This window comes from the organism of the source record quoted next, unplaced genomic scaffold (genome assembly GCF_019419815.1).
Source record: "Pyrus x bretschneideri cultivar Hongxiangsu unplaced genomic scaffold, Pyrus_bretschneideri_v1 Contig3, whole genome shotgun sequence".
Lineage (NCBI taxonomy): Eukaryota > Viridiplantae > Streptophyta > Magnoliopsida > Rosales > Rosaceae > Pyrus > Pyrus x bretschneideri.
Window position 1 is genome coordinate 3,978,632 of NW_025999612.1, and position 71,289 is coordinate 4,049,920.

Genomic DNA, 71,289 nt, shown 5'->3' on the forward strand with positions numbered 1-71,289 from the left:
CCTTGCGCTACATGCTCACTAAAGGGGCACGGGACATGGGCCACGTGGCACGTCTTTGGCCGATGGATTTCGAACGGCTAGTTTTTATGAACCATTGGATTTCTAACAGTAAAAAAAGTTTGAATTTCAAACCCAACAGCTAGTGACGTGGCAACATCTGGGCCGTCCGATTCCTACATTAATGGTCCAAGATTTTTGGCCAAAAAAACTTTAAAAAATGTCAAAATTCTTATTGTTGGCCATGTGTCCAATTTTGGGTTGTTGGATTTCATTCTTTTTCAAATCCAACGGTTCAGATTAATTAACTTAATAAAAATTATTAAAAATTGTTTTAAAATACAGAAAAAATAAAACTAAATTTTTTTTTTCTTCTATAAATACCTAACCATCATCTTTGACGGAATTGGTTCAAAATCTGATCGGAAATTTATCCACAAAAATAGTACTTTCGAATAATGACACGTGACTTGACATGATTGGTTAAATATCCTATCCGAAATTAAAAATAAAATTATTTTTTTATTATTTTATTAAAAAATTAATAATATTTTAATACGAATTGACTAGACTTTGGGCCAGCTCATTTTGTAGGGATGGAGATGCATTTGGCCAATTACTATTCATTTAGGTGGATTAAATGGACTTTGGGCCAACTCATTTTTTAGGGATGTAGTTGCTCTTAAAGCTTTAGTAAGTGAACAAACTAACACATAAGTTGGACTCTCCACATTTGAGAATGAAGGAAGCTCCAAAAAAATCTGGTGACAATTTTTTGGGGACAACAGTAAGAATCTCTAACCTTGTATTCTTTTTATCTATATTTTTAAGTTTATTTTTTTTGGATCATCTCACTCATTCCTTTCTCGTGGTTCACATAGTTATTTTATTGAACAGTTGGAGAGACGATTGAAATTGGGAATTTTGATCCCAAGATTGCTACTTTCTGGATAGATTCTGGTAAATAATCTATTTCATACATGCACATCTCTCTGTTGACAGATTGTATAATGGAATGGATGGCTAGGATTATGACATGTGTCAGTAGATTAGTGAAGAGATGTCTTAAGGTTGTTATAAGGTGTAAACTATAAATACCTGTAATTATTACAATTGATAGTTAATGAAATATCACTACATTTTTCACAACTCTTTCTCTCTCTAACTTCTCTATTCTCTCTTGGGATTATTTAGTGTGTAAGGATACTTGTAGGGTTGATATGGTATTGAAGCCGACCATGGCCGCCGCCGTCGGTTGACAATCCTTGTGCTTCCGCTACCTTTGTTCTTTGGTTGTGACATCATCATTCGTGTTCATTGGTGTTTTTGGTCGATGCTTACTCCTTTCTTTGCAGTCAGTGGTTGAAACCCTAGAATTTGGGGATTTTTTTCCTTCAAAGTCGGTGCTTGTTGTTGCGTGATTTCGTCTATACATTTTCATCGATTGTGAGGTGTTCTCTTATCTCACACCTCATCTACTTGATTATTACATGATTCATGATGTTGTATTTCACATTTCTTTGTTGGGGATTGCTCTTGATTCTGTGTTGTGCTTGTTTCTTACAATTCTTGATTGTTGTTCTTGAAGTATGGTTGTTAATTGCAATTCTATGTTGCGATTATTCACTATTGCAAGTCTATGTACTGTTGCATTTGTTCATTGTTGTAATTTTGTGTTGATTCTTCTGATTGCTTAGCACTAAAACAATTTGATCTCCACAATAGTGAATTCTACCTTGTTATCTCTTACTTAGTCACCAATTTTGTCTTTAATTCCACGTGTGGGGAACACTGTAACTGTGAAATTGGATGACTCTAATTATGTTACTTGAAATTTTCAAATGGACTTGTTATTGGAGGGAAATAGTACATGGGCTTCATTGACGGAAGTATTCTATGTCCAAAGAAATTTGATGAAATTGATTTGGAAGATAGGAATGTTGACAATGCTCAGACAATTTCTGATGCATACAAAGTGTGGAAAATTCATGGCAAGGCTTTAATTACTCTTCTTGCTACAACTTTATCTTCCTCTGCATTATCGTGCATAATTGGTTGTCAAAGTTCTAAGGAGATGTGGACAATTTGCGAAATAGGTTTGCTAGTAAAAATCGTACTAGTATTGTTGAGATGAAGATTGACTTACAGAACATTAAAAAAGGACCATAAAACATTGATCAATACTTGCAGCGAATTAAAGATTTCAGATACCAGTTGGTTGCAATTGGTGTGACAATATCAGTTGAGGATATTGTAATTGTTGCTTTGAGAGGGCTTCCATCTGAATACAATACAATTAAGGCAGTTATAAAGGGCAGAGAAATCTGGTATTTTTTATTGAACTGCATTCTCACTTGAAGGCTGAAGAATCTACTTTAAATGAAACTACCAAACAAGTTCCGATAATGGTTGCAACATTTCACATGGGTTTGTCACACTGTATGAATATGGGTCATCTTCTAGGCCATTTGTTACACATCCTTATGGTTTTACTCAGCATCCAATGCAGTCTATGCCACCATTGCAGCCTATACAGCCTATGTAGTCTATGTCTCCTATGGAAGTCATGCCACCACTCAACCTATGCAATCTCTACAGGTTTTTCACATCCTCATATGTTACCTGCACCAGTTGCCTATAATACTCAAAATACATTTACATCTTATAATAATTTTCGAGACAATAATTTCAAATCCAAAGGGAAAGGGAAGAAGTTTTACTCTAGTTCTCAGACTTCTCCACAATCACAGTTTGGTTCATCTGGTTCTCAAATTGTGTACTCAACTCCTAGACAACAACTGCTACCACTTACTTTGATCGAAATAATGCTTCCACTTAGCCATCACCATAACCTTATCAGTATCCTCAGTATTATCAATCCACTGTGATGCCTCCTTCACAACAATCCTCATCTCCACAACAATATTCTCTATATCCACAACAACCAACTAAACTTCATATTAACAACCATCACCACATGTTGCTATGAATGCTAGGACCATGGCCTCTCTTTTAGCACCTTAACAAAAAAAATTTGGTTGGTCAATTCTGGTGCTACAAACCATATTACCTATAATATCTCAAATTTAAAAGAGTTAGTTCGTTATCCATCATCTGAGACTGTCACTTGTGCTACTGGTGAAGGTTTAATAATTGCAAATATTGGCAATACTTGTATTTCTACACCACAACATAATTTTCATCTTAAATTTGTGTTGCATGTGCCTCAGTTATCACAACACTTGTGTTCAATGTATCAATTATGTAAAGATAACAAATGTCAATGTACTATTGATGAATTTTACATTTATATACAGGACAAGGTCACATGTCAAATCTTCTACAAAGGACTGAGTAAAAATGATGTGCATCCTCTTCCAGTATTCAAACCCTCAAGGTTCATTCCTTCTCCAGCTTACTATCTTGCTGCTTTTCTTGGTCAGAAAGTCTTCTCTGAGTTATGGCATTATAGATTAGGCCATCCAACTAATCTAGTAGTGTCAACTGCATTAAATGAATGTAATGTGTCTGTACCTAGTACTTCAAACTCAAAACCCTCTGTTGCTTGTTTGCAAGGCAAGTTTACTAAACTGCATTTTCCCACTATTGCTTCAAAATCTGCTCTATCACCTAATATGTTTATAGAAAGATTTAAGTATTATGTATCCTTTATAGATGAGTGTACAAGATACACTTGGATTTTTCCATTAATGAATGAAGTGGCTATTTTTTCATACCTTTGTTCAATTCTTGGCATTCATATCCCGTTTTTTATGCCAAAGTTAAAATACTTCAAAGTGATGGGGGTAGGGAATATATCAGTCATCAATTCCAAAATTTTTGAAAAGATAAGGGAATTGTTCATCAAAAATCTTATCCATATACCCTAAAACAAGGCTGGAAGAAAGAATAGGCACATTATAGAAACTGCCATCACCCTTTTACAAGAAGCCTCTTTTCCTTCTCAATTTTGGTTCCATGCATGGGCTACTGCCACTTTTCTTATTAATAGGATGCCAACTGTTACATTGCACATGAAATCTTCATTTGAAGCTTTATACAATCCCCGTCTATACTTCATCATCTCAGAGTGTTAGGGTGTGCTTGTTATCTATCCCTAAAACCATATAGATCAAATTAGTTGGAACCCAAAACTACTGAGTGCTTGTTTCTTGGGTATGCATCTCAATATAAAGGATATATATGTTATGCTATAAAAGGTCAAAAATTCATTGTGTCAAGACATGTGCTTTTTGATGAACAAAAGTTTCCAAGAGTTCATTTTGCATCTCAGCACACTACAACTCCAACCACACATAATTCTCCAGTTGTTCATCCTAACAATTTTGTTCTCATCACTTCTATCCCTATACCTATTCCTATTGTGGGTTCATCTCCCAATGCTACTAGATCTCATGTTACTCAATCCAACATTTCATCACAACAACAATGTGACTTTGTCTGTTCTTCATCAAATGGTTCTAGCACATATGATCCAGTTGCTTCTCCAACAAGGAATTATGTATCATCACAGTCTTTGGTTGATTCAGTTATACACACTGAGGAGAACCTAGATGTTACTACTTCTCAGGTTGCAGATCTTCATCCAATGCAAACTAGGTTAAGTCGGGCATCTTAAAAAAAAGCTTATGTTGCCCAACAGTCCTCTGATTCTGTTTCTCTCAAAGAACCACATATTTTTCAAGTTGCTTCTAAGTCTATGCAGTGGCAAGCTGGCATGAATGAAAAAAATGAAAGCCCTTCTACAACAACAAACATGGAAACTTGTTTCTTTGCCTCCAAACAAGAATCTTGTCAGATGTAAGTGGATTTATAAAATAAAGAAAAACTTAGATGGGTCAGTGGCAAGATATAAGGCTAGGTTAGTAGCCAAAAGGTTCTCTCAAGAAGTTGGATTAGACTATTATGATACCTTTAGTTTGTTTGTAAAACCTACACTTGTTAGGTTGATTTCAGCATTGGTTGTTTCTTTTGGTTGGAAACTCAAGTAGTTAGATGTTAAGAATGCCTTCTTGAATGGTTTTCTTGAAGAAGAAATCTGTATGTCTTAGCCTTAAGGTTTTATCAATAACCTACATCCTGAGTATGTTTGCAAGCTAGAAAAATCTTTGTATGGTCTCAAACAAGCCCCATGAACTTGAAATGAGAGATTTTCTAAGTTTATTCTTCAATTAGGGTTCAAGACATCCTATGCATACCCTTCTTTGTTTGTTAAGTCCACTGGTAACTCCATTGTTGTTCTTCTGCTCTATGTGGATGATATCATCCTAAGTGGTGATAATGATGTGGTTGTTCAATCTGTGATTTTTCATGTTAACCAAGGAGTTTGATATGAAAAATGTTGTATTTTACATTTTTTTTTCCTTGGGTTACAAATGAAGTATTAGTCAATAGGTCTTTTTGTTCATCAAAACAAGTATCTGAAGGAATTGTTACAAAAGACTAATATGGAAGATTGCAAACCATGTCTTACTCCCTGCCATCCTAATTAGAAACCATTGACTTATGGTAGTCCTCCTGTTTCAAATCCAATAACTTGCAGAAGTCTTGTAGGTGCCCTGCAATATCTCACCACTAGGTTAGATATAGCCTTCTTAATGAACCAAGTCTGCTAATGTATGCACTCACATCTTCAAACGCACTTTGCTACAATTAAGTGCATATTGAGATATCTCAAGGGTTCTATGGGCTTAGGTTTGTGTTTACATATAGTTCACTTCATTTGAAAGCATAAACAGATGATGATTGGGCTGGTGATCCCTATGATCGCCGATCAACAACTGGTTTGTGGTGTTCATTGGTTCAAATCCTATTGAGTTTCAAGAAACAACATATTGTGAGCAGGTTTTCTACAAAGTTAGAGTATAGGGCTATAGCCACTGCTACTGCAGAAGTGGTATGGATTCAACAATTGCTTAACAATCTTCATTTGCCACATTCTAACATTCATTTTCTACATTGTGATAATATTTCAGCTATGATACTAACTGCTAATCTAGTCTTCCATTCCAAGTCAAAACATATTTAAATTGACTACCATTTTGTGCATGCAAAAGTCCAACAAGGCACCATTATGTTATAGTTTGTTAGTTCTAGTCATCAATATGCAGATATGTTTACAAAAGGGTTGTGTTCTCCATAGTTTCGGTTTAATTTTTCCAATCTCATGCTTGGTTGCTCCCAACATGCGATTGAAGGAGGACGATAGATTGTCTAATGGAATGGATAGCTAGGATTTTGACATGTGTCAGTAGATTAGTGAAGATATGTCTTAAGGTTGTTATAAGGTGTAATTATTACAATTGATAGTTAATGAAATATCACTACATTTTTCACAGCTCTTTCTCTCTCTAACTTCTCTCTCGAGATTACTTAATGTGTAAGAATATTTGTTGTGTTGATATGTGTCATTCTCTGCATATGTACATGCTAAGTTTATTCTTGATCCGCTTTGGGTAAATTGAAAGGTGTTCTTCTTGAGAGTGGAAGTCCCGAGGTACTCTCTGTTTTGTTTTACTTCTTAGCTTTCCCAAAGTTTTACAGTGAAGTCCAATATCTTATATAGCAATATAGATAGAGAAGTCATGATAATAGGAAACAGATTCATGATTTAGTTTTCAAGGGGTATGTGAATTTTTTTGTAAAATTTTGCTAATATTATGACTCAACTACCGCACTTTCAATAATTACAACGTAAAATGTAAATGTATATTTTGGTGTGATGTATTTTTCGGGCATTGCGATTCCTGACATTTCATGTTGTGTTGTATAGGAATTTCAACTCCTTCCGAAACTTGCAAGGAGCCAGCCTATTATCGACAAAGCCAAGCTTCAGAATGCATCGTCAGTTAATGAGACACTGGACATTGTCCGGTCATCGTTATAGGTTGAAGCTGCGGTTTAGCAAGGAATAGTGCAGCCTGTTTATGTACTGTCAATCATAACACAGAGTTTCACATTTGTACACTCCGATGTTTCAGTAGGGAATAAAAGCTTCTTCCACGTCGTCAAGCTTCATTTCACTTTGGTGAAATTTACGGTAGTTGGTGCAGCGATGCCTTTCGGAAGTACAGAGATGGAGAGCGGTGTGAGTTTCCATTGTTATGGGGCTATTTGTCAGTCACTGTTCTTTACCAACAGTATTTTTGCTGTAATTTATGTAACTTGATCAAATTACTCGTATTATTAGTTGGATGAAATTAATCAAACAATTTTGGAAGTTATTTATACATAAGGATTATAATATAGAATTAAAAATTCAGTAATGAATCAAGTTCAACAATATTAGTATAGTTACATGATTGATCCATAATTACGTACTCTTCCTAAAATTGAACATTAAAGTTAACATTTCTAATTGATTAGCTATTTCATGGTCCCGCAACTGACGTAATTTTTTCTATTTGATTTTAATAAAATTTCAACCCTTCGACAAAAAGAAAACTGAGTTTAGCATAACTACAATAAATTAAATTATGGCCGCTTAGTTTAATTGAAATGTAGTTTTTTTAATTGAATTGTTTGCAGTTATTAAAATATAACCACAACTATTATTCTTAATGTTGATGAAACTGGTCTGGCAGATGACATCCGTGCTTATGATGGATGTGGAAACGTTGGCGTTCTAGTTTTTTAATTTAGATCGGATTGAAATTCTCGACAAAGTTTTTATCAAGGCCCATTATACACCATATCCTCTTTGTTTGTACGTTTCTCTACTTCAATGAATATTGTAATGTTTCAAAAAAAAAAAAAAAAAAAAAAAAAAACCCGAATGAGAATGGGACATAATAATTATTTTTTTGGGTCTGAGGATAAGATAATTAAAAGTCATAAAAGAAATTATGTTAAATTATTGAAAAGTATAAAAGAAATTTGGAAAAATATATATAAAAGAAATGTGGAGTAGATGATGTTGGAAGTATAAATGGACGGTTAAGATAATGACATGTGTCACTAGATGCTAGAGGCTGTTCTAGTTGATAGTAGTGCTTGTTTGGAATCAGTTAGAGAAGGTAATATTGTTGTAACTTCTTCATCCAGAAATACAGAACTATCTTCATCTTGGTTCAGCTTCTCTCTACCTAATTTCTCCCTCTAAAACTCTGTTTCCTTTTCTGCAATATTACACGATTAACAGATGACACTCGCCATCGATATCCCAATTGCTGATTTAATTAACAAATTCAATATAATTTTGGGAGTCAATATTTAATCATCTTATGGGGAAAATTTCTTTGGTGGAAGTTTCATTAAAGTTGTTGTGGCAGAAGAGACTTGTTCTTCCCCCAGTTTTCAATGTCCTAGTTTTTCTGTAACACAATAAAATGTCCAAGTTTCTCACTTAAGAAATTCCTATATATTGACTTGTCATTTTCATCATTTCTCTGTCAACCAAGTTAGGTTTTAAAATTTGCTTCAAATGGCTCATTAAGTTATCAACTATGAATTAGTCATACCTAAGTGTTTTCGGAGAGCATATAGGAATATTACTAGAACGCAGTATTAAGTGACGGAGCATAAAGATTTAGAACTAAACAAGTTTATGATTTGATTAACGAACCACAACCACCTCTTACATATTAATATGATTATTATGAACCATTACTATTGTATAACTCTGAGTCACTTTTGCACTGACGCTTGACACTAACATATCTCTTTGGGTATATTATCAATTTCCCCCCTGAACTTGTGACCATTAGCCAATTTCCCCCCTCAACTTTAATTTTGGCCAATTTCCCCCCTGAACTCTCATGATTAGTCAATTTCCCCCCTCAACTTTAATTTAGCCAATTTCCCCCCTCAACTCTTATAATTAGTCAATTTGCACCCTACTGTTAAATTTTTAATTTGATCATAATTAAACAAGTGTGTGTAAGAAACTAAATAAGATGTATGTTAATCATGTTCCTATATCTTTATCCTATTACAAATAGATTAAAATTTAGAATTTTACAATTTATCATAGATAGTATTATTAGTCATAATAAATCAGTATGGAGTAATTTTATTTGATTTTTGACTATACAAAATTGATAACAAAAAGGATTGATGTGTAAATTTTTGTATGTGAATACAATTTTCTTTATAAAAGTGAAAACTAAGTTCAAGTAAATTGCGGAGAATCGAGCTTTAGTAAAAAAATGGCTAGTCTATTCATAATTTTCGACTCTTTATTAAGAATAACCCATTTTATTGAAATAGGTTTGATCCATGAGTTTAGGATTATTATTTCTTTTTGTTATTATTTCTTCTTCTACATGCTTTAAACCCGATTCATAACTTTTTCTTATAATCAACCCATGTCACATACTAACTGTATTATGTTTTTGTACATTTCACCCTATATTATGCAGGTGAGTTTATGTTAATTTTAGTACTTTGTTGGAAGCTATTAGAAAGATTGAAAATTAAGAAAAGAATAGATGGAAAATTTAAAAAAAAAAATTAACAGTAGGGTGCAAATTGACTAATTTTGAGAGTTGAGGGGGGAAATTGGCCAAATTAAAGTTCAGGGGGGGAATTGAATAATTATGAGAGTTGAGGGGGGAAATTGGCCAAAATTAAAGTTCAGGGGGGAAATTGGCCAATGGTCACAAGTTCAGGGGGGAAATTGATAATATACCCTATCTCTTTTATCATTTGAACTTATTTCTATTTTTCTAATTAAGATTGGACATTTCACTTATGCGGAACCAAACCGTGCAAGTAAGGCTCGTTCTTTAAATTAAAAAATTAAAAAAAAAAACTAATGAAAAAGGTTTGAAAACTTTAAGTCTTAACGATAATGACAAAATAAAGGGTAAATTGAATAGTATCAAGATTGATTTTTTAGTGTAAAAATATGATTTTTCGTTAATGTGAACAATACCGGGAGTTTTTCGTTAAAATTCCCTTAAAAAAAAATGTGACTTGGTCAATTAATGTGATGTATATAATATTAGAGTAATACTAATTAGATCAAATTAGGTGAGGTTAACATTGAACTTAATAAGTGAGACTTGATACAAACAGCAATCCGACTCTGAACGTATCATAGATTCATAATCTTAACCACTGTTTAAGAAAAGAAAGGACCTCCTACTTGGAATTATTGATATTTTTTTTTATATGTAATCAAATTTGTGAGGTTCTTGCCGCCCTTCGTAAACATTTACTTTTATATATAAGCACAAAATTAAGGAAAAAGCCAAAATAACAATAGAGAACACCATGCATGATGAGGACCACCTATAGCACTTTAGGGAGTTCCCAAATTGAATTGCTGGCTGCAATAATGAAACCAGAAATAGAAAAAACGATAATAATAACGCTGAGATCTTCAGAAATGAAAAAAAAAAAAAAAAAGTAATAGGAAGTTACATATTGATATGATCCCAAGGAAAGTGGGTTTATATTTCGTTTCTGAAGATACTTTTGGGAAGTTGCATATATCATTTCAGTTTGAACTCCATTCATTAAAACCACAAATGTTTTTTTTTTTTATACACACGTTAAACTGTGATTAGTATGTAAGTACTACTGGTTATTTTCAAGGGTACTTCAAATTTTCAAGGAAGAAGGTAAAATGACTTTTTATTGGGAAAGAGAAATGCTAAAGAGACTTTCAAAATGTGACTTTTTATAGGTTCTTTGCCATCTTACATTTTAATATTAATTTCCTTGTCAAAGTTATAAAATACTCTGCAAAAAAAATGAGTTCATAAAAAATCTCACTTTTAAGAGAATTTTCTTAACATTTCTATTTGAAAAATTATGAAGTCTAAAAGTAATCATTATTGCAGCAAGCAATTGAATTTGGGAACGCTTCCAAAAGTATTTTTTTTAGGAAAATTACGAAGTTGATGAAATCTTCAGAAACGAAAAATAGTAACAGTAATAGGAATTGGGTTCTTTGGAATACAAAATCTCAAAGTTCAAAGTAGTCATTATTACTTGCATACTAATCACAATTTGATGTGTGTATAATATTTATTTATTTACTTTTTTTTTTGTGATTTTATTGAATTAGGCTTATATATGTATATGTCAAACTGTAATGTATAAGTAATACATAAGTAATACGGTATGCAGTGTTGAATTCAAAAAGTGGTAATAAAAAGTTACATAGTGATACATAGATTTGTAAGTTGAGTAGTCATGGTCTTTCAACTTTAACTCAATCAGAGCAATGATCCCTCAACTAAAACTTCATTAACAATGGTCCCTCTACTCATCAAAACGTGCAGTTATGGTCATTTTCGTCAACTCCGTTAGTACTTCCGTCAAAATGAATCACGTGACTTGCACGTGAGGCTGAATCAAGGGGCAAATATAGAAAATCAAATAAGAAAAATTGTATTAATGGTCCCTCAACTTTAATCCAACTGAAGAAATGGTCTTTCAACTTTAATCCAATTAGAGCAATGATCTCTCAATTTCAACCCAATTATAGCAATTGTCCTTCCAACATAACTTATTTTGATAGAATTTTGATAGAGTAGATGAAAATGACCATAACTACACGTTTTGATGGTTGAGGGATCAATGGTAATGAATTTTTAGTTGAGTGACCATTGCTACAATTTACTCTTGTAAATTCCCAAAAAGAGAATACTTAGCCCCTTGGAACCAAACATCTCTCGACATCTGTAAAGCACACTTTCATATATGCCCAAAGAAATTTCTTTTATAATATCAATCACTAAATTTATACATGTGTTAAACTGTGATTTGCACGTAAAGAAATCAATTAATGTTCAGTCCGAGAAAGCCAAAGTAACAACAATCCATTGCTACCTGAACCAAACGTACAATGTAAGGAAACAAAAACAATAAAGTAAAAACGAGTGACTCACCAAAGCTTTGTAATACATCCATGATCCACGACTGATTGGTTCCTTGTCCAACAAGGCAAGGCCTTAAACTTAAAATCACATCCCCAACTTTGACTTCAAGTGTTTGACTTGACATCTTGGATTTATAAAACCCTTGGGCGGGCTTTGGCTTAATTATAAGTCTGTCCGTCTTCCACAGAGACTAGTCTTCTTCAAGGAAAACTCTGCAAATTCCTCCCTTCTTCTTATTCTTCTTCCTCCTCCAAAACCCTTCGATTCTCGGCATAAAAACTACTTTTGATTAGTTTTTGTTATTATTTTATTATTCCTGGTCAGAGCTTCAGGCCCGATTGAAATGAAGGTGTAATTTCTCACTCTGGCGCTCTAATCCAATTTATATACTAAAGTTTCTTTGTTTGTGAAAATTTCCTGCAACTCTGTTTTTTTGTATTTATTTTCTTTCAAGGATTATTGGGTTGATAAGAATATTATCAGATAGTTTAGTTTAAGTTTCAAAAACCTTCCTTTTTGCCCTTTCAGACAGAAAATAAAATCATCTTCTCAATTGTTTTCGGCTGTTATTTCATGCTTAGATTTCTGAACTTTTTTTATCCTTCTTGTACTTCTGATTTTAGTGACTGATTTCAGATTTTAATGATGAATGTCCATTTTCTTTCTGCAGAAAGTTGTACTGAAATTGGATTTACACGATGACAAGGAAAAGCGAAAGGCCTTGAAAGCAGTCTCTAGCCTTTCAGGTATCAACGATCAACTATATATAGCATATGTTAGTTCAATTTGCCTCCATGAAAAACTTAGAAAATAATAAAAAAAAAGTGATTTCTGAATTCTTTCATTTATCCGCACCTATTCGAGCATCCATCCGGGATATTATCACCGAGAATTTTTTTAAAAAAAAAAAATAACAATCATAGGCTTTGTTGAATCATAATATTAATATTTCATGCACTTATTGACTTTTTCTTCCCTCACTTGTATAAATTTTGCAGGCATTGACTCAATTGCTATGGACATGAAGGAGAGGAAACTAACAGTGATCGGCGACGTTGACCCGGTGGATGTCGTGGCCAAACTGAGAAAAGGGTGGTACACAGACATTCTAACAGTTGGGCCAGCAAAGGAAGAAAAGAAGGATGATAAGAAAGATGGAGGGGCTGCCAAAAAAGATGAAGGCAAGAAAGAAGATGATAAGAAGAAGGCTGATCCAGTTGCTGAACTTGTCAAAGCCTACCAAGCATACAATCCTCACATGACCAAGTACTACTATGTCCAAAGTGCTGAAGAAAACCCTAATTCCTGCGTTATCTGTTAATTAATTGATGATTAGCGGTTTGATCATGTATTTTTGGTAAGGCCATCTGAATTTTAATTTCTAATCATGTTATGGAACCAATTGGAGGCCAGCCAAAGAAAAGTTTGTGGTATGTTTATATGGTGCAAGTAGCTTGAAAAGTAAGTGTCTGAACTTTGAGATTTCAAGCATTTTGGTAGTAAAATTCAAATGGGGTTTTCAAGTTTGCTACAATTTGAATTCTTATTTTAGATTAAAGTTAAATCCACAGCTAATTACTTACCTAACTTCTATCAAATTCATGTTTGATTTGGGTTGTTTTGATCTGTTAACTTCTGCTACTTAACATGATTACTTGTGGATGAAATTTTTTGGACTGCAATAAAAAATTACATGATTATTCATCATCTGGGCCAGTGGGAATTAATTTAGTTTTTCTTTGACAAGTTCATAAATCTTTTATTTGAAATCCATAGGGAGAATGATGTATTTATAATATTGGAATGGTTTATGGAAATTTGTTAGATGCACGATCCCATTGTTTAATAGAAGAAAAAAAAATAAGTGGCAAACAATTCAGCTCACCAGAAGAAAATGAAAGAAAGAGGCAATGGCACACACATTGACTTCTAGGAATTATAAATATTATAAATATTTTTATTTAAAATTAAACACAAATAGTGCTTTATAAAAACTGACCGCACGATATACGATGAACGAACACGATTCACAGATCACCAAGATCCCTATCAAAAGGATCCGGAGAGGATCCTGTTGGGACTTGTAGAACTAGAAGAAGAGATCCTTTAATCTATGGATTCGGATCATGTTGATGTGTGACTACACATACAAAATTTAGGCTTTTTAATTAGAGTATTAATTCAATTGTAGTGCCACTACAACAATTGTGAGACACGAGTCGTATGCTGAAAAACTGTACGTAAGAACTTCGAAAAAGAGGCCAAAACTTATATTCAGTGCTTTTGGAAAATACTTATAAAAGCTATAAAATGTCTGTCTGTTCCTCATCCACTGCAACCAATTTAAAATATTTCAATTGTTTTTGGTGTTTCTTGGTTTCTCGATCAATGTTAAATATTTGGGTTGATCGCTGATTTTATGTAATTTGTTGTTTCCCTTGATATTGAAGTTGTTGAAACCTTCTTATGGTTAGGGTGTTCAATTTCTAATTATGTAATTTATTGTTAAGAAAATTAATTAAATATTTTCACACAAACAAGAGAAAAAAGAACGTAGTTGATCACAAGGGTCATAGACCATATGTTGCGCTGGCCCATAGCTTGTCAAACAAATTAATGGATCAGCTTTTTGACCGCGATTGGATCAAGTTCAACGTCTTTTTCTATTTATTCACAGACCGGGACGGCTCAATTAACAAAAAATTTCCATGGGTTCGGATCTTTGCGGAGATTAGTCCCTAACTAGAAAATGTGTTCGTGCTTCGCTGCGGGGACAATGTATGAGTCGGAACATGCATAAATAGTTTCTACACAAAGTAACTAAAATGATAATACAGTACGTAAGAACCAATGAAGTGATACTTTGCTTGCTATATATGGATATGCATGCTATAAGAAACAATTAATTTGCAGATCGTATTTTGTCATCACATTATAGTAATCAGCCCACTCCATTCGTGAAAAACAAAGAAAAAAAAGCAAACAGAAAAGTAGAAGACACAATACTTGAGCATCTGGCAAGAATGGCAAGCTTGTGAAAAAATTGCAAAACCTCTTACAAATTCAATCGCCAAACGTTATACTGTAACCCAAGATAAAGATAAAGCATATAGTTTGTTTACAAATCAAAACAAACTGCTGCCATAATGTGCGACTGAAAAAATGCTTCTTAATGCGGTCTTGCAAGAAATGAATGTTGTTCCAAAACAACCCAGAAAACACCCCATAAATCTTTACCACCCCAATCTTACTAAATAGAAGCATAAATGGGCAATCGAGAACTTCATCAAATAAACAACAAAAAAATCTAATGTAATCTGTCAAAAACCAAAATAAAAAATAAAATGAAAGTGATTATTTGAAGGCAACATGGGCTATTGTTTGGGCTATTCCAAATAATTATTAAATAAATAAGAAGACAGGAATTGACATAAACCCAACAAAGATTGAACACGAAACGACGACAGATCAGACAACGGCCAGCACGGAAACTTCACCCCGTCGTGCGTCACAACTGAATCAATGGCGTATCTCGTATCCTTACCCGATTTTATCATCGCCACATTCCTACACATAAAAAAAATAATAACAAATAAATAAAGTATTAAATTTAAGGGAAATTCAGTACCGATTTAACACGTCCTTACACAAAGCTTCAATCTCTACCCAAAATCTTCACAAATCAAACTTGGCTTTAACCAAAAATTTAAAATTTACCTGCCGCTGTTGCCCTCTAACTTGATCCGGCGGAATAGGGCGGTGGTTTTACCGGCGAACATGGGACCCATGGTAACATGGACCTCGCCGGAGGTAGAAGAGTCACTGGTGGGGGGAATGGAGGGCTTGAAGGAGGCCATGGATTTTGTGTTGCAGAAAGAGGAGGGGTTGAAGATTTGGGCTTTTCCACCGCTTTCCTATTCGCGATGACCAACACGCGTAGACGCGGGGCAGAAAATGGAAAAACCGATTGCAGGAAAGGCTATCGATGAAGAACGCGTGGCCATCGAGGGCAAAGTCGTCCTCTCACTGTGCAAAGGAGGATAAAAAGATACAACCAAGAAGAAGCCGAAGGGCAAATTCGTCCGGACACTATAGAACAATAGTGCCATCCTAAAAACTCAGTTGGGTGTGAAGATTAATTTGGTGTTCGGGGAAGGGTGGAGATGATATTGTAATCCTCTACTCGAACCTGCCGGCTTGAAATATATTAATTGTTCTTTGACAAATCTATTAGGGTGCGATTGTTTGTTATTTTGGCTTTCACTGGATTACGTAGCCTCGTATGTGGTGTTACACGCATGGACCAGCTTTAGTGGAATTAAATAAGACGTGTGTAGACTAAATGCTTCGCTAGCGAGACCCGTGAAAAGTAGAGGATTGCCAAGACGTCGCTAGCAAACCTCGTCTGCTTCGCTTCGTCATGGTCATCTTCCTCCCAAAGGAGCCCACCGGGTGGAAAGTCGGCCCAGCGACGGTGTGCTCGCCGTCGTAAGCCAAGTAAACAATAGACCCCCTCTGCAAGATTCAGCGCTGTAAGAGGTGTGCTGGGATTGGCCACGTCGGTGAATCGGGCGATTTCTTCCTGGGTTTGGATTTGAGTTTCGAGGCGGTGGTGCGCTGCGGGTTCTCCACTGTGACTCGTTCGAGGTCGTCTCTGCTGCAAACTCTGAGCATCATCATTGCGATAAGGTAGCACGAGGTGTTTTGGGGTTTTTGATGTTGGAATAGGAATCAGATTCTGGGAGAGCGTGAGGTGGGGAATTCACATAAACTTGGCGAATGAAGAGAAGCGGAAGTGGTACTGAGAGAAGCGAAAGGGGAAGGGGAAGAGTTGTGGAAGCGGGAGACTAAGAGAAGCAAAGAAGAAGAGTGCTCAACAATATACTACAAACGGACGACTTGTTTTTATTATCTTTTTTTTTTTTTTGGTCCGATATTATATCAAACGTTTCTTTAAGCTAGTCTAGTTTAATTTATTTTAAGTCAATCCAGCTTAGTACATAAAGCTAATCTAATCCGAAATAGTCCGATACAATAAGCACACCCTTACTATTAATAAAGGGCTACGAACTATTTAATTTATTTTTCCAATATTAGTGATATATATTTTCAGATCTTTTAATTTGAACTTTTATTATTTCTAGTCACTTATTATAGTTTGGTAGTATTTCTTTTAGCTAACTGATCCGAAATGGTTCTGTTAAAGTTCAACGTTTATGAATTTTAGTCACTCCAATAAGTCTGCACCCACCTTGACAACCGCTCTATCGAATTCTCTTTTAAGTTTCATCGTTTTTCAGCCCTTGGAAACTCAAGGAGCTGGCCTTGTCAAACAACCCGTTAACCCGCCCAACCCTCCTGAAAACCTATTTTATTATTATTATTATTATTATTTTTTTTTTTTTTTTTAAAGAAGACAACAAATGGCAAGTCATGGTTATTCATCCTTAAAATTGTTCCGATCTTGACGGGTCGGTCGACAGTTTGAGTGTGAATTCAACTCAACCCACCCAATGTCCAGCCCTAATAAATTATAATCTTAGGTATATCATCATATAAATGATTTCATTCTTATTTTGTTCTTCCAGAATATCTTCTTCACAATAATATTGATATAAAACAATCAACAATGAATTCTGTTTCTTGTAAGATAAATTGTTACAAACAGATACAAACTTTTGTCGTACAAAAAATAAATACAAACCTTTTTCACTGAGGTGAAAAAAGAAAAAATGAACTCTTCAGGTACGAGAGGGTATAAAATGAACCAATTTCTAAATTCCCATTGTGGCATTTGGTTCTTTTCCTATGAAAGAAGGTATCCACCACTCAAAATTCCACGAGAAAATAATGAACAAATTTTAATCCAGAAACTAAGGGGGAATAAATGCATCATGATCAACATTTGTAGCTGGGAGATCAGTCACTTCTCTAAGTGGCTTGAACAAGAGGTGACTGGGGTATCGGTGTATGAGGAGACATCATGCACGGAGACATCATGTTGTCATCCGTTCGCCGAGACTGAAAGCTGAGCCTAAGGTTGCTTTGCCATAACCTTTTGCTTTTCCTCGGCACAATTGCTTCCTTGTCTTGTAGCACAAAGGTTCGGATTCGTGTCAAAGCAACTTCCATGGTCTTGTCATCCATGTTGGCAAAGCAAACTCTGAACCAGCCCGGCTCGGGGCAGTGAAACGAAGAACCTGGTGACACATTGAGCTTAACTTCATGGATTATTGTACGCCACAACACCATCTCAGCTTCGAACGTCTGCTCCTTGAGCAGCCTACGCAAGTCCATCCATACGAAAAGACCGCCATTGCTCTTCAAGCAGCTTGTGCCGACTTGAGCAAGCCCCATTGTGAAGCGCATGTGCCTTGTTTTCAGCCTTTTAGCACTGTGTGCTATAAATCTCTCCACAAACTCATTGTCTGACAGCATTGATGCAATCAGATGCTGAGTTTGTGTCGAAACCAATCCAAAACTCGACATCTTTCGTGCGCAATTAACGACAGCATCATTGTAGGAATATACGATGCCAACTCTGAAGCCAGGGAACCCCATGTCTTTTGAAAGACTGTACACAATGTGAATAAGATTGCGGTTGCATCCGATGTTTTCCTCTATGATCTCGGCTATGCTTATGAAACTTGGCTGACTGAACACGGTGGCAGCATAGATTTCATCGCAGACTAGGTGGATTTTCTTTTCGTTGATGAATGTCACTAAACTTCTGAGGGTATCTCGGTCAAGGACAGTACCTAAGGGGTTTGAGGGGTTAGTAATGAGCAAGCCCTTCACTCTGATGTTTGCAATCTGAGCTTTCTCATAGGCAGCTTCCAATGCTGCTCTGGTGACTTTGAAATTGTTGGAGCTGTCACAGGCAACCGGAATCAGTTGTACTCCCGTTCGCCATCCCAAATCTCGATCAAAACTGCAATAAAATAGCAAAAAAATTTAGCAAAATGCTGGACAATACATGTAACTGTTGTGAATAAGTTCAACTTTTAGTTGTATAATTCCATTAAAATGTTTTCGTATCTTCTAAAGCACTATCCTCGATTCAAACTTTGATGCCTTAACAGTTTTCATCAGAAAGATTTTACCATCATAGAAAATTCATCTTAAGTTGGAGGACTTATCTATACTCTAATTCGCCAGTTGGACATCCCAAACTAATAATGCAATATATTTTAACTCCTCCGCGTGGCACCACCGCATAATTGACCATGAGATGTCACATGTTGTGTAGGTAAGAATTGAATTCTATAAGAAACCAATTAGCTAGTACCAAGAAAGGGATGGATGCATTTACAAATAATAACGTCCAAAAGTTTGAACAGTTGTAAACTGTCCTTCTGAAGAAAATGGACCTCCTTTTTCCCCCAAGCACCTTTTTCCAGTTTGTCAAATTGTGGAACTTAATGCATGGTTCTAAGGCAATCAGTTGACCACTGAAGGCCAAGTTGGTCCAAAAATGATAGTAAATTAAAGGCCAACATCCACTTTTTAATTGCTAATTGTGGTATTAAACATATTATTAATTATTTTCTCCCTTCATCATATCAAACTTTGAAATCAATATCCAAACTTACCCTGGATAATAAGGAACGGGCACCAGAAATGCATCTTCAGGATCAGCCAAGCAAAAGGCTATCATCTCATGAGCTCCAGTAGCTCCTCCGCTCATAACAATCCGGTCGGCTTCGAATGTGACACGATTTCCTCTCACTTTTCCCATAAAATTTGCAACAGCCTGTAGATTATTTCACCAAAAAACTTAGTCAATATATAGCCAAAATGTTAATGAAATATTGCCAATTAAGATTATTGTATTATTGTAATATTACGTCAATGCATACATTTCTAAACTCTGGCAATCCATGATAATCCTGAAATATGGCTATGTCCTTGAATTCATTCACCCCTGCTTCTGTGCAAATGGAGGCTTCTGGATTGTTCAAAATCCACTCTTGGATCAAATCAAAACACATCTGCAGAAAGGAGAAGAAACCAAGAGTTAATTTCTTCGAAAATTGCCCAACTTAGAAAAGAATTAGGTTTTCGTTTTTGGAAATTCTTACTTGATTTTCTGCAAGACCCATCTGGATAACCCCATTAGGGTTCTTGGTGGGATGAAAAGGATCACTATCATAAGCCTTCCATCCATCAAAATATGGAGAGTTTTCGCCGTGGCCATTACCTGTTGCCATCTTAGACAACAGTTGCTGTTGGTTGCTCAAAGTAAACCCCATTGTTTAAATGCCTAAAAAATCCTTGCAATGCGGTTAGAATTCTGTCAAAAGTGTACGGAGAAGAGAAGAGCTAGAGGTCTAGGGTTTTGGGTAGTCTTACTGTGCTAAATGGTTTGCTTTCGACGGTTATTATGCAAAGCACAAACAAAAACCGGATGTGTGATTTAGTTAATGAAGCTTCTTCAATTGTATTTATAAAGGAAGTCTGGTCTCAGATGGCTATGAAAAGTGAGAATCTGCTGAAGCTTCCTATGAAGGAGCAATATGGTTGCTATTCCTTATACAGTATATATGAGATATAACCAGGACTATGAAGCTTAGTTGGAAAAAAACACACACTTTCTTGGTCACTTCGTTTTTGCAAGGACAGACAAGACTAGTTTTGAAGGATGTGGATTCTCTCCCGACAAAGAGGATTCATTCTATTTGTTCATCGTACATTTTGTGGCCAATTTGTGTTCGGTACTGATTGTGTTTAATTTTAAATAAAAAATTCATAATGGCTACACGATATACATTAAACAGATAGAACGTGAGGATACCTAGAATCCTCACAAAGAGGATCTGGATGGTATCCAAATCCAGTTTTGAAGGCGATTGTCAACCATCATCAATAACTTTCCCATTTAATATTCTGGATTAATCTAGTCTACATTTAGTTAAACCATCCTATTGGGAAGTTTATAGCAAAAAAACAATTCTATTAGATGATCAACACAGCCAATAAAGCTGATGTGGTATGACAAAATTACTTTTTAAATTTTTTGTTTCATATGGATGATGTGATCTGAGTATCTCAACACAAGTTTTTTTCAATGTTTAGACCCACCAAAATTGCATCATATGATAATCCATCGAAGTTTAGGGTTGGTGTCTTGTTACTAGAGACTCCCCAAAGTTTCGGCTAAGTATAAATTATGAAACATTCGCCATTCCCAAGCATCAAGTAGTAGTTGTCAAGATTTTCAAGTAATCTTCAGTGTGAATGGGATACACGCATGCTTGGTTTTATTTTGAAATCTGGATCGAACAGAAAAACATCTTAGTATACTTGGTCCATCTAGAACGTACAACTTTTGATCCCATATATATTAAATTCAGGTTTTATTTTTTGGTGGAATAGTGCGCCATTTTTTCTGGTGGAATAATGCACCTCAGAATTGCTTTTCAACCAGATGTTTGAGAGTGCTAGTGGATTGATATCTGAGTCATATGATACGAGGCAAAACCACTAGCATTCATAGAATTTCTTGCTCGAACCCACCTCCGCTCAGCCTGGGAGTGTGGGTGTTTTATAAAAAAAAGGGGTTGTTGTTAGACGATCAATTTAAATAAATGATTAGATGAGTAATAAGGTACCATAAAATATCCCTTTAGTTTGCGAATTAGAGCTCTGAGATTGGGTAGGAAATCTCAATGTCGTTGTCGAGAATATAATTCCTGAAACAAATATTTGGGGTTACGTTAGGTTATAGCACATGGTGTCACTCCTGGCTCCACCCTCGCCTCTAGCAGATCATAGTGCATGAAAGGAAATTTAATGAAAACGCACATCCATTTTTTTCTTTTTACACATTCTTATTTAATCATGTTTGTTGATTATGCTTAGTTTGTTCAATTCGATAAAATTAGAAATGAGCATGAGAGTTCTATTCTTAAGAAGTTCATTCTGCAAACCAAACGTTCCTTAAGTTCAACTCCATTCATTGGTTGGTTCTATGGGTGGATTCAATCAAGAGTTTTAGGGATGAAAGTGGATCAAACCAAACCGTGTCCATTTTTATTGATTTGGGACCATTTTAATGTATGGTATATTTCTAAACGAAGACTATTTGAGTTTTTACATGGAAAAAGTCAATCTTTTTTACATGACGACGTGACATTATTTTACTGTACAAAAAAATAATATGAACTATTCATTATTTTTATTATGAACAAAAATATCATCTCTAGAAAAAAATCATTCGATTGTGAGACCGTTTAATCATCTATGTAAATCAAACAAATTGACTTTTAATCATGAGAATATTGTTTGGTACCAGCCGACTATTAGTTGTTCAACACACGGTTAAATGGTCTCCATGTTAAATGAATTTTTCTAAATGTAATTTTTCAATAATAATCAAGAAAATAAACTGTTCAAGTTATGACGTTCGTACATTGAAATAATGACACATCGTTGTATATAATAATAAAAATAAAATAAAATAAAACTCCAAAAAAGTTCATTCCGCGAACCAAACGGGCTCCAAGTTCGACTCCATTCATTGATTCACTTAAAAAGAATTTAAAATATGGGTGGCTATCTGCTATTACTGTCATTTTTGTCAACGATATAGGGTGGCTATTGCTAACATTATCGGTCAAAGTTTGAGACTTTCTTCGGTCAGCATCTCCAGATGGTAACAAAGATTACTGCCATCAGTGCAGCAGAGTGTATCGTTGAACCGGCTTTGCTTTGCTTTGTTTGGTTATATGGTCCACTGGTAGTGGAAAATATTTTCCCTTTTTTTTGTCAAAGGTCATAAGTTAGAAATTGGAATGGTTCCACCTCCACGTGGGGAGTTGAAATTTTAATTCCAATTCAAATCTTTGCAAAAGGATCCCTGAACAATATTAATTAAGCAGAAAATTGCAGTCCATTGTATCTCTTTGAAATGGTCGAGTCCGGTTTGAGTAACTGGCTCTGCCTTCTGGGTTTGGAATCAATTTAGTCATGGATATTCAAAAGATTGTACGCCTCTCCTCTTCCCACATGGTTTTCATTTGTTTGTTCTTTTAAATTGTGAAAACTTGGAATAAATAAGAACACTTGAAAAAAGAAAACCTCACAAGAGATATCCATGTCACATGCCATAAAGATTGATTCGTGTAAGAAAAATTCAATTCCCCATGGCGACAATAACTCATCGAAAATGATTTGTGCACTCTTTTTTCTCTTTCTGCACATTCATGTTTATGTTTGTTTTTGAGAAATTTTTGAAATGTCATATGAACTTGTATATATTTATTAATTTATCACATGAACTAAAAGTTTAAGGGATTTGTCATACTAACTTTTCGGAATCATTAATTTGTCATCTCATCCTAACTTCGTTAAGTTTTTCATCCAAAAAAATAAATCACGTGTTTTGCACATGAGTTATGTTCAGGGTTATTTCAGACTTTAAACATAAAGAATATCATCCAACTTTATCATGGATTGAAAGATTTCCCAATAACTAAAGATTTTTTAGTCGTCTTTACCTTCGAATCACAGAAAACCGAGTGCATGTCATTCCTCTTTTATGAACGGCAAACCCTTAGATTCTTGAAACAGATGTGTCATGGGATGAAAAGAGGTTTGTAAAAATAATTTTCCTTAGTAGGAAACCCACAGGTCACCAAGGTTCAACCTCGATTCCTAGCCTAGAAAATTTAGGTTCTAACCCATAATCCTCCAATGATTTTGCCTTAAAATTTCAACCCGAAATTATTAAAGTATAATTTTAGCCTAATTTTTTCCAATAACTTTTATAAAATAAAATTTATGTAGATTATCCTAATTTATTTTTATGAACATTTTAACTAATATATATTTAAATTTCGATAAATAATAAAAAATCACTAAACCTGTCTCATTCTTACACATATGCACCATATGAAAGAACATGGGAAACCACACAACTTACCCCATTCTTAAACACAACTACATAGGTGGGTAGAAAGAAAAAAGGGAGGAATTGTTTGGCGAAAGTGGATTATGCATGAATGTTTGAACAAATATCTAGGTATTTATAGAGTTTTTGGGTGAATTTTGGTTTAAATAATTGCTTTCGTCGTTGAATTTGATTTTGGTTAGATTTGTTTTTACCGTTAGATTTGCTTATATTCGATCACAACCGTTTTTAGATTTGCTTATATTCGATCACAACAGTTTGATTTAATGTATTTATAAATTTAATTTTTTAAATAAATTTGAATCTTGACAGTTGGTTGAACAAACAGTCCAACCACATAGGCCTCGATAAAAAAAATAGTCGTTCGTCTTTTCGCAAGTAGCCCACAATGTCAACAACTAGGTCCTAGTGTTGAGTCTGAGCCACTAACTTTGGGTTTTTTTGGGGGTTAAATTTTGCCCCAAAACATGTTTTAACCTAAAACCTTTTTCTAGCCTAATGATTGGAGAAATTTTGAGCGAATTTAAAACCTAAATTTTAAGCTTGAGCCCAACAATTGGAGTTGGTCTAAAGAAAAAAAAAAACCTAAACTATATGAATGCATATTCAAACTTAGATGCCGAAGAAAAAACACACTTCTCTAGTCAACTGGACTACGCCCAAGCCTCTCAAACACCGATGGACATGAGCCATGCCACCACCAAAAGATTTAATTTTCTCTTTTCAATCTTTTAATTATGAATTTAAATACCAAGTTTTTTCTTTGGTATAATCAACCAAAACATTATGGCAAGCTTAAAAGCTTCAATATTTTCAACTCCATTCCAAGCCTACTGATAAACATGGAAAAATTGGAATCTGTCAGATCAGGTTCAATGCATTTCAATCTTTTGGATTCCATTCCAACGTCCAAGTCGACTAAGCAATACCAAAAACGACTATCACAATCTAAAAGTGCTTACCTTGCGACTCATAAAAGCATAAGTGAATTCAAATTTGACAAACTGATTGGCCTTTGCAAGCAAATTTCTGCACGTGTTTGTTTGATCAGCAACAAAACACATGGTTTCAAGTCCAAAGCTTGCCGACGGAAAAATTAATCTGTTACCGATTATATATCATGTCATGCTTGCATCATGTTGAAATATGATGACAGTTGCAAAGAAATCCAGAACAAGAGAAATAACTTTTCATATATGTGATTTCTCAGATGCACAGTCGTGTCGAGTACATAAATTGATTACCTATAAGTTGTATGCAGCACAGCGGCATACAACAGCCATGATAAACTACAATTGCCACGATTTCAGAACTGCAATCAAAGGCCTCTTTTTACTTTCTCATAAGAAGAACCACTGTGTGAGCTGCAATGCTTCGGTTTTCGCCAAGACTGTCCACCTTCTCATGAGTTTTAGCTTTGAGATTCACAATGGAGGGGTCTGCTCCAAGCAGCTTAGCTAAGTTGGCCCTCATAACCTCTTTGTGCGGGCTTAATTTCGGTCTTTGAAGAATCAAAGTAGCATCTAAGTTTCCAATCTCATAACCTGCTTCGTGCATCAATCTCACCTGAAATTATACCATATCACAGAATATAAGCACTCTTACATATTAAATACATTTTCTTTTACATTCTTCCTTGCAATTGCCATGTATAATCAATCATTCAACAACTCATGGTCTGTTTTGACAGAGTTACAACAGTTTTCCGTATTAAGGAAAATGATTTTTTATTTTTATTTTTTTAAACCATGAAATGCATGAAGATAGTGGTCCATGACAAGTTTTGCAGCCATGACCAAAGTCTTGAGACTCAGATTTGAGTCCCCGAGGTTGGAAGGCTCGTGAAACTGGATATTCGAGCAGAACAGGCAATCCATGCTTTGGACCAATGCCCGTACATGCTCCTACATCACTCAAGACTTGAGACTCTAAGCAGGTATTTGGACTCCAGGGGCAGAAGAAGCTCTGGAGTCCGGACAGAATATAGGGTCAAGACCTCGGGCCCTGAGGTCCAGTACTTGAACTGGAGCTCTGACCACCTCAAACTCAAAGTTCGGGTCTTGGGGCCGAGCAGTTCCCTGGACTCAAGGTTCAATGTTCTAATACATTCTTATTGTATTCAATGTTTCTGAATGCAATCTTATCGGAAAAGACTGAAATTTTCTTTCGTTTGAGAAGTTTCTAATAATTTTGACAATTTGTTGTAGTCCTCCAAATATTTATCACGATCACACAATTCAAAGCCCTCAACTATATTGCTTACTGCTTAGTTTGACTTCCCTTTCTACACACCTTTGTTAATTTCTAACCTTCGGATTCAAAGAGAATCAAAGGACACAAATAAATAAGGGTGTGCATGTGCAGAAAAAACTAAAGTATGCGGAAATCATTTCCCATTATTTGTTCATATCATAACCAGCACACAATCAGATTTTTTTCATCCCAAATGTTACAATTCATCGAAAGTAATGATTACTGAGAACCCAAAACATAAGGTTTACACACCCGCAAGCTAAATGAAACCTTAAACTCAACGAAAAAAGCTCAAATGAATCAAAACCAGCAAGAACGATGAGGAGGAGGATAACTTACAGCTTCTTTGATGAAAACAGAGGAAGCTGCACCCCTCCACTTAGGATCCGAATCCGGGAATATCTGCCCGATATCCGGAAGCCCCAACGCCCCCAATATCGCATCCACCACACAGTGAAGCAACACATCTCCTACACACGCAAAAATCAATTCGAAAATTCAAAATTGAATCCAAAGTTTGCTACTTTAAATACAAAAAGTGAAATTACAGGAAGAAAAAGCAGATTAATGGAGGAATTACCGTCGGAATGCGCCTCGCAGCCTCTATCGTGGGGTACGTCGATGCCGCCGATTATCAGAGGGTACCCGGGCTCCAGCCGGTGCAGGTCGAACCCGTGCCCGACCCGAAAAGGCAAGAGCTTGGACGGAGTGGCGGGAGCCGGGACCTGGGCGACCTCGAAGGTCGTGCTCGCGGAGGCGCAAAATACAGGCGTGCGCGTCGTTTTGGGGGTTCGGAGAGACAGAGGAGTCAAGGATGGTTGAAGGCTGTAGGGGTTTAGGGCGGGGAGGTGGGAGCGAGGAAGAGAGTGGGCGAGTGGCTTGGTGGTTGTGGCGGTGGTGATTGAGGAGGCGCACGCTGGAGTAGGTGCCATGGCCATAGCTGAAGGTTTGGAGCTCTGGCACAGGACTCGATACGACGGCGTTCTTGTGTATCTGGTTTCCGTCAGTGTTCGTTATAGCTGAGCCAGCGGGACCCACTTTTTGTCTCAACTGAAATTCGAGTGTTCAGTGGCATATTCTTCAGTTTCCGAACTTGGTAAGGAAATTATTTATTAATAAGGTAAGGATTTGATGCTCGAAACAGATTCATGGTTGTTTCGATGCTTTGACAACAAAATTGTTGGCAGCAAAATAGGGATTGGTTTTTACATACGACGCTGGGTTTCTTGTCATCATTTTTTCTGCCGGTGACAGCAACGCGAAGGTAATATGGTGGCTTATGAATCGGCGAATATGGACTTAGCAACGGAGGATTTAATCCATGGATGGATGGAGGATGAACCAATTTTGTTATCTTCATTTCTGGAAATTGATTTGGAGAATAATAATTACAATTTTGGCAGTGTAAAATTGCCAAGTACAAAGGCAAACAAGCCTTGTATGTTGGTATGTTTATTTTCTTTATGTGAACACGAAAGATTCTTTGAAACAAGAAACCAGAATAACGTGTACAAAATAATATTTTTATGTTTATGATTTTGGGGTTACGATCTCTCTCAAATTTGGTCCTCTGATTCTATCTTCGTAGGGTGTAGGTTTGTGGATGAGTTGTTGATCCAAATGGCCGTCGGGGCTTGATCTAAGGATGAACAGTTGATGAACGGATCTTCAAGGGGCGTTGGGCTTGATCTTGAAGAATGAGTGTATGAATTTCTTCAAGGGGCTTTTGGGCTTGATCTTGAAGGTTGATGGATGAGCAGATCTTCAAGGGCTTTTGGGCTTAGTCTTGAAGAATGATTGGATGTGTGGATTTGTTTGTGCTGTTGATCCAAGGGGCCGTTGGGGCTTGATCTTAGGATGAACGATGAACACTTTCTTCAAGGGCCGTCGGGGCTTGATCTTGAAGAATGGTTGTGTGGATTTCTTCAAGGGCTTTTGGGCTTGATCTTAAAGGTTGATGGATGAGCGGATCTTCAAAGGCTTTTGGGCTTAATCTTGAAGAACGATTGGAGGTGTGGATTTGTTGAGGTTGTTGATCCAAAGGGCCGTTGGGGGCTTATGCTTAGGATGAACGGATGAACACTTTCTTCAAGGACCGTCGGGGCTTGATCTTGAAAGAGGATTTAACGAAGAACGAAGAGAGCTTTCTTGATTCTTCGGAATTCTTGGGAATTTGGATGGTTGGAAGCTTTGGAGTTTCAAAGCTTCAAGGATTTGGGGAATTCTCTTCTAATTTTGGAGTAAAGAAATGTATTTGTGAATTCCTTGATGCTTGATACCTTGATGGAGAAGCCTATTTATAGGCTTTGAGAATGAATCACCACCACAAAATATTTTTTTCCTTTCCAAGCACCATTGCCTAATTTTCCCACTTAATGCAATATTGAAATTGAAGTGGTGTAACTTATGGCCTAATTTCCCACTTAATACCATTTTAAATTTGAAGTGGTCTAACTTATGACCTAATTTCCCACTTAAAACCATTTTAAACTTGAAATGTGTATGCTTTGTCATTGCCCAAATGAGAAAAACTTGCTTTGATCCGTAATGGATTGAAGTGTGCTTGCCTTGTCATTGCCCAACATGAGAAAAGAAACTTGTTTTGATCCTCAATGGATTGAAATGTGCTTACCTTGTCATTGCCCAAATTGAGAAGAAAAAACTTGTTTAATCATCCAAGGGTATTTCTTCCTATTTTGTTGAGTTACATGCCATGTGTACAATTTGTACGACATGTGGCGTATGCCATGTATGCCCTGACATGTCAAAACTTTAATGCGTTGGTGAACATTTGTTTTACTGAAATTTCGATGTCTACACTTTCATGAGGAAAATTTGCTTATCACAAGTTCACATGAACCCCTCTTTAATCATCTCGTCAAGCGACTCTGAGATAGAGGTAATATGAACCCATTTCGTAGAAGAATCATTTCTGCACCTAAATTTATGCATTCATTTTCTGCGAGGAACATGGTTCCTCTCTCAATGACATTGTTTGGTATACAAGATTGAATTGGAATGGATAAGTAACTATTTTCACGATATGTTTGAAAGGAATGAAAATTATGTGGCAAACTTGGTGGTAGGAGATTTTGATTACTCTACAAGAAAAACTGTCCATTCCATTCCAATCCTTCCGAAATGAGCGAATTACAAGGGATAAGTTTTCTTCAAGTCTAATCCCCTTTAATCCCCTCATTGAAAAATCATTCCCCTTCTACCTTCAAAACACCTTGAATTTAGAGGGTTATCCATTCCAATCCAATCTCTATACCAAACAAACCCAATGGTGCTAAGGCAAGAGAACATAAAGCAAAGCACGTATCTAACGATTTCATTCCTTTTTAAGCTGTATAACTTGGTTTACACACACAAACGCGCAAGCATTAACCCCTTCTATCTGCGACGAGGCACACACCGTGCATCTTGACACTGACAATACTATTCACATTGATGGGTTTGCTTGAGCTTCTAATTTTCAGCATCAAACAAGTCATGCCCATTTGGTAAGTGCCAGAGGCAGTTTAGCTTATTGGGCAGTATCTGAGACAGAATACCTGCGTTGCTTGCATACAGGCTCCGGTGAGAGTTTTTCGGGCGCTGCCCTCTTTTGTCTCAACTGCAATGAAAAAGTTCGTGAAAAACTAGAAGAAAGCCTCTCTCTCTCTCATTCTCTCTCAATCATGTGTATGTATGTAAGCATTCATGTGAAAAGGGGGAAACCGGGCGTGAAGTGCGGATATAATGCTGATCACTTACCTTCTCTTCAGAATGCTGATACATGTGCCTCAAAAGGATATTCTTGGCTTCATTAGTTATCACTGCAAAGGGGTTTTGATAGGTCAATTTCACGTTGTCAAACTACACGATTTCGCATTGCCTAAAGAACATCTAGAGTCAAAACCACGTCCAGAACAGATCCACTTCCAGTTTTCAGGATTTAATTTAAAAAGCTTAACTAACTAGAATGGACCTTTCTTAAAGAGTCACAATAATACAACACGGAAAGGAAAATTAATCAACAGAAATGGGAAAAGTAGGGAAATAATAGAAAAGAATAACAATCCAGAATGAAACACTAGGGAAATGCAAATTCATTAATACCTTGATCAGGTGGCGGAAGAGTCCGGTCGTGAGTAGGATAGTAGGTTGCAGGTGTCATTTTCTACAGACAAAAATGGAAGCATTACTTAAAAAGAAGAAAAGAATGCATTTGACTTTGATCAATTTACATCATAGCATAACTCATAACATCTTCTCGTTTTCCTTTTTCCTTTTGGCTGCTAAAAGAACAAGAAAACAATAATTAGATTGATTATATCCCTTCAGTTTTTGAAGATGCATCTACGAGTACCCTAGGGACCCACGAAAGGCTATAAATATTACTTGAGCAATGAACATTCCATCCTAATCTGGGGCCGTGACCAAAAGCAGGTCCAACGGCAAAGCAGCCAGCACTCTTCAGCTGTAATTAAATTGTTTATAATTCTATTAGCAGAATATAAGCTCAAATATATACTGGTCTCGTGGTTGGAACAGAGAGATAATTTTCATTAGATAGGCTCGTTTCACCACATCAACACTAACTCAAGGCAAACAATGGCTGATACCCACCAGAATGTATGAACGTATGACTCAGAATCATCACGAAACAACCCTTTACCAAAAATCGTGCTTCTCTCTATAATTAGAGTATGAGATGTAAAGAGCACGTGTAATTTTCTCCGACTTACTATATTTTTATGTTTGTAACATTGTAACGTTTTCAGAGATTATGTCCTAGTGGCCCACAATGCCAGCTCAATTGGTTTGAAACAAATCCAAAATTCAGTTTCCAAGCTATAGCACATATCAACCATTTCCAGAAAAAGCTCAAGCACTAGATGTTTATGTTGAAAATTAAACATGGCAGTGGACAATTCATTCCGTGCCAGGCCCGATTTGTTCACACACACTTCATGTGCCCTAAAATAGCTAACCACACATGTTGGACTTAGTTCCACTATACGTGAAGGGCAATGATGAGAATATAGTAACCACACATCTCACACTTTAAACTTGAATAAGGTCTCTCCACCCGTTACCAATTGGTTTTGGTTTTGGGTTGGTTTTGACAAGAACTCGCCAATCAGAAGACAAGAAAAGCGCCTTATATCTAACAGGTTACGGGGATATTCTCTATAGCCCAGATTAAGGAAAGCAAAACTAATTTAGGATGCTCTTTAAATGCTAGTATTTCTACCTTAACTAAGAAAGCCAGTGACAGCTTCATGCAAATGGTAAATTAACCAAGTAACTTCAATCTGAATGTTAAAAATTATGAGATATTGCATAGCTATGAATTATGCTTCTGATTTCAAAATTCTTACGAACTCTATGAGAATTGAGCAATACAGTACAGTATATCGTAACTGGAACAAAGCACCAAACTTGATAATTACACTTATATAAGATCAATGCAATAACAAAGCACGAAACTTTTAGAGATCAGTGAAGTGAAACTTTTAGAGATCAGTGAAGTGATTAACAGAAATATCGTACGTAATTTAGAGCCAAATATTACAAATCACAAGCAACAACAGCTTATTGTTCATTGATCACAAAATCAAACATATAGCATAATTCAAGACGATGATCCAATTCCAAACAGTCGCACTATCTTAACCAAATATCATTAAGCCGATTTCAGGATTGTGACATTCAACAAAAGTGGTAAATTTATGACCTGAAATTCTATATTTATATTAAGCTACACACACCTTACCATTACAAAATTACAACGACATTGCTGCAACATCAATTACCATAAACATAGAAGCAAAATCTGCACAAAAATCTCCTAGTTATAATTAATTACAAAAATCACTCCAAATTTCCTATGAAATTCAAACAGGTCGCAGAAATAAACTTGATGCAGACAGAAAAACCAGAATTCCTCACCCTTAACTGAATTAAGAACTACCCAATTCAGAAAAAAATCAAGAACTTCAACAAAAACGAAATCTCTGCACGATTATTCAGCTTGAATATAGAAAAAGGGGTTTGATTCAGAATTTCAGAAAGTGAAAACTCACAGAAGGGTTTGAAGGATCGGATGGTCGGAGCTGGCTGAAGTTGTGAGGGTTGTACGACGGCCAGTCACCGAACAAAGACCCCATCAAAAATGCACCTCAATCTAGGGACACGCGGGTTCTAGAACACGCTGGCGAAGCAGAGGTGCGTCCGGTGATTGTTTGCCATGTTTATATAGGAAGGGCAGGAGGACCCTATGTCCTTTGTGTTGTGCCACCTCTCCCACCCACTGTCCTAATTTGTAAAGGATGAATAATTCTTTCATTGTTTATCGTCCTAAGGTGGTTGAGATTTTAAAAACTTTGGCTAGATTTATTTGTTGGCTCAGCTACTGACATAAATAGTACATTTGAACTCACATGCCCCTTATCACAAACTGTGAATAAGTGTTGAGCTTTGCATGACGGTATAAGTTTAAATTCTATTTCAAAATTGTAATGGCCATTTGATTTTGATTTTGATAAAAAAAAAGTAAACGGTTCAAAATTCAACAGAACTGTAGTCAATTGGTTTGGTTACAATTCTGAGTTTTTGATTTTTTTTTTTGTTTTTTGTAAATTGGTTATAAATCGAATCAAACCGACATCTTATATATTTATTTCACTTGTATAGTTCTCTTATTGGCTAATAATTAGAGAAGGATGTCGAATTTAAAGGTTGATAGAACTTTGAAGTTATTGATTCTTGAGTTGTAACTATATTTGTTGCTAAACTTTGAAGTTTGGTCACATATTGAATATAAGGATAATTTAGCAATAATGAAATTTTATGTTGTAATTGGGCTAATAAAGTCCAAAAAGATGTAAAGAAAATAATTAGTTTTGATCCAAACCGTATGAAAGTCTCACAAAATTCAAATTTTAGTTATGGTGAAATTCAACTTTCACCATTTTGGGTTAAGCAGATCATTTATGATGAAGTGGATGGGCTTCAGGAAAATGAATCGGAGTTCTTTGCAGAGTAGAATCATGCATTACCAGACACGAGATAGATATTTCAAAAAACAAGACTTTTCCGAATAAGCCAATTCGTTTGGAACCCTGCTGATCCACTTTTTTGTATTCAAATTTCAGAGACCAACGTATACTTTCACTTCGAGAGTTATTTGTAGATGAAGAGATGTCAAAACCTTATTTAGGGGGTGGAAAAGTGAGATGTGAGTTGCGAATAAAACCCGTTCAGAAATTATGAATTATGTTCCAAAACCATATTTGAATGCCAAACGGCCCAAACCTTTGTACCTATATTTTGACTCGCGAGTCCGAAACCCAACCCAAACAAGTTGGATAACCCGAAACGACCTCGTATTGTGTTCCACCGAACACCGCACCATCGCAGTCCCCGAGTTCCTCCGTTAGGTTTGGAGCTTTCGCTCCGCAACTTCCTTTTTCTCTTTACTCCTCGACACCCGGAACAAAAACAGAGACGGCCGCAGATCGTGGCTGGTGGGTCGCCGGAATCAGAGAAGCAAAACCCTAACCATGGCCGCCCCCGAAGCCCCTCTCTGTTACGTTGGGGTCGCCAGAAAGTCTGCCGCTTTCCGCCTCATGAAACAAATGGTGCTCCCCTGCCTCTCTTCAGTATAATCCCACATGCTCTTCAAATTTTCTTTTCCATTTTAATTGGGCTTTTATTTTTACTGAAGTTAATTACTAATTGGGGTTTTGTAAATATAGGGATGGGAAGAAGGAGAAGGTCTTGGGAAAGACAAGCAGGGGATCAAAGGTTACGTACGAGTAAAAAACAAGCAGGACAATGCTGGTTTGTCCTATCTCTTTCTATATATACATATACATATACGTGTTTGTGTTTATATATATGTTATCATTTCAATTTTCTGCTTGTTGAGTTGCTTGTTTGAAGTAAGAAATTAACTTGGAAATGGCAACTTTTTTATTTATTATTATTTGGTTTTTGGTGAATGGAAACAAAAAAATTGTAGGTCTGTGTTAATATGATTGTATTGAATAGGTGTTGGTGTAGAGAAGCCTAACCAATGGGCATTCGATACGACTCAATTCGATAGCATCCTCAAAAGATTGAAAGTTGTAAGCTTTTTACATTTTCTTGAAACCTAATTCAATCAATTTCAAGTATGCTTTAATCTTTCCCGACGTGTGGCATATGGTGTTTATTTGTTAGTTTTTCTTTTGATTGGCAGCAAGCAGCGCAACCCAGTGATGAAGGTATGTATGTGCCGAGATTAACTAGGGTATTGTATTTGAGGAATGTGAAGAATTATGATATGGTAGTTTGAGGAGTATTGTCTTTGTTTGTCTTATAGTTGGTGAGGCGAACGCTACTCAAGAGGAAAGTGATACTGAATTGCCTCGTGATGTTAAGGAGCCAGTTGCCAAGGCTACTCGACCACAGGGAAGGTTGGTTTTTAATTCTTTGGAAATTATTGATTTTTCATTACTAGATGTTTTATTGATTTTCTGCCTGTTGTCTATGAATATCAGATATAGGAGAAGAGAACGAGGAAAGCTTGTCAATGCTTATTCTTCTAAGGATATTGAAGGAATCCTTGTAAGATTTAACTACTGAAAAATATTTCTTGCAAAATGAGTAGTCAGAAGGGAGTGCATTTATGTCATTACTAACCGTGGTGTTACATGCATGCTGCAGGTCAGAAGGGCAGCGTCTCCAGGGATTAATTTCGATCTGGATGGAGAAGTAGAGTCAGACAAGGCATCTGAGATTCAAGTTATTTTCCCTGAAGGTAATAACCTGGAGTAGATTTACATAGAAGGAAGTTAAGCATTTAGTAGTTCAAATCATGAGTTGACTCCTACGATCAATGGACCAGATACCTGATTGTTTGTTTTTATTACCATGATACCTGATTCTTTGTTTTTATGCATAAACATAATCAATTCGGTCGTTGTGGTCGGACTCTATTATGGATTTCTGACCACATTCCCCATAGGACCCTCTTATCTCTTCCTTCTCTGAGCTCGGGGCTAGGAAGGGAGACACCCAAGGCCCAATCAAATAAAATAAAAGTTTAGGGTTATCCATGAAACACCACCACGGAAACTCTTATGTTAGCCATACTTTAGTAACCTTTGTTGAGGCTGGAGAATGCTCTTTAAGGTGACCCCATAATATTTATTTTGTTGAGCATCTACAATTTAATGGTAAATTAGATAGAACACCTCAGCAACTATAAGTTTAAGAGAAAAACACTTCAAGAGATCAATGGTAGAACAACCCTCATTTATCTACTTGTCATGCTACTTATTCGTAGTTGTCAAATACCTTTGGTGTTATGAAGTAAATTGGGCTTTTCTCTAAAATATTGAGTTTGAAGTGTTTTTCACTAAACTGTGATGTTATAAAAGGCTTAAATATGAGCAGCCCACAATTTACCATCACGTTCTACTGTTTTAGTTTAGGCTAGATTCTTCTGTGTTAAAAGAAAGTAAATCTTTGTATGAAGTTTTATGAGATTTTTAATGGTTGTGCTTTTTGGTTGCTTGCTTGAACCATTGTTTTGTGTAATGATCTTATCACGTTACAGGAGAAGCATGCAAAGAAATTCCTTCAGATTGGTGGGGCCATAAATATGGGTTTACCCGTGGAGGTTTGCTTGGAGCAGAGATGAAAAGAAGAAAATTAGAAATGTCTGAAAATGGTAATGAGAGAAAAATGTTTTACGAGGATGATCAAGTAAATCTTTACAATCTTGTTCAGGTAGGTACTTTCCTGGTTGGATCCTTTTTCTTTAACATGCATTACTTAAAAGAGTTGCATTATCGGTAAGACCATCTCTATGTGCGCATCTTATGTTTCCAGGATAAATCCACAATGGGAAAGCAAGGACTAGGCATCAAGGACCGGAAAAAGAAAGTAGCCGGTTGCTACTTTGAGGGGAAAAGGACCTCATTTAATGATAGCGATGATGAAGATTCTACTGATCTTGGTTCCCCTGTGAAACAAAAAGAAGATGACTTGTTGAAAATGGAAATTAGCAATGAACCAAAAATGAAGCTAAAAAAGCTTTGTAAACAGCTCGTTCGTCAGGTGAGTCCTCCAAAATTGCACTTGTGATTCGCAGAATTTCTCCGGCACTAATTCTATTCCATGCCCAGGCACCTGGAGAGTCACTGAAGCTGAAAACGTTGAAAGCTTTGATCGATGAACATTCATCTTCTGTTTTCTCGAACTTTTCTTCAAAGAGAGATGCTCTTGCTTACTTGAGACAAAAGGTATGGTCTCTGTTTTTGTTTGAGCTAAGAAATATTATGGCCTCGTTTGGTGGTTAGTATTGGATTGGATTGGATAATTCAAAAGAGTCAATGTATCTTGAAGCGGGAAATGGATGTCATCTTCTAAATCTGTCCAAATTGAAATTAGAGGTTGGATTAGAGATAGAAGGAAACTTTGACTAGATTTTAAAGTTGACATCCATTTTTTGCTTCAACATACATTGAATGTAGTGGCTAATCCAATCCAATACAAGCGAACAAAAACGAGGCATAGAATGCTTTTATAAAATCCTTGGACCTCGTAAAGTTGCACTTATCTCACTATTATTGAGGGGGTGCTCGGTCAGCATGCCCTTTCTGAATTTGGAGTTTTTTATTTTTTTTATTTTTCAGTTTCTTGTCTAATTTTTTGTGTCTATGCAAGCAATGAATTTGTTGATTTTGTGTGCAGCTGGACGGCAGCAAAACTTTCATGGTGGAAGGAAAAAAAGCTAGTCTCAGGTCGAGGAGGGGCTGAAGATTTTGTTAAAGAATATTGAGAGGTCATTCTTTTTCTTAGCCGATTTTGAGATTTCTGCATCGTGATTCGTACATTTGCAGATAAGTCTAGTTCACAATTAAATTCATATAGGGATCACCCGGAGTAGTTCTGTTGTAGTAAAATCAAATTGTCATTTGTACTTCTGTTGATTCCATTTTGGTGAGAGGATATGACTATTGTAAACATTATTTGTAGAGTTGTTTTCACATTGTTATGATTGTTAAATAACATAAGAGTATGCAATTCGTTTTTTTTATTTTTTATCAGTGATTTCGTTGTCATTCGCTTTCTGTTGTCACCATCTCAAGGCTACAATGCAACCCAAAGCCTACACTTTACATGGCTAGAAGTGCCGAGTTACAATGATAATTTTGGGCTTTCTTGGCAATCTGGAGATCCTTAGGTTTCAGTGGAACTAAAGCTTGTTCGGGTATGAGCTCTACGTCTTCGCCTCGCAGACTTAGCCACTTCACGTTGCAAGCTAAAATACACCATAAACGGATCGATCTTTGTAAGTTTCAACGTGAGAACAAATTGTAATTCAGCAGCATATTACACAGGAAAATACCGCACCTGCAGCCCTCCAGGCCCATCCCTATGCTTCCGAACTTTGAAGCTGCAGAAAATAGGTAACCCAGCCGGGTTCCTTCAAAAAATTTCCATGATGATTTATGAACTCTCTTGGATCCTGAAATGGTCCCATGATTTCGATGAAGATTATGATGACGCTTGGAGCTATGTTCCTCAGCTAGAGACAAGGATTTATGTTCGTTGGTGGGCAAGTTTAATCTAGAACACCTGAAGCCTCATTCCTTTTAGGTCAGAAGAATCACGTATGAAAGAACTCGTAATGATAAATCATCTCTACCGACATCAAATACTCTCTTAAAAGCTGAAAAACTTAAGTCTTTAATTGAGCATTCTAGCTCATACACTTCTAAAGCAGATCTGGAAAAAGGTCTTACAACTTCTTGACCTCAATGATCTGGATGAAGAAATGACTTCAGCATCCACGTCTTCCTAGCAACAGATGGAAGAAGACATTGCAGAAGATAATGGAAATTATTGTTATGGGATTCTTCCGTCCATTCCTCAAAGCAAAAAGGAGTCTAGATGTCTCCTTTCCAGCTCTTACAAGTCAAGAGAAATAAGAATTATTCTATTTTTTAAATAATTGGCTACTTTTCCTGTAGTTATGAGCGTTGGTCTAATCCTTTAAATAATAACCTTTCCCCTTGCATTGAAGATGAGTCAGATTCACTTCATAAGGTGAAGACGCCGCACACTGTGCAAGGCTGCTTATGGTGACCCTCTACTTCAACAAGATTTGAAAGTTTTGTAGTTCATCGTCTTGTTTCTAGTTTCGTTATTTAAAGAACCTTGCTGCTCAGTTGTAACCAAGCTTTTCTTCAGATTGTAAAAAATAAAAAATAATTATAGTCTAAAGTGTGAGCGTGCAATTCAGTTCAAGTGTGAGATGCTTCTGCCCTTTTGTAATGACGTTGTGTGTATTACTCTCATTTGAAAGATTAATTATAAACGTAAGTTTGCCTTATGTTCTTTATCTCCTTAATTTCAGCAGCAAATTATCCATTACTTATCTGTTTATTATACTATTATGTTTATACATATATGCTTGGTTATATTTCATCTCCTCAACAAATTTAGTAATGAGCATAACGACCTTATTGTTCCAATGGAGGGAAGAACCTACGATTAGCTTTTAGGGAAATTTCCAAACGAGCAATTTCAACGAAATCTTTCAATTTCTTATTTTACTATGTTCAACTATATGTATTCCTCTATCCGTAGATTACATTGAATGTACAAAAATGGCTATAACAAAATTTCTGTTATTCGTATTAACAACTACTCTAGGAGGAATTTTTTATGTGGTGTTAATGATTTAATAACTATTTTTGTAGCTCCAAAATGTTTCAGCTTATGCTTCTACCTATTATCTAGATATACCAAGAAAGATGTACGATTTAATGAGGCTACTACGAAGTATTTACTCATGGGTGGGGCAAGCTCTTCTATTCTGGTTCACATTTTCTCTTGGCTATATGGTTCATCCGGGGAAGAGATTGAGCTTCAAGAAATAGTGAATGGTCTTATCAATACACAAATGTATAATTCCCCAAAAATTTCAATTGCGCTTATATTCATCACTGTAGGAATTAGGTTCAAGCTTTTCCCAAGCCCTTCTCATCAATGGACTCTTGACGTATACGAAGGAGTGTGGTTCGTTCGATAAATTCCTACCTCTCAATCTCTGAGATGTTTGGATTTTTCAAAACTCCATGAACATGCAGAAGAGAAATGCTATCCCTACTTGGACCAAGACATAACTTTTACTTGTTCAAATAATAATTAAGGTGAAGCAAGGTCAGGAACAACGAATCTCTTTATGATAAAGAGATTCATTTTGCAAGCTCGTTATTACAGGTAATTCCTACAAAGGATCGGACTAATGACGTGTACAATGCTTGAATTCTTGATGTAAATGCTACATAATTGGTTCTCATCTTTTAGAGACTATGAGTGTAAGACAAGCATCCGTCGATAAAAGGATCACCCTAAGATATAGATAGATATTATATATATATATATATATATACACACACATATATATATATATATATACATATATATATATATATATATATGGGGGAATAATCTATGACAGTAAATATGTAAATATTAGACACTAGGGGTCGTTTGTTTGACCTCCTTAGCTAGGATTGGACTAGCTAAGACTAATAACCCACGTTTGGCATGGCTATGGACTAAGTTAAATGGGACTAGCCCGGACTCGCATGGACTACGGGCCTTGTTAAGTCGTCCTAATTAGTCCGACCCAGAAGCATGGGATTGCTAAGAACCTTAATACGCTGCTTCCCTCGGCGTCTCCTTCGAGTGAATTGATGGGAGTGAACCGTTCTTTGTCAAAGCTATTGATCCGCCGGTGAGCTTCTAGAACAAGTCTCCTCTCTCTCTCTCTCTTGGATCGATATGGGATTGGGGGATGAACTTGGTAATTAGAGCTGCTCATGAACTTGGTTAATTTGCCTTAAAAATTGATAATTATTTCTCTTGAATTGAAGAAGAACCGTCTGGCTGTTCTGTTTTTCCATGCTGATGTTGTGCCCATTGGATGCAGTCAAGAAATTCCAATAAAAATTTTCAAAGCTCATGCTGAAGCTCTGCCATGGTAGCTTGACAACTGTGTCCTATTTCTGATGGGTGAGTGGGTCGGCGCACGGAAGGGCTGAAAAAGCACTGCCCAGATGAAGATTGAAGATGATGGAGCAAATTGTCAAATTCCGATTTCATCAAGAGGATAAAACCGTGGTGTTCTACGGGATTTGATCTTTTATTATTTATTTTTTAATTAGTTTTTAGTTTTTCTTTTGTAAAGCAAGTGTGGATTAAAAATGAAAAAAATTAAAAAAAAAAACGATTTGAGTCCTATAATAGTTTAGTCCGACACTGTACCAAACACTTCACTATTCTTATCCTGTTTAGTCCAAGCCAAGCTAGCCCGGCTTAGTCCCTAATGCTAGTTCAGTCAAAAATAGTCCGGTGCAACAAACGCACTCTAAGTTTAAAACTATTCGATTTATGAATATATAAAGACTTAAAACTTCGACGATCAGATTGTTGTAAAAAGATGTGATGGAGTGGGCCATACTAGTAGTCCCCGTTCTTGTAAAAAATATGATCCCTCTCCTTAAAGCAACCTATGTATAAGTTATAACATAGTGATAGAAACACAAAGGGTTGGGGGGTCTCGTTGAAAGAACCAAATAGGTTACGTATTAGGAGTTACCCACTCAAGAAAAAAGATTTATTTTAATTGCCTTATCTTTTAAAGTTTTCCTTCAGAGGGACCTGTTGCAGATAACTGCGATGGACGACGGTGACATGAAGCAAATATACAGTTTATGTAAATAAGCCGTCAGCCCTAGCTAGCTAGTTCTGAAGTAAACTAATTATTCAAACAAAGAAAAGATCTCACTTCATAACAATTCATTATTCATTACATTACTATATCTATATATATATATAGTACAATTGGATACGAGTAAAGACTAGTTCAAACTATACGACCAAAAAAACAGACTAGTTCAAACTAGGGTTTCTCAAATCCCAGCGAGCGAGTCCTTTGGTCCTTGCAATCCCGCGTGGTACACGTAAATAGTCTACAAAACCAAAAACCAAAAACCAAGAACGATTTTTCCAACTAAATTCCTAATTTCCTAGGTAGCTGCGAGTTTGGTAGGAAAAGGATAACCCTATATACTAAAAGCCAAAAGTAGAATTTTGTAACAATGAAATAATATGATCATGACGGTGGTCATACACAGTGATGGTGGACCAAATTACAAGTAGCCAATGTTCTTCAACTATCTTCCCTCAGCTTGACTTTTACTTTAGCCAGTTGCTAAGGTATGGTGTGAGTCATTTTCATGGCACAAGTTCGCTCATCACATCATTTTAGATTATTAATATTAAGTCGTGTAAAATTTCTTTATAAAACCTTCATTATTAAATTAGAAGACTACGATGACAATGAACTGATTCCACGTAAATTCTTGTCTTTGATGAGGTTTCTTTCCTATCCTCCATAACTCGTTTCTTTTTGGAGATCTTTTGTATGATTGCCACTCGAATGCCCATGCCTGGGGAAGGAGCATATATATATATATATATAGGGTAAATATTTATCAGTCCTGCAAGTTGCAAGCATTGGTTTCAAATTTCTTGTTGGATGACTTGGGACATCTTGTCTTTGTAAGAGCAGTTCCACCCCTAAGATTTTGCGCCAGCACCCAACACATTTATCCACTTAAGTGAACAGTAATATACTCTAGTAAATAGTAATAGGCTAAAACATCTCCACCCTTAAAAAAAATAGCCTAGTAAATTTATTAAAATATTATTTTTATTATTATAAAATAATAAAAAATAATATTTTTATTTTTATTTTTTGACTTTATAAAAAAAAAATAATATTTTTATTTTCCCATCTTCCACACTTCCCTTCCCTTCCATTCCTGCACGCCATCCACCCAGCACAGATAATCCATTCCCACCGCCGCCTCCAAACCTCCTTTGACGCCGTTGCCCTCCTGTCCTTCAAATCCCAAGCCAACCTCAACAACAAGCTTCTCTACACCTCCTGTCCTTCAACGCCGTCGCTTCATCCTCTTGCATCTCCACACCTCCGATGCTGTCGCTTCGTCCTCCCGTCCTTCTCCCTCCGTGACTCCTTCCCTCCCGACACCCTCTCCCGCCTCGACTAGCTCCACTCCTCACCTCCACAACAACGCCCTCTCTGGCGCAAGGAAAAAAAAAAAAAAAAGGCTAACATCATATGCCGTCCGACGCCACGCTGACGTTAGATCGACCGGTCTCAAGGTCTGTCAATTTTGTGCTGGCCTGGAGACCAGCTTGGGCTGGGTGCCAGGCAATGGAACGGGCTGGAGTGGATTGGCTGAGTGCCAGTCTTGTTTTTTGGCTGAGTGCCGGCCTAACCACCTCCCGGTGGAACTGCTCTAACGTGTACTGTAGGTTCACCCTCCAATTAATAGACGTGGATAATTTTGAACAAAATAAAGATAACTAGCAATATAGAACTAGGTTATAGGAAAACAAGCAATAAGTGGTGTGAGGTTGTATAGGTAAAAGAGTCTCACATCAGTGCAAATAGAAATTTTGTAAGAGCTTATAAAGAGGTTGGGCGACTTCGTGTACTTCCAATTTGTTTTATGGTAGAAACTCAACTTTCTTCATAGTATTAGGATAGATCATCTCACGTTTGAAGCCCAACAACTACACATGCTACACGTCTTTATGTTGTCTACAAATTAATTTGGCTTGAACCTAATCAGTCCAATTATATTGTTGCGGTCCATTGTATTAAATAGCAGCCATGCAGACAAGGTAATAGGGTATGAGGTTTTGCTATTTTGCCTCATATGCTCTTTTAAACGGTTCGATGTAGTAAAACCCTTTTAAGGGGTTTTTGATCTTCATCATTGGTATTAATAGGCTTAATTTTGATAAATTTCTTCCACATGTTTGATATCTTCATCGTTGGTATTGTTTGTTTGTTAAGAGTTTTGTTCCTTTGTTAATGTTAAGGTAGTGAACTTTCACCACAGGTTTGATTGGTGGGGAACCTTCACCACGAATATATGGCTTGAAGATGTTAATGAACCAGTGATGAAGGGTAGTGGACCTTTAGTTAGGTCCATAATGTCAATACCTCTGATGGTTTACATATCTATCCATGTGGTTTATAAATTTGAGTGCTGTCCGAAGTTATCATCCTACTTGGTGTCAGTTGGTGGCTGTGTTTGAACTAATTGTAAATTTTTTTCCATGATTAATTACCTCATGCAAAGGTCCAAATAATAGTATACATATCAATGCCTACAATTTCTCAAAAGCAAACATAGAACCAAAAGTGAAAGTATATGGAGTAAATAACATAAGCATACCCAAAATTAGGGGTGCATTAATTTGCATAAGGTTATACATGGTATTGAAAAAATTGTAAAAACACAGCCTTAAAAATAGGCCGACTCATCATAAAATAAGAAAGTTGTGTAATTGGATCAAAAGTCAATGAACCTAAATTGATAAGCGAAATTTCAAGGATTAAACCTAATAATTGACTATATATTACATCTACGGCAAAAGATCCAATTTTTTTTTTTTTTTTACTAACCATTACTAATTAATTTTAAAAAATAAATAAAAATACATGACCAAATTGTTGTAGAGAAAATTGTGCGAGAGAGAGATGGAAGAAGGAAGCTCATAACTTGTTTTTTACTGCAGGATAAGATGGGAGCTCACAACTCGTGTTTTCCTCTGTGTAGTGAATTTAAATTAATATTGATCCTTCTAGGGTTTAAAAATTTCTTAAAAAAATAGAATAAGTACATGAGCCTAATATGATGGACCATGTTTAATCCCCTACACAATTACACATACATACAAGTATTTAGAAGAATGAATTGTTTGGCAAAATTGAGTGAGAACTTTATTACTTGACTTAGAATTGGGGACCAACAAGATAGCCTCTCATCCCAGCCAATGCTCACAGTCACATTTATATGCCCATACTAGATGACTATGACACAAAGCTTCTCAACATTTATTTCCAAAATTAGTTTCTTTTCGTAATCTTCTAAGTTTTCATTTAAGTTCACATGGGCTTCCATATCCCAAAATAACTTATCAAGAACTTCACTCTATCTCACCAGAAAAACCAAAAGAATTTAACTCAATTCTGAGAGGTGCATTCGCAGCAAGTTGCACGTAAAGAAAAACTTTGTTAATATTCGTATGTGTTGAAAATTTCCCAATTTATATTATTTGACCAGGACAATTAACAAAATTTTACGCCAATTTATCAGCCTTCGCGCCCGACTTACGGAAGAGTGCCGACCGTGAAGATATTATACAAACAAAACAAAACCCCTCCAAATTATTGCTCCTGAAAATATGAGACGATAACTACTAAACGCAGTGGCACACGCACAAAAAACGTATCATGCTCGCTCAGTTTTGACATCTATAATTTCTTAGTTCCTTATTGGCTGCTGGTGATGCCAAAAGCCAAAAGTGTCCAGTTGTCAAATGGTTAAATAGCGAGTGCACAAAAAAACCATTTGACTTTGTACAAAAGTCAACCCAGTGAGAAAGCATTTTGGGGTTCAGACAATCTCAGTCTCCTCCTCAATATATAAGAACAAGCCTGGCGGATTTCTTCTCATCATCTTTCTTTACAATCCAAAGTCAGCTGCCTAGCTAATACAAGCATCTCTCTCTCTCTCTCTCTCTCTCTGAGATATTGTATGCATGGAGAACTGGGATTTGCAAGCTGTGGTAAGAGGGTGCAATAGCAATATTGATGAAGTCATAGAGGACTCCCAAATACCATATTTCTGTGCTCCTTTAAGCTTTCAAGAAGACAACGAACTGTTTGCTGCTAAATTTCCACAGGCCTTTGAAGCAACAACAACTTTAGATGAATTGGAGGAGCTTTACAAGCCTTTTTACCCAGTTTTTCAACTTACAACCCCACCAACTATTCTTACCTCTTCCATATCTGTCCCCCAAGAAATCATCACACAAGCACCCAAGCTGATAAAAAACATGGAGGAATCAACACCTGTTCGTAAAAGAATAAGGTTGGTTTTATTTTTTATTTTTATTTTATTTTTATCTAATTTCCCCTTCGCATAATTAGTATGTATCTAACTCTATCATGGTATGGTATGATATGGAAGGAACTTATAACCATGAAATCGATCGAATTGATAATTAGATTATAGATTGTAAGTTCAAAACCCTAGCCCATTCCTATTTACGAATTAATCCTTTGATTCGAGTTATTATAAGGGATCTTGAATTAATTAAGAAATAATTGTTGTGCTGCCAACTGGTTAAAGAAATTAAATATATCGGTATCTTACTTGTTAGAAATAAATGAGATTAAATTTTTTTTAATTTTTTAATTTTGATTAATTGATTCAAGATTAATAAGTTTTCCAAAAGTTTAATGTTTTTAATTTAGTTTTTTTATTATTTTCAAATGTTAATTTCAGCAGGAAGAATCAGAACAAAAGGGTTGTGAAAGAGGTTAAAGCAGAAGATCTCTTTTCGGATGTGTGGGCGTGGCGTAAGTATGGGCAAAAACCCATCAAAGGATCGCCATATCCGAGGAGCTATTACAGATGCAGCAGCTCAAAAGGATGTTCAGCGAGAAAACAAGTAGAAAGGAGCTGTTCGAATCCTGAAACGTTTATCATAACCTACACTGCAGAACACAACCATATTCATCCAACTCGTCGAAACTCTCTTGCTGGCAGCACCAGAAGCAAGTTCCTTTCATCTAAAAACAAGGACAAGTGTGGTAGTTCTTCGAATTCTCCAGCTACGCCTACTATTGCCGCATCCATTGAAGATGATCGTGAGTTTGTGGAAAGCGTGAGTATTAATGCTGTAAAAGTGGAAGCAAAATTGTCGGAACAGGATGAAATTAGTAAGGAAATTTTTTTGTTGGATAGTACGGTGAATGATGAAAATTTCCCAAGCTTTGAGGATTTGGATAGAAAGTTGGAACCAGTCATGGATGGTTGGTTTTCGGATGAATTTTCAGACAATTTTCCAAGTCCTTGGTTCAATATTAAGGGTCACTCTCATACTGTAACCGGTGCTTGCTGATTCACCAGAAGTCATTCATAAGAGAGTAACATTTGTTGTATATCAGCAATTTGTATCATCACTATCTCTTCCCAGCCTTTCCAAATTTTCTTTTATTTAGGTCTAGCTTTTTACAGACAGCAATATCATACAGCAGATGCGAGTAGCAAGTCAACAAAGTTGATGAGTTCAAACTAAGTTAGCCGGGTTTTTTTTTTCCTTCCTAAAAAATGTATTTATAAACATAAAATTGTAACTAATCTCAATAAAAAAGTGTATTAGGTATACAGTTCATTTTCAATTAATTGGTGTTCTTAATGCACCATCAACGTGGATTTGATTTCTTTTGGAGGAATACTAATTAACCACAGGTTATTATATTTTAATAAGACAGGATAATCATCATTAATTAGTAGGCATATAATTTAATAGGATTTCTCTAGCACACAAAAGGAACTTCTGGTATTTGATTTAGATATCAATTAAGTGACAGCTCCTGCAAGTGTACAAAGGTACAAAGATTTCTTCACTCGAGTGTAAAAAAAGCTACAGTTCAGGGATTAGGGTTAGAAATAGGATAAGTACCATGGATTCGATGCCCGTGAAGTATTAACTACATTTAAATACGAGGCACGTAAAAGATTACTTTGTAGACACAAATTAAACCACATCTCACGAATTAGCTTAAGCAATTTATGATATTTTATTAGAATGTCAATAACATGCTATTTTTTTTAAATAGAGCGGTAAATTAACAAACAATGTCTATTAATTATGCATACTTAATTATCATATCTTTTGTTTGACAAAAAAAATTATCATATCTTTCAACAAGTGGCCTTCTACCACAGTGGTGAAGAGAAGTGTTGTCCTTGCACCACGGTGTAAGTTCAAATTCTATCCGCTTTCTAGTCTAACATATAATCTAACAAATCTATAATTTGAAAAAGAAAAAAAAGAGGTTAAGTTATCATATCTTTCATTTCTGGATAGAGTAACAATAATTGATTCAATTCTAAATTAAAAAATAAAAAATAAAAATAAAAAACAATACTGTTAGGCTAAACCCTAGCACCGCGTGGTTATTCAGTCCTCCAAACCAAAACCAGTAGCTTTCGTAACTAGCACACTAGATACATTTATATATGCTTGTTAGAGAGGGTATATAACAAAAGCCAAAGGAAGGAGATTTTGTGAAATCGATGTCATATATCTTCATGGTGGTGGCCACGGTCGACCCCAAACCCTAGCTAGCTTGTCCTCCCCCTCCATTTAACGTAACCAAACAGATTCTTTAATTGTGGAATTCGTGGGGGTCTTTGTATTACAACTCAGAAGCTATTCTAGCTAACCCGGCCTAGCGGGATGCAAGATGCAAGTTGCAAGTATAGTGATTGACTTTTGATTCTTTGACTTTTCAATTAAATGAAATCCCCTGTACTCACCGTGTGGTGCGCGCTTTATTCTTCCCTATATTTAAGACCTGGATTTGAAGCGACCTACCCAACAATTCTGTTAGCCTTGCCACAATCTTAGAAGCACCTCCAAGAGATGATGTAAAACAACAAAAAATTTATTTTAAAGAGTCAAATTTTAAAAAACACATCTCCAGACTCTATAAAAAGTTTCTATTTATTTTCTAGGAAGAAAAAAAAAAAAAAATCTGTTATAGCAAAATGAACAATCACTCTTTAAACTAATCTGACAAGGAACCCACCATTGACTTATCTCCATAACGAAATTGGATACCCAACCAAGACCGCCCGCATCCGTATCGATTTTGGTGAGATCTGCAAATGCCAATAGCTAAGTAAGGCGGAGCCACCACAGATCGGGCAACATAGCTACATATTTGACCGAGGAGAACAAATCCACCATGGAAACTAAGCCATAGGAGGTGGATTCAAGTGATCTGACCCACCAACAACCACATACCACTACTACAAAAAACACTTTGCATAACGAAATAAGATTTGTTGTGCGAAGTAAGATTTCGTAGCTCAAAACCTTTTGCGACGAAATTTTTGTCGCGCAAAGCTCGTGAAGATAGGGTTTGAGCGACGAAAATTAATTTTTGTTGTGCAAAGGTACTTTGAGCGATGAAACATTTCGTCGTGCAAAGTTTTTGATTTTTGATTTTTTGATTTAATTAAATTAATTTAATGTTTTGCTCGACGAAATATTTGGTAGCGCAAGATTTTGCGCGACGAAAGTTTTTGGTTTTAATTTTTTATTTAATTAAATTGACTTTTTTATTTATTATTTCTATTATTTAATTTAATTATAGTTATTGTTTGTGTGACGAAATATTTGGTAGTGCAAGATTTTTTGAATTTTGAATTTTTAAATTTAATTTAATTGTATGACTTTATTTTTTTAATTACTATAATTAAAATTGACATATAAAAAATAGTGATCAAATTATCCATAATATACATTTTATTCAAAATGTACATATAAATTAACAAATTACAATAATAAAATCCTAATACAAGTCTATTGTGTTGGTGGTGGCAGGGGATATGGTCTGATAGCGTCATTGACACATCCCGACCTGCATTGTCCACTAAGACTCCGAATTGAGATGTGTTGGTTGATACTTGGAACGTGACGAAGCCATAAAGTGTGGTGATGTGGAATATGTGAATAAATTTAAACCTAAAAGTGCCTAAACACGAGAGTGCGCTGTGAGCGGGAATGACCCCATTTCACACGTGACATCATAGCATAAGTAAAGTACAGTAAAGTGGATTGAAAATCATACCGTCGAAGGTAATCTTCAATACCAAGACTTGCCACAAATCCTCGTCGAAACGAAAACTCTGCTACTAGAACCTGGAGGGATAAAAACAAGAGTGAGTGGGCTTGAATATAAAGCTTTAATAAAGACCTTTTAAACGATATAACCCCTCCCTGTAATACCTGTATAGGTTCTAGGAAATCATACTACATATAAGTATGAAATCAAATGTAAATCAATAGTAAATCCAAGAATATTCCAAATCACTACATATCGGCAACAACAATATAAATCAAGTGCTAATCAATCTATGGTAACCCATGAGTCGGAGTTGCCTAATGCAACCTGTACGACTCATAAATCAATCCATGATAATACCTGAGTCGAAGTTGCCTAATGTGACTTGTACGACTCATAGACAACATGTTCGACAGTGTCGGAGTTGCCTATCATTGCAACCTGTACGACAATGTTGGAGTTGCACAAAACACTAATATAGTCATGCCTTAACTCAATCATTTCAAATAATACTATAAACTCACCTGAACTTACCTATACGTTCCGCGTTCACCTTAACACTTCAAGGCATTCACAACAATTATATGTAGGTAATATGCATATGGTTATACCATAATGCAGTCTAAAACTCAACCATATCATAGTATTTTAGAATATACAAACATATATATGACATGGCATAAAATGCATAGATCAATTTAAAAGCATTTTGTGGAACTATCAATGATACATATGATAAAAGGAAATGACCTATTCACCTGAGGTCCGCGCTACGACTCCCTAGCATGAATATCGAGACGTCACGAACGATCCTCACCTAGAACAATTATTCAGTCATGTCTCAAAACTCTTATCAATAGAACACATAACTTACATAAAACACATCCCAATGATGTTCTAGAATGACTTGAGACTCATTGACCAAAAGTCAACCGTCGGTCAAAGATCAACAATATGGTCCACAACCCTACGTAACTTAATCCAAAAGATCTGCATCTTGGATTTCTGATCTGCAACTTCCAAAGATACACATTTTGCTTCTAAAACATCATACTAAAGTTTCATTACGATCCAACAGTGAGATCTCCACCAATTGCCAATTCAAGTGGCGGTCAACGTTTTATTTTACGCACTTACAAATCCAATTTGGGAATATCTGTACGCTAGATTCCCAATTTGTATGGTTCTAATATCCTCAAATATTACATACTATAATGTATTAAAGTTTGGTGACGATCCAACGGTCGGATCGTTAATTCACATAATCTTCAAGTAGCGGTCTTTATCAAAACTATGGTCAAACAATGAGATTTCATCAATCAAACTTCACCTATGGAATTGGGGTATCAAACTTAGCTTAGAAAGGTCAGGGGGTGACTCAGCTCATGCGCCGCCGCACACGATGGTCGGCTACCCAGATTCGCTGGAAAATTCAACTATCTCTAAAAATTCTTAAAATTTACAGAAGTAAAGATCTCAAAGAGTAGAGGAAAATTTATACCTATGGCCAAGTCCAATTTGGCCGTAAAAGGCTCCAAATTGATTTGAACCCGCAGGAAACACTGAGGTGGGTGTTCTTCGATTTGACTTCCTCGGTGCTCCAACGTCCCTATAGCCAGTTGGGTCTTGTTCCTGGGTCCAAGGGAAGTTGATTAAGGATGGTGGTGGGTGGTGAAACTCGCCGGATTGGAGGAATCACCGTTGAGCACCTTCGGTGCACTGGTGGGGTTCTACACGAATTGGACCTTAAAAATCCTCAAATTTGGGTGGAGATAGAAGATGGAAGGTTGAGGAAGAGGTTATAGGCGATGAATGGTGATGAATTGACGGAAAGAATGGCGGAAACCGCATGAAATGGAGTCGGGCTGGTGCACGGGAAGTTGGGCTTTTTTCCTTTTTTTTTTTTTTTTAGTTCTTTTTATTTTTATATTTTATATTTTACTTTTTATTTTTGCCTTTCCCCCATTTTTTGATTGGTTGCTCCTTCCTTTCCTGTCTCTCTAATTGGTTACAATTCCCACATGGTGGGAGTTTATTTTCCTTTAAATCTATAATTTAGTGAAACAACTTCAAATGTCCGTAACTATACTGTTATAATCCGGACTCGAGAACGGCTTTCGCCTATGGGTTTGTACGAACGAGTATTACACAAATACGCCAAAAGAATAAGTCATACGTTCCTCAAGACGATGGTCAACAGAAGTCAAAATCTTTGCTTCTAGGGCATTTTCGTCAATTCCTTCAATTAAAATAAATAAAAATGAAATTTTAGGGAAGGGTTGTCACAATCTACTCACCTTAAAAAAAATTCATCCCCGAAATTTTGAAATCATTTGCTAAACATAATATACTCTAGAAGATAGGAAAAGGTCTATATATGTATATAATAACATAAAATTATTGTACTAAAATTAGAACTAAACATAGACTATTTTTCACCTACACACTCGCTGCATTACGTACCCCGAAAATGAACATGTAGTATCTTTTGGTCGAGCCTAGACAACAAAAAACTAATTAAATAAGTAAATACAAATGCTAATATGGAATGACTTGTCTATTTGCTTAACGAACCCAACGAATAAGTCATTGATATTACGGTTTGCAGCCCGAAATACCAACAACTTACTGTTGTCTCAATAAGCAAGTAACAAATTCCCGAAGGTGCAATATTACCATCTTGCCCCTCATTGGGAAACATACATACATTGATGATCCAAGTCTCAATTGTGCTCACGCACCACCCTCACGGGTAACATTAACAATAATCATAATTTTTCTATATCATAAGCTCGATCATCCAAATACCTGTTCGCAATACTCATTTTTCAAACATGTTCAGCGCGTAAAATCTCTATACTAAGGCTAAGACAATACCATAGGCAAACCAAAAATGTAACCGTAGCTATACATAACTCTAACCAAGGTAAGTGCTTGCCATGACTGGCTAAAACTGGCAATATGTCCTTCAATGTCCGGATAGTTCATTCAGACTAACCATTAGCCTAAGGGTGACCCTCAAGAAAGCTTCCCAAGACTTGGAAATGAACATGTGTCACAATGATATATAGTAGCGACATACACACCACATAACCCTGCAATGCAGTTCATAACATTATAGAGAGGGGGTGATGTGCCTTATATGTACATGCTCCCCTCCATATAGCACGAGGCCTTTTGGGGACTCACTAGCTTCGGTTCCATCGGAACTCTGAAGTTAAGCGAGTTCGGGCGAGAGCATTCCCAGGATGGGTGATTCCCTGGGAAGTTCTCGTGTGAGTTCCCAAAAACAAAACTATGAGGGCGTGGCCGGGGCCCAAAGCGGACAATATCGTGCTATGGCAAAGTTGAGACTGGGATGTGACATTGCGTGACAAAAGAATAGTTGCACAAAGTTTAAAAAAAAAAATTTAAATTAAATTTCCAGTGTCCCATTTTCGGCACCCACCCAAATTTAATGATTTTGTGCAACGAAATATTGGTTTGTCGTGCAAAATTTATAGAAATAAATTTTATTAGACAATTTAAAATATAAAATTAAAATAAACAGGGTTTATGCGACAAAATATTAGTATTTGTCGCACAAAGTTTTTAAAAAATACTAAAAAAGAAAATAATTTTATTTTATAATTTAAAATATAAATAAAATAAAATAAATAAATAGGGTTTAGGCGACGAAATGTTGATTTGTCGCGCAAAGAAAATGATAAAAAATAAAGAAAATAATTTAGGTTAACAATATAAAATATAAAATTAAATAGCAATAAAATAAATAAGATTTAGGCGACAAAACATTAATATTCGTCGTGCAAAATTTTAAAAAAAATAATAAAAACTTAAAAAATAATTTATTTTACAATTTAAAATATAAAATTATATAAAAAAGAAAATAAATTAGGTTTAGGCGACGAAATATTTAGATTTCGTCATGCGAAGTTTTTTTAAAATAATTTATTTTATTTTATTTATTTTTGTCAAGACTTTGCTTGAGGATATGTGTTTCGTTGCGCAAAATTTCATCGCACAAGACTTTGCGCAATGAAGTTTAAAATTTTGTCGCGCAAAGTCACTTTGCACGACATTGTGTGTTTCGTCGCGCAAGGATTTTTTTTTCAATAGTGTACCCAACAAAAATTCACGAATTTAGCCCTAAATCAAGAAACTAGTAAGAGAGCAAAACCTAGGTTTGGAATGACACACCTCAACCCAATAACCAAGTAGCTAAAGGGTCGTGATGAATTGACCGACAAATACGTTGACAATGTAACCTTGTCTGAAGATGACGAAACACCATCAACTCGGTGACAAAAGTCATAACAAGGAAAGAATGATGTGAATAAATGTGAACCAAAATGGCTCTTTATTAATTAATTCAAACTGTCCTGCAAACTATAAATAAGCTCCCCATTTGGGGGGCATAAGTAAAGGGATACAATCCCATTATTGCCTGATCAAATACATAGCTTATAGTAGTGCATACAACAATTAACACAAATTTAAAGTGTTGTGTTAGGAAAAAAATCATAAGTATGATAATGCCATTATTACAACTAAATAAATAAACAGTAAGGAAGGTCACCCTACTCCAAAGGTGAATCGCCTCACTGCCAAGCCCACTCGTCAACCTCAAAAGTTTCCTTGCTCTCACTATGTCTTGAAGGTTTGAAAAATAAAGTGCGAGTGATCATAATCATTTATCTAGTTAAAATCATTTCGACATACTAACCCCCGTTTTGTAAAACGTATATAGTTTAAAACTACATAATAGTATCTACTATAATATATAGTCAAACAATAATAGAATCGATCACAACAATTCATAATAATCCAAGTCAACAATTCATAACAATCATTAAACAATCATAACAAAACAATTCAAGGATCATATCTGAAATCAATCACAATACTAGCCTTTACTATTACAGTATATCAAGCAAGTGAAAACATCTATCTGCCTTAGCTAGTCCTTACTAGCTTGTCTAGCCTCTACTAGAGATATCGTCACTTGCAAATAATCATATGGCCATAGTTAGCTACAAAGTTCATGATGACCATGTGGTGAAAATAAATCCCCTAAGTCATTAATTATAGTAGAGGCTAGCTCATTTATTCATTTATCAAATCAATTTAATCGAAAACGTTGAGTCATGAAAGGATCCACTCACAGGTAGTACACAATAAGCAGATAATGTATATATGATCATGCAATGTTAAATAGATAATTCTAGTCAACCTAATACTATTTAGGGCCATAAATATGATTAAGGCATCCCATAATAATACACATATATGTGCATCCTGTAGGATTTAGCATAATTTCGTAAATTCTATCATTCCATTAATTCTTATAAATGTTAATCTAATCTAGGCATACGTAGAAAATTCTTCATAAAATATGTATGTGGAAACTAAATAAGCATATAACACCTAAAAGCAAAGACCCACTCACAAATTATGTTGTCGGATCGAACCCGCCTTGTGGGCATCAAAGAACCTTGCAATGCGTTTCACCTGGAAACCAAACCATTCACATAAATATATTACATACTAATGTACATACAAGTTTTCGTACAAAGTAAGGTTAATAAAGGAGCTATTTTAAAATGATTGAATTTCGAAAAATGGAGGGTGGATTTGGGTCTGGCACATCGACAAACCTAAGGAGGGACCTTGGGTGATGTAGGAGGAAGACTTGGTGAAAACAATTTGAAACTATTAATATGCTTTGGAATAACAAAGGTTTTGTATTTTAATTACTTAAGAATTTGTTAAGTCATTTTGGGAGTTGTAAGGGTGTTATGGAAACTTGAGGTCTATTAATTTGTAAATGCTTATAAATATTGTACTAGAAAGCCTTGAAGGATAGATTTGAATGAATTAAAATATATTTTGCTTTGTGCAATTGAAGTGAGTGATTTCTCTTTCCCTAATCAAGCATTTGGCTTGGTCATGTGAGTGAATCCATGATTAGCAACGCGAGCGAGCTCTATTGCCCCTGGTCGAGTGAATCCCAGGTTATCTATCCCCCTCTCTTCAATACCCTTGGTTCTGTCCAGCATCAAGTGGCATCAGAGTGGGTTTTCGGATTTTTATCTGAAATCCTGGTGGTAGCGCTGCGCACATCATTTGTGTTCGTCCTCAAAACCAACTCAGTTCCCATGACTAGCTTTTATCTAGAGAGTCATACATCACTGGAAAGCTGTGGAAGTCTAGTTTCCAACGCAACAAACCGTGCATCAAACCGAATTTTGTGAGTGCAGATATCGGCAAAACACCACATAGCATCAGTGTTGTCGCGAAAACAAAATCAGTTCTCTGGCGGGTCAGTTTTCGATTTGGTTAAGCATTTCTCGACCTTCATGCCATATATCATTTGAAAGCCCTTCTAGTCTAGTTTTTAAATTCTCAAGCAATTCCTCAATCCGTTATTTCTACAAAACAATATCTTCAATTTACTAAAGCATGTTGCTGCCTCCAGTAAATGAGGTTAGATGGGTTCTAGAAACGGCTGTCTTTGATTTTTCAGGTGACAATTTTCTAAATCTCAATCTTCCTCCAAATTTTGATCGTTGTCCAGATGGTGCATGTGAGATTTGTTGTGCATGTAATGAGGTTGAAAAACGTTCCAACATGGAGTTTGGCACGAAAGGGAAATATACTGAAAGCAGTGATGCAATCGATAACTTGGCTGTATGGGATTCCATCCCAGTTTATGATCAATACAAGGGCAATGAAGATATGGTTGAAGAGTTCCATGGACAACTATATATTGAAGTACAAGCTCTTAATATCCGTAGCATTCATGATCCTTGTTGGGACAGTTTCGTTGCTCAAAATATGAGAGGAGAGCTCTTTAATAGAAGAACTTTTCAACACGATTTGAAATCTCTCGGCTCATTTGAAGAACTGATTTGGAAGCATTATTCCAAGGTGATTATTTTCATGAAGAAAACATTAATGTGTGCATGGTCTATAGGAACTTGGAAAATTTTGGTGCTAAATTGGGTATTATGGAACATCTTGGTTGGACATCCAAAAGATCGAGGGAAAAAAAAAAAGAAAAAAAAGAAAAAGAAAGAAGAGACCAAAATGAAATTCGAGGACGAATTTTCTTCAAAAAGAGGAGAATAATGCAAGAGGAAGACTTCGTGAAAACAATTTGAAACTATTAATATGCTTTGGAATAACAAAAGTTTTGTATTTTAATTTCTTAAGAATTTGTTAAGTTATTTTGGGAGTTGTAAGGGTGTCATGGAAACTTTGTAAACGCTTATAAATATTGTACTAGAAAGCCTTGAATGATAGATTTGAATGAATTAAAATATATTTTGCTTTGTGTAATTGAAGTGAGCGATTTCTCCTTCCCTAATCAAGCATTTGGCTTGATTGTGTGAATGAATCCACGATTAGCGACGTGAACGAGCTCCGTTACTTCTGGTTGAGTGAATCCTAGGTTATCTATCCTCCTCTTCTCGATACCCTTGGTTCTGTCGTGCATCATTGGGTTCCTCCACGTGCTGCCACGCACTGCCACAAGGTGGCTGCACAGACATCCACGTGCTGCACGCGCACCTCATGCGCCCACGAGTACAACAGTACTCGTCTTCCTCGCGAGTTCCCAGATTTTCATGTTGTTCCTTTAACTTTCAGAGCTCATTTCGAGCTCGATACCTAACCCAAATTGATGATTCAAAGACTGAATTGAAGTTAGAAATGTAGGGAATAAGTCTATACTCACTTGAGGTCGTGTCATGGTCTGAGTTAGCCGAAAAAGGGGTCTGAAAGTGGCTCGACGGCCACTGTTCTGAGTTTCCAAAAATCCAGGGAAATCTCCCTGCGATGTTTTCTGTACCAAATCTCATCAAAACGCTCATAAGAACTCAAATATTTACTCATAACATCACAAGGAATTAGTTTAAGATCGTTAAAGCCTTACCTTCGCCGTAAAGGTGAGATTCTCGCCCAAAAACTTAGATTTTAAACAGAGCTCCGTGTGAGCTTCTGTGCATGATTTTAGTAACCTAAAGCTTGGGTTAAGTTTGTAGGGGTGAGAGGAAGATGGTCTGGGTTGTGATGATCACCGGAATGGCTATGGTCGTAAATGGCTGTCGGTGATGGTGCCCTGAGAACTTGCTGGGGTGGTATGGTGATGATGTGCCGGTGTTGCTGCATCTTCTGTGCAGCAAGCACAGAGCAGAGAGAGAAAACGAGATGAGAGGCTTGCCTGGTTTGTTGTGGCTTGTCGGAGAGAGTGGCGAGTGGTGATGGCGTTGGTGGTTTCTCTGCACTTCCAGAGAGAGAAAGAGACGAGAGGGAGCTGAGAAGGAGAGTGTGAAATGAGAGGATTAGGTGAGAGAAAAAGGAGGGTGACGGAATAAGAGGGAAACATGGATACGACACGGGAGAGAGGGAAAGAGAGGGAAAGAATGGGGTATGGGCCCCACTGTTTCACAAAACAAGGTCACAAACCGAAAGATAGAAAATATCTCCGTGGTGGTAATGTGAAATTACCAAATTTCCCTTTATGTTCGTAATTTCGTAAAATTTTTATTGTAACTCCGAATTTGATTTTGCTTATGCCTACGCATTCATACCGTCGAGTACTTCTAGAATACGGTAAAATAATAACTCATACGCATCATGAAATGACGGTCAACGAAAGTCAACAATCTCACCTCTAGGGCCATTCTCGTCAATTCACACATTTAAAATTAATACAACCATAAAAGTAGGGGTGAGTTTTTACATATTAAGTCCCTTACCCTTGTCCAATTTAATCAAACTTGTACCTACGAATGTATATCTTAGCTTAAATAAGCATTTCCTAACATTTCGTTAATTCAACATCCAAAAGTACTATTTAGACATTTAATTTGCACAACGGAGGGCACCGCGTGAGTCGGGATGTCGAAAAACCTAAGGCCATCTCCAACCGAAGGGTCCAGAGGGTCAGAGGGCTGAAAATAACCCCAAAACCGTCTCCAACCGAGGGCTAGGCCAGAGGGCTCTGGAATTTGAGAGGATCCCACAGAATCGAAGAGGGCTAGAGGGCTGGCCATTTTTTTTTTGCTTATGTTTGATTTCCTGTTGGTTATAACCGACAGGAATACATTTGTATTATTTAATATAAATGTATTACTGCCGGTTATTTGTATTATTTAATATAAATGTATTACTGTTGGTTATAACTGACAGTAATACATTTATACTAAATAATACAAATGTATTCCTGTCGGTTATAACCGATAGGAATTCTTTGAATATTTTTTTAAACAGTTTTATTATTATTTTTTATTTACATAAATTTTCCTATAACTTCTATTTTTCATATATATTTTTTTAAATTCTATTTTTTTCCTATAACTTTTATTTTACAAATTTGTTTCATATATTTTTTTTAAATTTCATTTTTTCCCATAACTTCTATTTCACAAAATTTGTTTCATTTTATTTTAAATTCTATTTTTTTTGTCCTATAACTTCTATTTCACAAAATTTGTTTCATATTTTTTTTAATTCTATTTTTTTCTATAACCTCCTAAGCCATTATACAACATTAAATTAAATTAAGTAACATGAAACAACATTAAACAATATTAATAACATAAACCAACATAAAAATTATACAACATAAAAAAAAATATTTAATAACATGAAACTTAAACAACATTTAAGTTGTAATTTTTAAATAATAAATTATGTTTGGCCCTATGGCCATTTGACCTTCGGTTGAAGACGGTTTTTTGTGGCAGGGCTAAAACGAGTCATCTGACCCTTGGTTGGAGACGGAGGCAAATATGACCCTGTACTGTTCATTAAAATATTAATATCTTAGAGAATCTTGGAGGATCAGAGGGCTAAAATGAGCCCTCTGGCCAGCCTTCGGTTGGAGATGGCCTAATGATAGGTCTTGGGTCCTGCACGCGCCATCGTTTGTCAATCACAAGCCTTCGTCCTTTGGTCACGCGTCGTCGTCCGTTTGTCATGTGCTGTCACGAGTCAGTTGAGCTTTGGTAGCGCGCCGTTGTTGCTGACAAATGCGCTATTGTACTCGCCACCATGTTTCGACGAGTAAACATCGTAGTCACCGGAGCCACGAGCCAGGCATTGGAGAGTTCATAGGAAAGTGAAGGAATGTACCTCTTCCATTGGGAAATTCCGTTAAAGTAACGGATCCATTGCTGTCGCTGTTATAGTTAACGGCAACTGCCGCCAGAAATAGCAGAAAATCCAAAAATTAATCAACACTTTGTTTTCGTTTGAAATTAACAGTTTTTCATCTCAAATTCATCCTAAAATGAACAAAACGCTCACCTAAGTTCAATCCAAGGAGATTTGGACTGAGTTTGGACTCGGACTCAATAGAACTCAGCCGAATTCTTGAAATCAACACAGAGGCGTGCAAAGGTTAAACCATCATGAATTTGATCGAAAACGTCACAAAGAGAGATGGCGAATGAACTTACCCAAACACAACTCAGGTGGTTTTGGGATGGAGATCGCTTAGAACTCACTAGATTCGACTAGTTTCCCTCCTAAAAAACTCAGCATGTAGAACAGAGTCAAACAGAGTCCGAAATTCTCAAATTCCATATCCAAAATTCATGCAAAAACTTCACAAACATGAATTAAAGCTTACCGCAGTTCCAACCAACGAAGATTTACATCAAAAATCAACTTGGAGTTGGACGAGGAACTCGGATCTCATGTGTTTGAAGGTTTGGCACCTTCCAGTGCTCAAGTCATACGTGCAAGGCCACCATCGGGTTCGTCACGTCATGCTGATTCGAAGTATGGTGGTTATGAGGTTCGATTTGGCCGAAATTGATGAAGATGATGGTGGTTTTCTTCAGTGTTAGAGGGAGATAGTGAGAAAGTTTGAGAGCTAGAGAAAGAGGGAGAGTTGCATAAATGAGGGAGAAAGAGAGAGACGGAGTTGGTTAATCCCACTTAGAGCATTCCCACCGTTGGGTTTGGCTTGGGGGACAGGCTCCAAAACAAGGGTCCGAGGGTCGGTGGGAGGGCTCCAGCGTGGGTTAGCCCGATGGAAGGGGGAGGCCTGAGCTCCGGGCCCGTGGGGGATTGCCAGCCCGAGAGCCCGAGGTGGGCGTGACGTCAGGCTGATGCCAGGGTGGCGTCAGCGCAATATTTAATTTTTTTTGTGTCAGGCGCGTGCACCCCACCCGCGCGTGGGGGCGCGTCGCCGACACAAAAATCAGAAAAAAAAAGAAGCTGTCAGTTACCGTTGGGAAGCCACGTGGCTTTCCACGGTGCGTTAGATCTCAACGGTCACTTAATTTGGACCGTTCGATCTCAACGGTAAAAAAAAGATGCTTTTCGTCATCTCTCATTTGACGCTCCTGATCCTCTTCTCTCTCATTTCTTACCCCCTGGTGATTGAACATTGCTTCTGATTCGTTAAACAATTCTTCCTCTTCCTGATTGAATTCCCACATCATCCTTGAGGAAGAAGAAGAAGACATTGTAAGAAAGAAACAAAAACTATGAATAATGATACAAATTTTTGTGAATAAGGAAGTAGAAACTATGAATAATGATAGAGATATTGAGAATTTTGGTGTGAGATTTGTGAGGATAGATGATGGATTATATAGAGGATTCAGAAAGGATTAGGTTGTACATAATGCCACGTGGCATGCCGTCATTCGTTACAAATCTGATAGAAATCTATCCTCAAAGATTGTGAACAGATTATGACACGTGGCATGCCGTCATTCGTTAAAAATCTGATGGAAATCTATCCTCAAATATTGTGAACAGATTATGAAACGTGGCGCGACGTGATTGGTTAATAATCTTATCAGAAATCTATCACCAATAATTGTATTATTTTGTATTATTTAATAATACTTCGGATAATGACACGTGATGCAACGAGAACGATTAAAAATCTTATCCGATATTACAATTAAAATTATTTTGTATTATTTTATAAATAAATAAAATACTAATATTTTATTGCCTATTGCCAGGGCTATTGAAGTGTAACGGTGGAGATGCAAATTCTATTGCCAGGGCTACTTACTGTTCATTAAGGGCAATTACTGTTCATTAGGTGGATTGAATAGTGCATTGCCAGGGGGGAGGGCTCCAACGCTGGAGTTGTTCTTAAAAAGTTCCCTTAGGGGAAATTACCATTACCATTACCATTTTGCCCTCCATTTAACTAAATTCGTAACTCGACTCTTGTTGGAATTTGATCTTGTCTTCGTCTACAGACTGGTGAGTACAAAAATTAATTTAATAAAATAGGAAAATATGAGAAATTGAAATTTAACTCAAGGCTCTTTCATTATTCAAGACATCTGACTAGGGGCATTTTGGTTATTTTACATCCTTTGAGAATAAAATACGTGCATTATTTTAAAGTACGGGTCGTAAGATGGAAGGGAGGCCTCCATCGAAGCTATGAAAATAGACTGCCCACAAAGTAGAGGTGTTTTTTTTGTTTTTTTTTGGGGGGGGCGGGGGGAGGACAGGACGTTGGGGGCGGGGGGGTGTTGAGGGAGGGGGGAAGGACGCGGAGGGGCTAGGAGAAAGTACTAGTAAATTTTGGTCATTAATGACACTTAGCCAATTAACGATGATTGCTCATGAAACTGTCGTTTCGGTTTTTCTTACAACGGGTTAGGCTTAAAACTGTCGTTCAATAAGGTGCAAAAGGGGTGGGATATAGATTACTTGCTTATAGTTTTGGTCCTCCAGGCGATAGTTTTATGTGCATTGTCGTATGCTGATATATGGCAAAGGCCAAAAGTTGAAAAACATGGAGGGGCTCCATGTACTGTTCACAATCAAAATGAGCTTCCCTCTCCAATTTGTTTTATGAGTAAAGTCTTTCTTTCTTTTATTTTATTAGACGCAACCAAAAGTCTCCGATCTAGCATATTTCAAATCAGACCCTGAAAACCAAATCTCACCCTCTTGATTCTATTCCTGAAGATCCCCAAACTATGAATGCTATTTTTTTTTTTCCCAAAATCTCTCCCTTGGGCCTTCTGCTTTACGATATCGCAAACCCTAGCACCCTCAAATCCTTCTTTGTCTTTGCGATTCTGGGGTTTATATCGATTATTAGGAGACAAAATTTCTCTCAACCTCTCTCATTTTGAGAAATATGCCATGCTTTAGTCCTCGTGCATGTAAGCATTATTTTTTTCACCACCAAGTAGGATTCTACAATCTACTAAAAAACATAAAGAATTTATACGCATGCCAATAGAAAACCCTCTTGGTAAGCATTAAAGGATTCGTTTTCTACATGCATCTCGATTCCATGACAACGCTTTCAATAGTCTGAAATTCTGAATACTCTATATATGTTTGAGGCTCCAATGAAATTATCCAAAAGTTTTGATGTTCGTATTTTAGGATTCTACCTTGAATTATGTATTATTTGTTGAAACTCATGAATGTGAACCACTTTGGGAGAATACATCTTATCTTTTGCTTGATTAAAAAGAACCACATATTGTTGAGGTCCTTTACATAATAGATGAAGTAATTTTGATTGGTCCTAAACACAATTCATCAACATCATGTGTTTATTAGGGTTTGCACGAGGTTGATTTCTTGTGCCAATATAATGACATTCATTACCTTCCAAGTATAGCAAATGAAATAATTAGAAGCATGCAGAACCCAACTGTTGTGAAACTTATAATACATGTTCGTGCGTAAAACAAATGTTCATTTTATTGATGTAGTTGGGTAATACTTGGGAATTGACATCGGATTCTCTTATACAATTGTTTGTGGTACTTATAGTGTCCAATAAAATGAGTTTTTCGTCTTCTCCACATGTAAAAGACTTTGGAAATCCATTTTTTTAAAGTTGAATGGATGGCAGTTTTGTCACTCGAATTGTCATCTGGTTTGATGCTCAATGACAATAAGCTCTGAGAATTATTGATAGAACAACACCCAAACGACATTTTTCATGTTAAAACTATGGTCTGGTAACTATAACAACTATAGTCCTTATAATACATTGTCGTCTAAGATGACAAAATATTATGTTTCTTAAATTTTTACTCGTGAAAAGACAATTTTGGAAGTGAAACTGATGGAAATGTTGCAAATACAAGGCCAGGTTAGTAGCTCAGGGCTTTACACATAAACAAGAGGTTAATTATGTTGGAAAATATTGGCGATACGGGATGCTGCTTCTCTTACAACGAAACACATAAACTTAATATTAGTATATCACAATTTTACCACCACAATTTAATAAATAAAATAAACCAAATAAGATAAAATACTTATAACCACTCTTCGTCGATATTTTGATTAGAACAAGATTTTAGGTTGAGGCGTGTAATCACTGTTCATAAGAGTAGATTTCACCCCTCTAAGACAATGTCTTGGTGTAGCAGGTTATGGCGCCTTACCCTCCAAGATACAGCAACTCATGATCCTTGTAAGAGTACACTCCCAATACTTGGATTCGGTAAACAACTCAATTTTCCTTTTGTATATAATACTTGAAGGATTTTACTTTGAAGAATGAAGAATCAATAATGGATAGAAGGGGAACTTAAGAATTCTAGTAAAAACAAAGGATGAGAATATTTATAAGAAAACAAGAGTGTAAAACCGTTAGACTATGTAATTGCCCAATTAATGGGTTAATCAATATGGCATCTCACAATGTATAACTCCTTCATTTAACTCTCAATTATAATATGAATGAAATGAGTTGGCTAATAACTATAAACCAAAGCAAATTACAGAGAAATAGTGCAAGAATAAGGAAGAGGAGGAACAGAGCTTTTAGAGAGAAGAAGATTGTATTCAATGGGAGTTTTTCATTACATTCATTCATACACTGTAGCTTTCTTTTATATCAGTTCTTACAACTAATCTATCTTACTCTGTATATTTCTAACTGCTTAACTCCTTATTATAACATTCTACCAACTTGTACTAACAACCTCATTAATCATTAGACAAGTGGTAGTTAATCTAACAATTGGATTATATCCTTAAAATCCTCCCTCAAGCTTAAGAAAGGAGAATCTAAGCTTAAGATTGTTGCAGTAAGTCTGAAATAATGGAGCTAAGAGACCGTTTGTCAGTGTATCAACATACTGATCACTATAAGACACAAAATAGACTTGCAACAACTTTTTAGCTACTATCTCCCTTACAAAATGGATGTCTACTTCAATATGCTTTGTCCCTTGATGTAAAACTGGATTGTATGACAAGGCTATTGCAGACATATTGTCACAAAATAACACATGTTGAGATGAAATGGGAATATGCAAAAATGTCAGTAGCTGCTTGATCTAATCGAGTTTTGCTGCAGTAGTTGATAATGCCCAATACTCAGTTTTTGTTGAAGACCTTGAAACAGTTTGTTGTTTCTTGGAAGACCACGATATTGGACTGGAACCCAGAAACATTACAAATCCTGTTGTTGGCCTTCGATCATTTGGGTCACCAGCCCAATCAGCATCCAAGAAAGCCTTCACATTCAAATCTCCATTTCCTTAGTGTATTCCCAAATTACTTGTACCTTTTAAGTACCTAAGGATCTTTTTTACTGCAGTGAAATGGGATTCCATAGGGTTATGCATGAACTGAGATACTTGGTGTACTGCAAAACTTATGTCAGGTTTAGTGAAGGTTAGGTGCTGCAATGCACCAACTACACTTCTATACAAAGCTAGGTTATTATAAGGTACACCATCATCTAATAACAACCTATTATAAGGAAGGCATGGAGTTGCACAAACTTTGGAATCAAGCATCTCAATCTTGGTAAGTAAGTCTTTGACATATTTTGCTTGAGACAGAAATAACCCATCACACTATGAAACTATTTGAATGCCTAAAAAGATAGTGAAGTTGTCCCAAAGATTTGATTTTAAACTCCTTTGTCAATGCTGAGATAACTTCATTGATTGCAGATGATGCACTACCTGTGATGATTATATCATCCACATAGAGAAGTAAAATAATCACAGAGGATCCCACTGGTTTTACAAACAATGATGAATCTGCATAAGTTGTGTGAAATCTCAGAGAAGGTAAAAAACTTGTAAACTTTTCATTTCAAGCCCTTGGGGCTTGTTTTAAGCCATAGAGAGACTTATGTAATCTACATACATACTCATGAGGATGACAATCAATGAAACCTAATGGTTGGGACATAATAAACTTCTTCTTGTAACACTGCATGAATGAATGCATTCTTAACATCCAATTGCCTTAGATTTCATCCAAAATGAGCAGCCAACCAAAACTAACCTGACTGTAGTTGGTTTGACAACTGGGCTGAAAATTTCTCCATAGTTTATTCATTCTTCTTGGTTGAATCCCTTGGCAACAAGCCTTGCCTTATATATCCCAACACTGCCATTAGCATTCCTTTTGATTTTGAACACCCATTTACATCTCACAAGGTTTTTATGGGATGGTAATGATACTAGACTCAATGTACACTGAGAATATAATGCAGAGAGTTCATCTTTCATAGCATCAACCCAAACTGGACTCTTCAAACTAGGCTTGTATGTGGCTGGCTCAACATGGTTCAAATATACCCCTTCATTCTCATGAATAGTTGGTAACAGAGTCATCTTCTTTGATATTCCACTCCTAGATCTGGTTTGCATTAGATGCAAGTTCAATACAGGTATAGGAAGAACAACTTAAAGACTCTCAGGTTGAAATTTAGGAACCACAAGGACTGTTGTTGAGGATGATTGTTCTTGTGCAGTAATGGTTTGTATTGTAGGTTGAGGACTTGGTAAATCTAGTAAGGATTGTGGAGATTGAGAAGAATGAGATGATATTGCAAAGCCACTAGGTAATGCGGAAGAATGAGTATTTGAATTTGGTATAGGTGACACCAGAACATTGTTGTGATCATGCATTATTAGTGTGGGAGAACCTATAAGGACTGTGTTTATGATAGTGATATTTGAAGTTAGGGTATACTAGAATAAGATATGGAAATTTAGTCTCATCAAATTTAACATGCCTAGAAATCACAACTTTATTTTTACTAACCTCAAAACAGATGTAACCCTTGTACTTAGATGCATATCTAAGAAATACACACTTGGTTGTCCTAGATTGTAATTTGTTAGAGTTATAAGGTCTCAACAATGGATAGCATGAGCAACCAAATACTCTTAGATGACTAATATCAGGCATGGAACCATAAAGTGCTTCAAAATGGTGATTTCTGGTTTAATGTTCGGGATGGCATCCTATTGATAAGATACACTGATATTTGGCAAGCAAAAGACCAAAATATAGAAGGTAAATGGAATTTTTGCAAAAGTGTAATGGTTGTCTCAGTGATATGACGATGTTTTCTTTCAGCTAAACCATTTTGTTCTGGTGTATGTGGACAAGACAACTGATGACTTATGCCTTTGTCAACAAGAAATGATTGAAGCTTGATACCTATACACTCACCCCCATCACTTTGCAATATTTTGATAGTAGTGGAAAACTGAGTAAGAATGAATTGATAAAAGACAACAAATGTGGAGTAAACATTTGATTTATCAAGAATTGGAAACATCCAACAATATTTTGTACACACATCTATGAAGGTGACATAGTATTTAAAGCCTTCTATAGAAACACAAGGAGCTGGGCCCCATACATCACTATGTATAACCTCAAAAGGAATAACAGATTTGGATATAGCAGTTTGAAATGGTTGTTTTGTAAATTTGCCATCTAAGCATGTAGAACAAATTATTGGTTGAGTATCAACAACAACATATATATTGGACTTCCTAAGTATAAGAGAAGCAATACTATTTGAAGGGTGGCCTAATCTGCTATGCCATAGTCTAGAGGTTACTTGATGACCAAGAAATGCAGCAACCTTATATACACTTTGTAGATAGGGATGACAATTTAAACTGTTAAACCTAATAACTGTGGATAACAACCCGAATGGAACGGATTTGGGGATGAAAATTTGGTTATATTTTGGATATGGGGAAAAACTGAAAATATTATTCGGTTATGGTTTCAAATATGATTATAAGGGTCTCCAATCCGTATTCGTCCTCGAACCAAACAATACATATTATATAATTTATATATAATAAATATCGTATTGTATAATATATAATATAATATATATTCACCAAACCCGTGACTTTGAGAATTACAAAAGTTACATTTTGTGGGACACTACAAAAGTTTTGAATTAAACTAATGAGAATTGAATAGTGCTTATAGGAGAGATCAAAGAGCAGCCAACATCATCAATATATCTATATATTATAATGACGAAATTAGTATCTACTATATTATAATGTGTCAATTGAACGAATATATTTTTACTATTGATAAACATGGATATAATTGTTAACCGATGAGGAATTCATTACCCCGTGGGTATGATTATAGATAATCTTCGATAGTTAATTTGCAGTTATGGATATAGTTACTTTGTGTGGTTATGGGGATGGATATAACATTTTTGTCCCCAAACCGAACTGTTGTCATCCCTATATGTGGATAAGATGATGATGTAGGTATTGGGATAAGATACAATCCATTATTGTAGAGGCCTTTAAACAGTATTCTCCCTGTGGTTTTGTCCTGAATCCAAAAATCAAAGGCATCGAAAATCAGCCAACAATTGTTATCAAGGCATATTTTGTGCATTGACAATAAATTATGTGATAGTTTAGGCACAGATAAAACTGAATTTAACTTCAATTTACGAGATGAAGTCTGGAATATTGATGATTCCACATGAGAAACTTGCAAACCTTCACCACTTGCAGTATGAATCATTTCATTAGATGGAAATGGTGTAGCCAAAGACAGATTGTGTAACTCAACAGTCATGTGATTCGTTGCATCAGAGTCAGTCAACCATACTTGCTGTGAATTTGAGTTTGATACCATTGGTGGGGCTGAAGCATTAACATGCATAGTAGTCAAAGATTTTAAATTTGAGTTCATATTTGCATTCCTGAAGTGGCAATACTGAGCACTGTGGTTCTTTTTACCACAAATTTGACAACCCTCAATCATTTGTGAATAAATTACAGGTATCAGCAGGATGACCAAATTTTCCACAGATTTGGCATGGTGGTAATGAAGATCCAGAATACACCTGTTGATTTTGTGGAGAAAAACCAAAAATCCCATGTGTAGGGCTAAAATAAGAAGGTTTATTGTTTCCAAACCTTGAATTTGAGCCATACTGAAATTTACCCTTGAATTTATTCTTGTTGTGAAATGGCTTGGACTGATAATTGTTAAAACCACTGTTTTGATTACCATATGAGCCCCCTAAAGAATTTGCATTGGAAGAATTGCCATATGCATTTTCATATGATTACCATATGAGCCCCCTGAATTATCATTGGACTGAGAACTACCATGTCCAACAATCATAGTAGAGAGAAATGAAGTTGTAGAGTTATTACCGTCAATCATAGCTTCTTCAGCAAGCAATTGAGACCTCAAATCTTTGATAGAAATCACATGTTCCCTTCCCTTAATTATGGATCTGATCGTATTATACTTGGTTGACAAACCATTTAGAGTAAGAATTACTATGTCATCATCATCATCATCATCATCATCAAATACAACACCAGTTACAGAAAGAGATAGTCTTTAACTTCTTTAATCCTCTGAAGATACAAAGAAATAGAATCATTACCATTTTTTATAGTTTGCAATTCTGACTTAAGTTGAAAAATGCTGGTACGTGTGACAGTAGAAAATTGTTCTTTAAGCCTTGTCCATAAATCTTGAGCACTGACATTACCAATGGCACAAGACATTGCAGATGGTGAAAGGATAGCAGTAATCAAATGCATCAATGCTCTATCATGCATCTTCCACATTTTATACTCATCAATTTCAGGTTATGGAGTTGAACCTCCAGAGATAACATCTGAACCACTTAATACAACAAGAGCGAATTTTGAAGGACACAATGTTGAACCATCCACAAACCACAAAATCCTATGACCTTCAAGTAAAAGCTGTAGCTGAAAATGCCAAGCTAAGTAGTTCGAATCATCAAGCTTAACCGTCACTGATGTTGATACAATTGAGATTAGGGACGTGATCGGAGATTCAAAAATTTGCAATTGAGAAGCAGTAACCATTGTTGTAGAAAATCAAGAACCTGTGCAAAGAATTCAAGAAACTTTGTAGAGAAAATCCTGAGTCAGGACTTGTATCGAAAGCTTGGTGTGCAGAGAAAAATCTTCAAGAAAGTGAATACAGGAGAAGAGAGAGAAGTTTCTAAGATCCACAAAGAACAAGAAAGAGATAAGGAGATCAGAAATGTCAAGCAGAAGCAACAAGATCGAACAATATCAGCGAGCGATTAGCTTTCTTCAGCAACGGTACCATATAAACCAAAGCACATTATAGAGAACTAGTGCAGGAATAAGGAAGAAGAAGAACATAGCTTTTAGAAAGAAGAAGAAGAGCAGAGCTTTTAGAAAGAAAAAGCAGATTGTATACAATGAGAGTTTTTCATTAAATTCATTCGTACACTGTAACTTTCTTTTATATCAGTTCTTACAACTAATCTTACTTTGTATATTTCTAACTGCCTAACTCTTTATTACATCAGTCTAACAACTTGTACTAACAACCTCACTAATCATTAGACAAATGGCAGTCAATCTAATCATTGGATTATATCCTTAACAGTAACAAATGAGGCTATAAGTGATAAAACGGCCATGCAATAATATCAAATAAAAAAACAATAACATGGCACAGTGCATTAGAGGATGCAGTGAATTTCTATTTTGAAATACTCAACAAAATTCCAACAGATTATTCAGAAACTTTTAGTCATGTTGTCAGACATTTAACTGTTAGACTCATTTGGCTTTGGCTACTAGTCACAAATGGAGTTTCAGACAACTAAATATTATAAATGATTTTCTTCATGGAGATCTACAAGAAGAAGTTTATATGCATCAACCTCAGCGTTTTGTCTATCCAAAATATATATCCATCTCATGTGTAGATTAGTTAAGTCCTAGTATGGACTTAAACAAGCTCCTAGAGCTTGGCATTCCAAATTCACAAGAGTATTACCAGCTTTGGGTTTTGTTGCTTCTCCATCCGATACTAGTCTCTTTGTGAAACATGATTGAACAAATATGATCATTTTATTGCTTTATGTTTAAGATATTATCTTAATAGGTTTTGATGTTTCTCAAGTTCAATCAGTAATTTACATTATTGGAGAATTGTTTGATTTAAAAGATACGACAAGGTGACATACTTTCTTGATCTTCAAATTCAATACAAAGATAATGGTAATCTGTTTGTGAATAAAAAAGTGTGAAACATAGATGTAAGCCTACACCAACTCCATCCAAATCACATACTCCACTCCTTGTTTAAGAAGGAACTACTATCTTTGATCCAACTTTATTCATATTTTTCAGGTTAAAAGAATTAAGAGGTATCTATAGGGTACATTGGATTGTAGATTGACTTATAAATCTTCATCTCCAACTACAATTTCAGCACACTTAGATTCTGATTGGGTTAGCTAACATTAATACAAGGAGGTATGTTACAGTTTATGTAGTATTCGTGGGATGTAACCCAATTTCTTGGCAATCCAGAAAGAAGGTCTTCAATGTCTAGGAGTTCTACTAAAGTGGTATATAAGTCATTAGCTCATTGTGTTGTTGATGCTTGTTGGATCAAATCCATATTTAAGGACTTACATGTGGTCATTCCTTCTCCTCCTATGTTACGTTGTGACAATCATTCTACACTTGTTCTCAGTCCAAATTCAATTTTCGCTCTCGGATAAAACATCTTGATACAAATTATCAATTTGTTAGGGAAAAGGTTCAAAAATGAGATCTTCTGGTTCACTACATTTCTACCAAAGAGCAAGTTGTAGACATCCTAACTAAAGGTCTTCATAGTCCAGTGTTTGTTCATCATCGCTACAATCTTAACCATAGAAACCCAGGTTAAGATTGAAGGGGAGTCACACTACCAAAAAAAAAAAAAACCCATTGCAGACAAAATAACTTTTTGTCGCTTACAACTTTGCGCGACAACATTTTGTTGGGTAAAGGTCGTCGTGAAAAACCCTTTATTTAAATGTTTACCCGACGGATAATAAACATTTGTTGGGCAAATAGAGTTGGCCCCATGAAATAAAGTTATCAAGTAAAGGTGTTTGGCTTGACGTCACTATCTTCATCCAACAAAATTTCATCAGACAAATAGTAATTTCTGGTGGTGTAATAACAGAATGCCATATTTTCACTTGTGTATTGGTCTAGATGTCACTTGTGTGTTAGTTGCTTAATAACGGAGCTGTGTAGTAGCTTAGTAGCCAAGTAAATGTAAGAAGGCTATAAATAGCAACTCTGTATTCTTTGTGCAAGATAATGAAAAGTCAGTTCTGTTACTTCTTCAAATCCATAACTCTTCTTCTTCTCAAAGCC

General features: G+C 36.1%; 7 protein-coding genes across 8 annotated transcripts; 3 read left to right on the forward strand and 4 right to left on the reverse strand.

Annotated features, from left to right (window-relative positions):
- The first annotated feature begins 12,003 nt into the window (after positions 1-12,003).
- LOC103953382 (heavy metal-associated isoprenylated plant protein 39-like) lies at positions 12,004-13,379 on the forward strand. Its single transcript, XM_009365120.3, has 3 exons — positions 12,004-12,198; positions 12,520-12,595; positions 12,848-13,379. Exons 1-3 carry the CDS (start codon positions 12,193-12,195, stop codon positions 13,168-13,170), a joined length of 405 nt encoding a protein of 134 aa, XP_009363395.2. The 5' UTR covers positions 12,004-12,192; the 3' UTR covers positions 13,171-13,379.
- Positions 13,380-14,878: 1,499 nt separating this feature from the next.
- On the reverse strand, positions 14,879-16,776 carry LOC103953425 (thymidine kinase a-like). The gene is made up of 2 exons (XM_018648952.2): positions 15,567-16,776; positions 14,879-15,416 (listed from the first exon to the last, which is right to left on the reverse strand). The coding sequence occupies exons 1-2, from the start codon at positions 15,704-15,706 to the stop codon at positions 15,236-15,238; spliced, it is 321 nt and encodes a 106-aa protein (XP_018504468.2). The 5' UTR covers positions 15,707-16,776; the 3' UTR covers positions 14,879-15,235.
- A 682-nt stretch (positions 16,777-17,458) lies between these two features.
- On the reverse strand, positions 17,459-20,291 carry LOC103953381 (1-aminocyclopropane-1-carboxylate synthase-like). Its single transcript, XM_048589214.1, has 5 exons — positions 20,202-20,291; positions 19,931-20,112; positions 19,709-19,840; positions 19,442-19,602; positions 17,459-18,780 (listed from the first exon to the last, which is right to left on the reverse strand). The coding sequence occupies exons 2-5, from the start codon at positions 20,099-20,101 to the stop codon at positions 17,781-17,783; spliced, it is 1,464 nt and encodes a 487-aa protein (XP_048445171.1). The 5' UTR covers positions 20,102-20,112; positions 20,202-20,291; the 3' UTR covers positions 17,459-17,780.
- A 4,636-nt stretch (positions 20,292-24,927) lies between these two features.
- Positions 24,928-27,000, reverse strand: LOC103953380 (2-C-methyl-D-erythritol 2,4-cyclodiphosphate synthase, chloroplastic-like). The gene is made up of 3 exons (XM_009365118.3): positions 26,594-27,000; positions 26,353-26,483; positions 24,928-25,326 (listed from the first exon to the last, which is right to left on the reverse strand). Exons 1-3 carry the CDS (start codon positions 26,949-26,951, stop codon positions 25,093-25,095), a joined length of 723 nt encoding a protein of 240 aa, XP_009363393.2. The 5' UTR covers positions 26,952-27,000; the 3' UTR covers positions 24,928-25,092.
- Positions 27,001-29,321: 2,321 nt separating this feature from the next.
- LOC103953379 (DET1- and DDB1-associated protein 1) lies at positions 29,322-32,357 on the reverse strand. The gene is made up of 4 exons (XM_009365117.3): positions 32,088-32,357; positions 30,118-30,178; positions 29,773-29,834; positions 29,322-29,632 (listed from the first exon to the last, which is right to left on the reverse strand). The coding sequence occupies exons 1-4, from the start codon at positions 32,169-32,171 to the stop codon at positions 29,543-29,545; spliced, it is 297 nt and encodes a 98-aa protein (XP_009363392.2). The 5' UTR covers positions 32,172-32,357; the 3' UTR covers positions 29,322-29,542.
- On the forward strand, positions 29,666-46,188 carry LOC103935789 (probable WRKY transcription factor 29). Of its 2 annotated transcripts, none has more exons than XM_048589323.1 (4): positions 29,666-29,681; positions 39,828-39,840; positions 44,677-45,047; positions 45,465-46,188. In XM_048589323.1, exons 3-4 carry the CDS (start codon positions 44,716-44,718, stop codon positions 46,081-46,083), a joined length of 951 nt encoding a protein of 316 aa, XP_048445280.1. In that variant the 5' UTR covers positions 29,666-29,681; positions 39,828-39,840; positions 44,677-44,715; the 3' UTR covers positions 46,084-46,188. The 2 variants fall into 2 exon arrangements, with proteins under 2 accessions (XP_048445280.1, XP_048445281.1); XM_048589324.1 differs by having other exon boundaries at positions 45,468-46,188.
- On the forward strand, positions 33,376-37,089 carry LOC103953378 (G-patch domain-containing protein 1). Its single transcript, XM_048589322.1, has 11 exons — positions 33,376-33,644; positions 33,762-33,846; positions 34,057-34,133; positions 34,247-34,271; positions 34,370-34,463; positions 34,548-34,614; positions 34,714-34,807; positions 35,609-35,781; positions 35,884-36,111; positions 36,180-36,296; positions 36,748-37,089. Exons 1-11 carry the CDS (start codon positions 33,567-33,569, stop codon positions 36,811-36,813), a joined length of 1,104 nt encoding a protein of 367 aa, XP_048445279.1. The 5' UTR covers positions 33,376-33,566; the 3' UTR covers positions 36,814-37,089.
- Positions 46,189-71,289: the final 25,101 nt, after the last annotated feature.

Bases quoted from the DNA above. Each gene is read 5' to 3' on its own strand.
- LOC103953382 (XM_009365120.3), top strand. The intron at 12,596-12,847 runs GTATCAACGATC...TAAATTTTGCAG, and splicing joins AGCAGTCTCTAGCCTTTCAG to GCATTGACTCAATTGCTATG.
- LOC103953425 (XM_018648952.2), bottom strand. From the start codon at position 15,706: ATGGCCTCCTTCAAGCCCTCCATTCCCCCCACCAGTGACTCTTCTACC. The intron at 15,417-15,566 runs GTAAATTTTAAA...TTTTATGTGTAG, and splicing joins TTAGAGGGCAACAGCGGCAG to GAATGTGGCGATGATAAAAT.
- LOC103953381 (XM_048589214.1), bottom strand. From the start codon at position 20,101: ATGGGGTTTACTTTGAGCAACCAACAGCAACTGTTGTCTAAGATGGCA. The intron at 19,841-19,930 runs GTAAGAATTTCC...TCCTTTCTGCAG, and splicing joins TGGGTCTTGCAGAAAATCAA to ATGTGTTTTGATTTGATCCA. The intron at 19,603-19,708 runs GTATGCATTGAC...AATAATCTACAG, and splicing joins GATTGCCAGAGTTTAGAAAT to GCTGTTGCAAATTTTATGGG.
- LOC103953380 (XM_009365118.3), bottom strand. From the start codon at position 26,951: ATGGCCATGGCACCTACTCCAGCGTGCGCCTCCTCAATCACCACCGCC. The intron at 26,484-26,593 runs GTAATTCCTCCA...TTGCGTGTGTAG, and splicing joins CTGCGAGGCGCATTCCGACG to GAGATGTGTTGCTTCACTGT. The intron at 25,327-26,352 runs GTAAGTTATCCT...GTATAATTTCAG, and splicing joins CTGTTTTCATCAAAGAAGCT to GTGAGATTGATGCACGAAGC.
- LOC103953379 (XM_009365117.3), bottom strand. From the start codon at position 32,171: ATGGGGTCTTTGTTCGGTGACTGGCCGTCGTACAACCCTCACAACTTC. The intron at 30,179-32,087 runs GTGAGTTTTCAC...TTTTGTCTGTAG, and splicing joins CCGATCCTTCAAACCCTTCT to AAAATGACACCTGCAACCTA. The intron at 29,835-30,117 runs GTATTAATGAAT...ACCCCTTTGCAG, and splicing joins TCTTCCGCCACCTGATCAAG to TGATAACTAATGAAGCCAAG.
- LOC103953378 (XM_048589322.1), top strand. From the start codon at position 33,567: ATGGCCGCCCCCGAAGCCCCTCTCTGTTACGTTGGGGTCGCCAGAAAG. The intron at 34,464-34,547 runs GTTGGTTTTTAA...TATGAATATCAG, and splicing joins GCTACTCGACCACAGGGAAG to ATATAGGAGAAGAGAACGAG. The intron at 34,615-34,713 runs GTAAGATTTAAC...TGCATGCTGCAG, and splicing joins AGGATATTGAAGGAATCCTT to GTCAGAAGGGCAGCGTCTCC.
- LOC103935789 (XM_048589323.1), top strand. From the start codon at position 44,716: ATGGAGAACTGGGATTTGCAAGCTGTGGTAAGAGGGTGCAATAGCAAT. The intron at 45,048-45,464 runs GTTGGTTTTATT...TGTTAATTTCAG, and splicing joins CCTGTTCGTAAAAGAATAAG to CAGGAAGAATCAGAACAAAA.